Raw genomic sequence first — 72,089 nt, forward strand, 5'->3', positions numbered from 1 at the left:
GTGATGTGAAAATTCAAAAAAATTGCAAACCTTCCAAAAATCAAAGCCTATGTAAAAGAGTATAATAGTAACTTTTATAATAATATATAAAAAAAATCCATCTAGCTTATTGTCATATTGTTTATGTTGCAATCTTACATGTTTTTCAAGCTAGTTCTGCCAGTCACAGACAATGGCCTATCAACCTACCTGTTAGCTGCCTCTTTACTGACAGCTGCTTTAGTACCTATAATTCAATGCTTTTCTGAACATGAGCATTTAGGTCTGCTTCCCTGTTATCTCATGTACTACTTGAATCACTGTGACTTTTAATTTTGACAAATGGGAAAGCATGAAAGGAGCTGTCAAAAAGCCTTAGATAGTCATGATTAAGACAAACACATAAGGCTGAGAGAAAAAAGAAGATGAGTGACAACAGACAAGATTTTGTACTGATGAGTTATCTGTTGCTGCAAATGATGAAGATAGGGCTGAAAAGTCCAGTGCCGTAAACATGCCAGTTCATTTTGTGTGGGATTACACAAAATGGAAAAGCAGAAAAAAAAATGGACAGATGGATCACTATTCACCTTGCATAACACCTTTACCTTAACCTAAATCGAACTTTGTGTCATTCTTTACCAGTAAACGCAACACAGAAAGTGTGTCACCATCAAATTGCATGCTATTTATCATGCAAGATCATAATACAGGGAGTGCAGAATTATTAGGCAAATGAGTATTTTGTCCACATCATCCTCTTCATGCATGTTGTCTTACTCTAAGCTGTATAGGCTCGAAAGCCTACTACCAATTAAGCATATTAGGTGATGTGCAACTCTGTAATGAGAAGGGGTGTGGTCTAATGACATCAACACCCTATATCAGGTGTGCATAATTATTAGGCAACGTCCTTTCCTTTGGCAAAATGGGTCAAAAGAAGGACTTGACAGGCTCAGAAAAGTCAAAAATAGTGAGATATCTTGCAGAGGGATGCAGCAGTCTCAAAACTGCAAAGCTTCTGAAGCGTGATCATCGAACAATCAAGCGTTTCATTCAAAATAGTCAACAGGGTCGCAAGAAGCGTGTGGAAAAACCAAGGCGCAAAATAACTGCCCATGAACTGAGAAAAGTCAAGCGTGCAGCTGCCAAGATGCCACTTGCCACCAGTTTGGCCATATTTCAGAGCTGCAACATCACTGGAGTGCCCAAAAGCACAAGGTGTGCAATACTCAGAGACATGGCCAAGGTAAGAAAGGCTGAAAGACGACCACCACTGAACAAGACACACAAGCTGAAACGTCAAGACTGGGCCAAGAAATATCTCAAGACTGGTTTTTCTAAGGTTTTATGGACTGATGAAATGAGAGTGAGTCTTGATGGGCCAGATGGATGGGCCCGTGGCTGGATTGGTAAAGGGCAGAGAGCTCCAGTCCGACTCAGACGCCAGCAAGGTGGAGGTGGAGTACTGGTTTGGGCTGGTATCATCAAAGATGAGCTTGTGGGGCCTTTTGAGGATGAGTCAAGCTCAACTCCCAGTCCTACTGCCAGTTTCTGGAAGACACCTTCTTCAAGCAGTGGTACAGGAAGAAGTCTGCATCCTTCAAGAAAAACATGATTTTCATGCAGAACAATGCTCCATCACACGCGTCCAAGTACTCCACAGCGTGGCTGGCAAGAAAGGGTATAAAAGAAGAAAAACTAATGACATGGCCACCTTGTTCACCTGATCTGAACCCCATTGAGAACCTGTGGTCCATCATCAAATGTGAGATTTACAAGGAGGGAAAACAGTACACCTCTCTGAACAGTGTCTGGGAGGCTGTGGTTGCTGCTGCACGCAATGTTGATGGTGAACAGATCAAAACACTGACAGAATCCATGGATGGCAGGCTTTTGAGTGTCCTTGCAAAGAAAGGTGGCTATATTGGTCGCTGATTTGTTTTTGTTTTGTTTTTGAATGTCAGAAATGTATATTTGTGAATGTGGAGATGTTATATTGGTTTCACTGGTAAAAATAAATAATTGAAATGGGTATATATTTGTTTTTTGTTAAGTTGCCTAATAATTATGCACAGTAATAGTCACCTGCACACACAGATATCCCCCTAAAATAGCTAAAACTAAAAACAAACTAAAAACTACTTCCAAAAACATTCAGCTTTGATATTAATGAGTTTTTTGGGTTCATTGAAAACATGGTTGTTGTTCAATAATAAAATTATTCCTCAAAAATACAACTTGCCTAATAATTCTGCACTCCCTGTACTTGACTGTGAGCCAAGACAGCTTTGCAGTTATGGCCTAAATAAAAATGACTGAAATATCTGTAGTAATGAAAATATTTTCTGCACTGATGTTAGTGCTACTGTCCGCACGTACTTCTTTTTGTTATAGATTTCTCACCTTGACAGCTGGCATTAACACATAGTTTGCAGTGAAGAAACTCCTTTAACCTTTCACTAAAAGAGGAAGTCTGAACTTCACTGACACCACGATATGTGAGAGATCAAGTTTAAAAAACTGCTTTTTAAATGTGACATTGGCTTAAATCTGTTTGGTTTTGTTGTTAAAAAATGTAATAGGACTAAGACCCCAAATGCAATCATTTTTTAATTTTATGCCATATACACAGGGTAATAGGTGTAGCATCATCATCATTATTATTATTATTATTATTATGATGATGATGATTATCATTATTATTTATACTATTAGTAGTAGCAGTAGTCATGGTAGTGGTGGTAGTATATGGCAGGTCAGTTGTAGATCTTTTCATAGCTCTGCTGGACTATGATTTGCATTTCACATGTGATGAAGCAGCAGAAAATCAAACTGCTCTATGAGCTTTGTACACGTATTTACTGAATGAATAAAAACTATGAATGGAAGCATATCTCCCTCCAATCTGCACATATGTACACCCAGCCAGAACTTCCCCATTCATGACTGTGCAACATGAGGAAGAGGAAGAGGCCTCCATCAGCCAAACTGCCCTGTTTTCTCTTCCTCTTTCTGCTTAAAATAGAAAGTATAGGATGTACCGGACACTTTGTGTTGCAAGCGTGGAGAACGTGTTGCATGCAGACCGCAGGGCGCACATCTCTGTCTCTGAGTACACTCTGTAAAAATGTTGAATTCAGCAGATGTGTGAAGAACTTACAGGAATCATGTGCAATGCTTTCCTTTAAACCACCATCTCTCCCCCTTACTTTCTCTTTTTTGACAAATGTATGAACTTTGTTATCTAACTGTTAGCAGTTACTTTGTTAAACTGCACATATGACCAAGAGATAGATGTAACATATCTCTGTCCGCAGTTGTAGGAATCCACAACATGCACATGACCGAAGTCTCGATTTATCATTCGAGAAGAGCAAGAAACTGAAACATTATTTGATGACCATGGTGCTGCTAACTTTTCTTTTAAAAAAAAAAAAGAAGTTTATTTTATTTTAAAAATGTTTGTTTTGCAGTATTTTTGTGTTCTGGGAATATCTCCTGCCTTTCAGGTCATACATGTAAAGCACAAGGCATTAAGTCAGATACACCACAAAAGGAGGAGCTGGGATGGTGGGTTGCAAAGTGGCTTGCAATGCAGCAATTGTAGGTAGTCTAAAGCAGTTTCCCCTATTTGCATTCATAGCATATAGGGCAACACCCAGCTACCATATAGGATGCCCTATATGGTAGCTGGATTTTTAGATAACTATCATTGAGGCTGACTATGTAGCCTACCAGAACTGAAACTATGCTCACTTTGGTTTTGATAAAGGAGGCTTGCGATGTTATTATTTTGCTTTTCATTTGTCTTGTCTGGCTAAAGCCAGCACAGTGGTTGGGAGTTTGGAAAGTAGCTGCAAAATTATATGTGTTTATACCACCAGATCAGCCAGTAGTTACCCCAGATATTTTATTCTGAACACCACACAGACTCATGTTATTTGACCAAACAACCAAGCAACTGTTCATCCATCTACCTGTTTTCCTTTGCCGTCCAATTCAAGGTTGCGGGGGCCTTTATCCTATCCCAGCTGTCATAGGGCCAGAGACATAGTACACCCTAGACAAGTTACCAGTCTGTTGCAGGGCTAACACAGAGAGACAGACAACCATTTACTCTCACATTCACACCTATGACAAAGTGAGCAATTAGTCTAACCCTGTGTATGTCTTTGGACTGCCAAAGGAAGCTAGATTACCTGAAGTGAGACCATGCAGAAACTTCATACAAAAAGCCCCGGTATCAGCAGCTCGGTAGATTTCTGGTAGCAGTGGATCTCCCTCAAACACAGTACACAACTGACCTTGGACCTTAAAGGATGTTTTTTGAACAACAGCTTTTAAGAACCTTACCAGATGTCTCAATGCTGTTTAGACATCTGGCAGAGTTGACTTTGTTTTTGCATCTAGTCAAAACACCATCAGAAGAATTAACTGCCCCGCAGTTACTTATTTTTTGACAATTAAGAAAAACTAGAAGAACCATTTATTAAATTAAAAGAACTGATTAGATGATTATGAGTTCCACAGAGTGAAGCATGACTTTAGTGCTACGTGGTGGGGTCAAATTACAAACATTCATGAGATTCCAAAAGACTGAAGCAGTTTGTCTGCATTTATCTTTTACTCATCTTTGACCTGTGATATTGCACATCTGGTCAATAAAAATTGGAAGATCACAGTGCTTCTTATGTTCACAGAAGGAGTAATTGATTTCTAGACATGTTGTCAACCAGTCCTTTCATATGTAATCATTGAAGGAGAGTTTGAGTAAAGAATCCATGAATTTAAAGGTCTCCTAGACAAAACAATGCAAGTTACATAAACAATCATTTTATCCTGTGCTAAAGTATAAAGGGATTATTTACATTACCAGGAATTTGCACTAATGGCTTTGCATTGCAACGTGGTAAAGTTGAGCAAAGTTCAAAAACCATTTGCCACACTGGCCTCATTAAAACGAACAAAGCTCTGGTAATGTTGATATTTACAAGGCCTTGGAGTTGCTCACAGCGTGAGGTTCCTGGGCTCCTCCTTTCTGTGTTTTCCGTGTGTCTGGCTTTGTGCCTGGTGTCTCCAAGCACTCCAGTTTCTTCCACACTTTAAATTGTTCATAAGTACATAGGAGAGGATGAACTGCTAACCTTTGAATGTATCAGTGCTGTGATAAGAACAGAGTCCTTTCCAGTCTGTAACTCTGATCAGTGCAGAAAGAAAAATAAAGGCAAAAGCTAATTTATGTAGATGTCTGGTGAAGTACCAGCGCACAATTTCCCCTAAAAAAATGCAATGACATTTAAATGTGCTCCTGGTACAATTTTTAATCATTTGTGGTACAATGCAACCCCTTTTTTGCTTTTAAAGGAATAATTTCACAACATTTTACGCTAGTTTTTATAGAAAGAAATACAACAGCTGACGCAGCACTCATCTCTTCCTGCTGACCCTCTGGCTTGCCCCGCTTATAGTATACTCAGTAGTTACACTGATTCTATTGTCACTCAGCCAATATTGTACACAGACATAAACAAAGCACACTGTCCTATTGAGCTGAAGTTAATCTCCTGCAGGCCTCTGAACTCACAGTCACAGTTTCTCCTTTGTATGACTGAGTACCCATTTAGCCCCATGGAGACAATTTTACTGTCCTGTGAGTCCCTCATCACATGTTTGTTTTTTCACTATTAATCATTAAATGATCTAGAACAAGGGTGTACACAATGTTATAGTAATAATGAGTCCGTTTAGGGACAGTTGTAACAGCAATTACTTACAGGAATAGAATAAGCACACGTTTCTGTACTTCTGTATTTTCTCTTTTCTGAAGGATATTGCATAATCAAGTCTTCCAATAAAACTTTCGTTACTAAATTCTGAAGCAACCCATGTAGAAAGAACTTTTTGGGATTTTTTCTGATACAAAAGGACCAAAAGAAGCTGCCGTCAGGAGGTAGGTTAAGTGGTGATACATACATGCATGGCCATTTTTGATTTTATTTTAACTTGCCATGGTTTTGGTAAAGACCATTGTTTAAGTTACATTCTGCCACATCTAAAGGCGATGACACAAGCAAACATTATTCATACAGACATTGTTTAACTTTAAGGGGTAACTATAGTTCATAATAACAGTTTGCACAAATGACCTTTGTGGTCGTTTCATGAGGAAGACAGTCCTGTCAGATGATGACCCTACAGTTCCAATATGTGACCCCACAGTTTGCTGGTGCGACTGACATCTGTACACATAGTGTCTACCGGACTTTGCACGATCATTAGTCACAGCCAACACAGCATTAAACAATTTTAAGTTTCAGGAACACCTGAAAACTATTAACAAAAGAACACGATTAAAGCAAGGTGAATTCAAACTTATTATGTGATACTTTAAATGCTAAAATAAAACAATTCATCGCCTACAACATGGCCTAAACTAAGCATTTAAAATAGGTGGGGTACTTGCTGTGGGGAGTACAAAAGCATTATAGCCACCATGTGATCACATGTCGATTTGTACCACAACTTACTGCAACCCAAAAGGGGCAAAAATCTTTCAAGAGTTTCAAGTGACCACCATCTTTGAGGCCCATGTGTTGTATGTAAGGAGCAGTGAAGAAACCACAATTACTTACCACAGCATTTCCACTGGTTAGAAAAACAGAGAGAGAAAAACACACTAAAACAGACAGTTGCTTCATAACCTTAATAAAGTTCTCATTGTAATTAATTAAAAAAAGCAAAAAGTGAACAAAGAAACCTTATCTCACAGCAAACCCCCAACTAAATCCATTTCAAATGTATGTCAAGCAGCATGTATGAAGTAAAACGCAGTTCTTCTTCTTTTTCTTGGTTTATTGGTGGTTGGCAACTTGGGTAGAGGTGCATTACCACTACCTACACTAGTGACAGCGTCTCTCCAAAAAGGTCTTCTGAGGTAAAATTAATCTTCAGTTCCTTTAGAGTTCCTAAAAAAAATTTTCATTTCCTCATTGCCAGTGTGACTCTTCTCAAATTAAAGCCAAATTCTCATTTGATGATGGTGCTTTTTTGAGACTGAAATATTGCAAATGCAATTCCTCTTTTGCCCTCTATCAAGATGCTCTACTACAAAGGGAGTTCAGTATACCCAAGGTATCTTTCCATTATCTAGATTCACTTACCCTAACATTGGCAGTCGGGATAACATTCACACAAAGCTGGTAAAAAAATGTGCTGGTGTCAGCTTTTGGTCAGTCTGAAAGGAGTCATATGACTCTTCCACAGAAAATGATCCCTACGAGCGCCACCTTCTCCAATCAGAGACACTATCAGAGGATGATAAAAGATGACTAGAAATCTATAAAGAACATAGTTTCTTAGTTTAGTTTAGTTTAGTTTAGTTTAGTTTAGTTTAGTTTAGTTTAGTTTAGTTTAGTTTAGTTTAGTACATCTCCTAAATGACTAAAATAATACCTGGACACTCCGATGACAATGAGGCACACAGTTCGTGCTTTATTCAGTAGTTTCAATAAGGTATGGTGTAACAGCCTGCACCTATAAAAAGTATACTCCCAGAAGAGAATCTATATCATACCTAACTCAGAACATAACCTGCTCAGGGTAGTTTTAGTTTTCAGTCTATCAGCTGCAGTTTTGCTGCTATTTAAGGATTTAACAGTAGAGAATGAATTTAAAAGGACAGTTTAAGATGGATTATCACATTTTACAACATATTCACAAACAAAACAAGAAAATGTAAAAGATAACATAAAAAATAAAACTGTATAAAAAATAGTTTTCATTAGATATAATGATGCTTTGTGCTGCTGGGTACACATGCTGCAGGAACACAAAGTTCTCTTGCCACCCAATAAGGTAGCTGTACAAACTTGAAGTGGACCAATCAGATAGGGAGAAGTACAAACATACAGAATGTTTGGCAGCTAACAATCTCACATGTGAACTACATGTGAAGGAGGCAGACCAGAACCGTGTCTAAGGCCAGCCACAGTTTTTGGAGCTGGCAGCTTGTTGACGTTCCCAGCATTCCCTGAAACTGGAACTGTGGAAGATTCTCTGAACTTCTGGGACGTACCAGAAGGAGGAGGGGTGGAAAAAGGGCGGGAGATCAGGGTTAGTGCGGTGGAGTGTTCTTACCACTGGACTTTATTTTTAGGACTACAAGAAGAAAGACTGGGAGAGCGAGAAATGCAAAGACAAGCTGCTTCAGTCACATTTTAGAAGAAAATTGACTTATCATCATGACCCCAAGAGTGTTTTTTATCATAATCTGTTATATATTTATTTGTGCTGCATCACTTCTGCATTCAGCAGCCACACTTGTCTGAGTTTGCCCGGCAAATTAAAGAAGTAGCTTCTCCTTTAGTGTTCTTCAAATGAAAACCAAAAGCAAGCAAGCAAGAAAAAGCAAGAACACGTGGGAGAGAGGAAGACGATTACATGTCTGCACTGGGTTGGCAAAATGTGTGTGTTTTTTTGTTGTTCTGGCACTGAGTCAAAACTGTGTTTGACTGCAGACTCTGCAGAGCGGTTAATAACCAGCAAACATTATGAAATAACCAGTGAGGATGTTGTGTTTATCCATTTCTGCCACTGTGACTGCAATCAAAATGTGAAAAGGGGCCGCCCTCAAAGGTTAACTATTGTACCTAAAGTGTGGGTTTGCAGCCACGTTGACATTTAATGCAAAAAGCTGGAGTAATCTTTAAACTTGAGTTCAATTTTGACCACTTCTTACTGAATACGTTTGAACCGCCTGCAGGGCAGGTAGTAAAGACGTGCCTTTTACCAAGATGTTCCATTTACCGCAAATTCCCTGGTAACAAAATATTGTTACATTACTGATTATCAACAATAATGAGTTCATGAGGTTTCCAGTCTGTCACAGACCACTATTCACACTTAACTGGTGATGGTTAATCGGTCATTTAGAATCACCAATGAACCTAACCCCTGTGGACTCTGGAAGAACATGCAAACTCCACACTGAAAGGCCTCAGCCAGGTGGAGGATTTGAACCCAGGAACCCAGTGCTAACCGCCATTTCACCATTCTGCCCAATAATGGACATTTAATAGGCTAATTGCGTTTATAACAAGTGATACTATAGTTAAACTGCAGCTCAATAAATGAAATTTCTGAGACCTTCTACTGTCTTTTATCATGTTCTATCCTTTATGTTCATAAATACATGTGGTTTGAACATGTCTCTTTTTCTTTTTTATTTAATCTTTGGATAAAAGCACGATACATTGCCTGCATCAGCTGACACTAGTATAGATCAAGATAACTTTTTTCCCCACGTGCACACACATGCACACACACCACAATCCATTTGAAGGGGACGTGTTTGGATGCTTATCCATCCTCTCCATATTTGGCGGCTTTTTGCAGCCACACACATTCCCCTGCTGCTCCTTCTCACCACGACTGGGACAGAACCCAAGAACCTGACGACCTCCCTACCCGCCCCTCCTTATCCTGCTTCAGCAGGTTCACTGGGTGATCTTCTGGGAATCAAAAGCACCAGCACTGTTTTTGGACAGCTGGGCAGCGGGAGTATTTCTTTCTCCCTCCAGGCAAAGTGACGAAGTGTTCACAGAGTGACACTGAGCCTGAACTGTGTTTGGCCGCACAGCCATTCTATATTTGTAAGGTTAAATGCCAGCCTGCTCTATATCATATACAACTTATGGAAAAAAATACAAAAAGAATGACCTTTCTCTAGAGTTTACTTTGGAGAAAGTTCCTGTCACAAAGCCAAAAACGTGCACCTTTGTAAAATATAAAAAACGTATTTCAGTGATCCACGCGGCACTCTTTCACTCATGATCATGTGTTTAAGCAGAGGTGGCACCAACACTGCTGATTGGCCGGCTATACTGTAGCAACTGGCCCCGCCTTCACTCATGCAGCTGTAGCATGCCTCATTCAGAGTCCTCTCCAAGAATAAATGTGCTACTATGTCATCAGAGAGAATATGATGTGTGCAATGCAGCTGAGCGGGTCAGGTCAGTGAAATCCTCCACTCGCTCTATTTCAGGCAGGAATCTGCTGGCAGGAGTTTGCTGCCTCGACACCCCGGAGACCAAAAAAAAAAAAAGGCTTCGTCACAGATTCTACACCTGACTCTGCTCTCTAGATAGCCATCCATGCCTACTCCTCTACACTTACATACATAGCTTTGAAGGGCTGGGCTGTTCGAGGCATTTGGAACAGTTCCAGATGTTTTTGACTGCTTTTTGAATTGTATTTATATATGAATGAAATATTACATATTGGTGCTGTCTTCCTTAAGCTCCTGTTGCCTAGCAGAGGCCAAGGAGTTGCGCAGTATCTTAGCTGTCACCAGGGACTACACTCTTCTAGACAGAAACTTCAGATGTTGTGTCTGGAATCTGCTGGAGCCAGTCGCCTAGTTTGAGGGTTACAGCTCCTAATGCTGTACCACTGGGACCACTTTGGACTTCCACATCTGCTCCAGTTGTTCCTTCAACCACTTACTTCTCAGTTTTCTCATTCACTTTCTTTCTGATATTGCTGTCAACTGGGATCTCCACATCTATCAGTACTGCTCTCGTCTGCTTCTTGTCAAACACCGACATTTGCAGTTGGTTCGCCAGCAGCTGCTTATGTGTCTGGAACTGAAACTCTCAGAGGATACTAGCTCTTGTTGTTCTCGGCCACTTTAGGAGGTGTATGCCATCGGGACTTACAAACTTCTCATCCATAAGCAGCAGAGATGTGCCAGACTCTCGGGGGAATCTTTGCACAGACAGCACCTTGAGTCCTGCCATTTTCACGTTCTTAGTCCTAGTCTATGTGTGTCTTGTTCCAGTAGCCCACCTCTTATTATGTATTTCCTGGTCCTCGACATCTGACCCAGTCCTTGGTTATGGCAAAAGGGATGGTTTCAAAATCAAAATCCTTTGGAATCCAGGGATTTATTTTAATATACTTTTTTTTGAATGAGTCGCCCAGTTTTGGAGAAATGCAAGCCTACTGTAAAATATAATGGAACAACGTGGCACTTTCTGCGTGGTGCTCAATAAGCCAAGAAATGCATCTGAAAAAAAAAGATATTAGAAAATATCTTGCAGAAATGATCATGGGCTTTTTTTTTTCTAAATTACACTCAGTAACTGTGGCACCGTGTCACACTGTGGAAACAAACATCCAGCTACTTACAACGCAACTGTATTCAAACACTCAGCTGACCTGTAATGTTAGCTGCAGGCTTCTACGTCAAACTGCTACCAAAAAAGATTTTTTGTAGTAACTGAGTCATGATTTCTGGAAAGAGACGCTGCCGATGAGTTTTTAAAATGCAATGTCTCTAAAACGGGGTGCGCCACAGTAATCTAGATGGATAAGGAGCACTAAAGGCCAGAGGAAAAATGCTCAAATTAACTCCTTTTAACTTTTCATAGAAATTTATTCAGTGGCAGCACTTGTTTGGGGCTTAACCAACATGTAACCAAAAGCACACCATGTTCCCTAGCCTTAATCAAACTCATTGAACTTAGGATTGGTCTGTGTCTCCTGTTATGTGTTCTGACCTTTCCTTCTTAAGGTCTCAGTATGTTTAAGTTCAGTTTTCACAGAGTACTTTGTTAAGTTGTTGAACGCAATTTTTATTTGATTCCGTGGTATTTATTGCAGGAAGCCTCACAGGTTGTAAACTCAAGCAGTCGGTCCTTCAGAGCTCTTTAAACACACACACAGACACACACAGTCAGTGCAGAGTCAGGCTGACACAGCTGACGTGGCGTCCACACAGCACGTGGAGTAATGTGTGGAGGGAGGTTAAGAAAAAAAAAAGGGCTGAGAGTTTTCAGTTGAAAGGATCTAAAGGGGGAGGGCCACATTTAAAGCGCTCTTTCTCACTGGCACACATTTTGAGCCCTTACACAGGCAAAAGCACTACAACCTAAAGCTCGTGTGACAACCCTGTGTTTGTATTTTTGAACGCTTATGTGAGTGACTGAATAGGTGGCTGCAGAAAGCTGATTGGCCAGCATGACAGCTGTGGTGTCAACAGCCAGCTTGTGGGCTTTTCTCTTTTTCAAACCTGCCCACATCATGTAAGCAACACCTTTTGTGCAGCATACTATGTGCTTACTATGTGCATCATAGTAAACATGGTAAGCAAAGTGCATGAATTCAACACAGTAAGTTGTGCTTTTATAAGTTTTCAACTTGGAGACAAAAATGTAACTTCTTATTTTTTCAGCATCTCCCTTTAGGGGTCACCACAGCAGATCATCTGTCTCCATCTTTTCCTAGAATCTTCTTCTATTAGGTGATGATCCGCGTGTTTGATTCAGCAAAGACTTTATACTAGATGCTCATCTGATTCAACCCTCATCATTTTTCTGAGTTTTGGTCTGGAACTAGGAGCACACTGGCTTGTGGCCCCATGTGGGTGGATTGTTTAACATCTATAGACACCAAACAAAAACTCTCCACCACACTAGTGACATATTATTAGTATCAAACCTGAAGATGCATTACCACCATCTTCCTACAAGCTCCAAATTGTTTGGAGGGGCGTGTTGCGGTCCAGTCTGACCACACTCCCACATTTTTAAACATGCGTATAACAAATCAGCCTGGTTCTTCTCTTTTGGTGTGTGGTAGGTGTATAGCTTTAAATAGTCAACTAATCATTATGAGTACCTCATCTGGGTACTTGTAGCGTAGTACATGTAGCTATACTTGTTAACATGAACTCATACCCTCATGGAAGTAGTCAGAGCTGCACATGGAATGTGTAGCATTTTGTTATCTCTTTTCTCCTGTTTTTGTATGTCAGGCTCTGTGGTTTTAAGCTTTGGTTTGACCTTGGAGGTATTTTAACATAGACTGATTAAGCCACATGCCCATAAATCTCACAAATTCTGCTGGAAAAAAGACAAGTAATAAATACTTACATTAGCTTTTAAAAGCTATGAAAAATGGAGTTTCACTTCCATATTGTGTAAAATGCACAAATGATTCACCTCTGGCTCCTTGAGAAAATATGCAATGAAGTTGCAAAGTTTTGTTGTTGCTCAGGAGGCTCATGTTCCTCACACCCACAACCAGGACTACATTTACATACCATATGCACTTATGAGCCTACAAACATCACGACATTCAGAGGTGTAAAATGGAAGAGAAAAACAATATTCATGGCCAGAGCCTGTACATTCCTATTGGGTTAAAGTAGCAAATAAAACATAATCTGCTTCACCATACAAATCAGTGAAAGCTGCTGAATAAGGTCTAATTTGCTCACGATACCTATGCGCTGGTTGGAGTGCTTTCACAGCATGAATCTGCCCCCTGAGAAGAAGCTGCTGGAGCCACCATGTCTGCAGATTGCACAGGACAACAGGAGCAACATGTCAGGATCAAACTGCATGACAGGAGTCTGATAATGGCTTTAGTCCAACAGACAGTGTGTCAGAAGCATGAGCGAGCATAGACCATGACATTTATCGTCTGGAGACAAAGCTTGATGAAGATTAAAGCACTCCTTTTTTCTTTTTCACTACTCTCCCTAGTCAGAGTGTAGCCTACTCGATCAAAATCATTTGTAGTTGCCAGAAGATCACAAAAAGCAGTTTGTAACAGCTAAAAAGTTATATTATGTCACAATATGTCTAAAATGCCAAGTTTTAATGAATACATAGAAATCAAACTTTTTTTGTGCATGCCTACACCCATCACACTCATCACTAGATTTGAAGGTGGTAAAGAGTGATGACATCTCCAGTCAGCTGTGACTTTAATTGGAGGGGAAAACTGCCTATAGGTCCCATAAGGTCTGTTTGACCACTGAAAAACAAGCATAAGAGGGTGATTTTAAGGTCAGCTTGGAGCTTTTTTTTTTAACCTCCTGTAACCTGATCTTATTGTCAAGCACTTTGTGATTTTTATCTGTAAAATGTGCTATATAAATAAATTTTACTGACTTACTTACTTACTTACCTGCAAAGTGTCACTGCTGAATGGCAGGTTTTATTGTCACTGCTTAAACCCTGACTAACTGCTTTGCCTCTCCCCATCTTTGTGCTAAACTGAGATAACTACTTGCTGAAGAAGTGTCAAATTTAGGGTCATGACAGTGGCACTGGTATTCATATTTCTTGTGAAATAGTAAAATGATATTGAATGGTAGGGTCACATGGTGTGTAAGAGGGAGAAAAAAACTACAGGCTGGTTTTCTGTGGTTGCCAGTTTGTTTGTAATTGGTAAATCATTTGTTTTTGCAGCTTGTACTATTATCATTCAGGTCCGCCCACTTTCATCTGTCCTGCAGCCCTTCGTGCGTTTCTTGATCACACGAGTCCAGACTCGCCGGTTCACCTGTCCTCTGTAAAAATGTCTGAAATGTTTCAGTAGTCTTGTCATGTTACTATGATCCCAGATCCTTAAGTGTGTTAAAAAACAGAAAGAAAAGGTAAATCAATGTCAGAATTTTAATATTACATGTAAGACTATCTTAACACGAACTTGGCTTTTGCAGTGTGTGGATGTTGCAGCACACACCTCTAGTTATGGCTGTGGCATATCTTTAAATTATAAGTTGTTAGTTTTTTTTTATAGCTGACATTAACTGTGGGGAATTTTTAAGGCTCAAGGGTTCTTTAAAGTCATGAAACTCCTGCACAACCTCAGTTGCATTATTTCAAAGACACGTGATCTATTATTGCATTTTTTCCATCCATTTACACATGGTTTTATTGCACTAAAATATTTTCCAGTTGCATATCGGGAAAAATGTTTCCCCTCCTATGACTCTGTCTGCAACAAACAAGTCCTCTTTGTTCTGTTTCAGCTTAGCAGCAACACCATTCAGCAGACCATGACGTTCTTAACTTTCTGAGAAACTACACCAGGAGTTTGTTATCTTAGCTGGCGTACATTTCTCCAGACATGTCTTTGATTAAATAGTTGTATTTTTCAGTCATTCTCCAAGCTAGCGCTAAAGGTCCTTCTTCATTACAGACACCAGCACACTTGCACTCTGACCCAGGTTGTTTTTTCATCGTGAAAAGAACAGCCCTTTCGTATGCTGTAGCTGGAAGATGGGCATCTGCAGCATGAATCTTTTACCAAATCAGGCTAGCACAGCGTGCATAAACAGTAGTAAAACTTTAGAACTTATAATTTGTACAACCACTCTTTGCATTTGTTACTCCCTAAGTAAGGTTTATGCAGACCACCGACCAGGATCTACTCATGCAGCAGTGTTTTAAAGTGCAAAAAATAATCTTATGCTGTACTCCAGGTATTGTTAGCAATACCAATGGCTAGGAAGCAACACACTGACAACCTAGCAAGACATTTTCAACCTACTGATTCTGGAATATGGTCATAAGTGGGACATCATTCCCAGCCTTAACACTCAAGATGTAGCATCAAGGTTCCCCTCTTTGGCTGTTTGCTTCACCTGGCATATTTAAATGGATTTGAGCAGAGGCAAAATAAGGTTTTCTGGACATAGACAAGACTTATGACCCTAAACTTAATAGGGTGTTGTATGTATGTAAAGTGCAGTGCTGGACGATGGGTGGCACGGTGGTCAGCACTGTTGATTCACAGTAGAAAACTATGAAACTCTGAGGCCTTCTCTGTGGGAGTCTCTATGCTCTCACTGTGGCTGTGTGGGTTTAGTTCCTCAATCCAAAGACATGCACCTTAGGTTGCATAGAAATTCCAAATTGGCCGTGGGTACAAGTTAGATGTAGTGCATAGAATAACTAAACGTATTGGTAAATTCCAGTCCATTTCCATAAAGTCAAGTTTATTTTTGATGGAATGTTTGAGACCAGGAACACGCTGTTTACTTTACATGGAACCTTGTGCATTTTTTGGTGCCCATATTATCAGGTTAGGGAAGCCACAAGGTCTGCATGACTGGGTCTCACCATAAATATAAAGTAAAACACCTGGTAAGTTATTTAACCATGCATGTTATTAGATCAGAATCAGGACTGTCTGTGGATACCACACGTTTGAGCCACAGCAGTTCAGTGAGGTGGCCTGCCACGCACAGTTTAAAGGGTACAAACCCTGCTTATAAGGTTTCACATTTTCTGATGAGTTTAAAAGACCGCACCTCCCAGTGCAGCATCTTTGAGTTCAGCAGATTCTGTAGTTCTGCTGGCTTCATCATACTGTGACCTTCAGCTTTTTCATTTGAATATCCCAGTCTGTAGTCTGAGCTGTGGTGGGAACATTTTGCTGATTTGAATCACTTAATTCAGTTTAAAGCTCTGTAGCTGTTGTGTCTCATTGTAATGGATTAGCCTATACAATGTGCACAAAGGTAATTGCTCTCATACTGACTTTTTTAATAGGCTTTTAATGAGTAAATAAAGCACAGTGACTCACGGATGAAAATGGTCCTATAAGTCACCATTGAGGGAAACTCACTGGTGATTCATTTCTGTCAGCTGAACAAAGACAAAAGACACAAATCCATGCACAAATGCAGTCCAGATGCAGTGGAGTGTTTTTAACAAACACGTGTTTGGAAATGTAAAAAACAAAAACAAATAAACCAGCGAGGATTGTGATGAGGTAATGGAGATCAGGTGTGGTGAATCACATTAATTGATTCACCTCCCGTTTGGAGGAGGTGGGCGGACTGAGGGAATCCAGAAAGGCAGGGAATGTCGGAAAAACAGGGAGGGACCCTGATGCATTAGCATTTTAACAATTTTGGGAAGACGGTGCATGATATAAAGTGGCGCACAATACGGTTTCAGGTGCAATTCATAACAGAATGTTGTAATGAAAAGATGATTGTTCTAGGAGTAAAATATGTCATTTACTGAGTACTTTAGAGCTGTGCTCATCACTTTCAAGTAGCACCAACAGGAAACCTACACCCCCACCTTCAAGACAAGTGGTAATTTCATATCCCACTTGTCTTGGTGCCTGTGCTGTGAGGGAAGCTCAGTATAGCCAGGATATCATTTCCTTATTTGGTTTTTCTTACATTACTTTATCAACTCAATAAATCAACTCGTGGTCTCCCAGTGCATGCTCTTTCCCAGTGCACGTTTGCGCAGAAAATCCAAAGAGGTTTCACAGTGCAAATGAATAATACTGGATTAAAGTTGGTGAGCTTTAGACACTGTGGTCAGTAGGACTGGAAAGATAGCAAAATGTCAGCTATAAAAGTGTAGAGCTAGGGATGTCCTGTTGAATTATATTACTATTTAAGGCCTAACATGGCTTTAGAGTTGCCATAAGACTGTATGCTGTATGCTATCAGCACACGCTTGATTTTGGACATGTTTACTGATGCCACATTAGTATAACAAACCCAAAGTATTAACAAAGAACAACTAATTAATTGTAAAGTGTTTTATCCTAATGTCATTTCATCCAAAATTGTGAAATTACAAGAAAGGGCCTCAAAATCTGACTTTTTGCTGGGTTGACTGAATGGAATATTAGCTTAATATTACATTACGGCATGTAGTTGTCTGGCCTGTTTAAGCAATGTTATCCACTCTGAGTGTTAGCTAGTATGATAAAATGACTAAATTAACAACAATCAGAGAAATAGCTATTTTTTTGTGATATATGGCTGTAAATATAGAGTCAGAGAGCATATCTGAAAAAGTCTATAAAAGAATGTTTTTGGGCTTTTCTGTTGAATGTTAGCCTCTGTATTATGTCACAGGTCAGCTGATGGCCAAAGCAGACGGGAGATGGACTCAAATGAGACTGAAACCATGTAAGTTTAAAATACGCAACCAACTCTGAATGTGTGCTATCATAATGATCATGTATTACTATAGTAGAATATAATGATTGCACAAATTCATAGTCACTAATGACACTCGTCACTAGTGCTGGGAGATGCTGCAAATTTTGGTATAGATCTGATACCAAGTAAATTAAGAACAGTATTGGCGATACCGATACCGATACTTTTAACCTAAGGGAGCTTGTGTAGAGGAGAGCAGTCTGTCTTGATGTATTCTGTCATTTAAATCTGCCATAGGCTATAAAGAATTAACGTGATGATATTTCTTCATTTTTTAAAAAAAAGATAAAAATGTATTTAACACAGTTCAGTGGGATACAGTGGGGTTAGGTTAATTGGGGATTCGAAATTGTCTGTAGATGTGAATGTGAGTGAAACTGACTGGCTGTCTCTCTGTGTTAGACCTGCCACAGACTGGCGACCTGTCATCGTGGAATTGCAAAAGAGAATGATGGACAGTGGGATACATACTGGACTTTGAGGATAGAAACAAAGTATCGATTCACTTGCGGTAGTATTGATCCGATACTGATACCAGTGTTGGTATCGATACAATCGATATTTGGATTGATCTGCCCACCTCTACTCATCAAGTTTTGTTTAACAACAACAACAACAACTAATAATTTCCATAATTTAAGTTGAACAATAAAAAAACCCTGTAAATGCATTATGAGATAATGCATTTACAGGTGCCTACACAGGTGTGTCCAACATTTTCTGCCTTTTCTCTCTCCTAACACTTCTCAACACCACAGGATCCACAGGAGGATTTAGTGGAGGCTTAAGACTCTCTACAGTAAGACAGTATGCTGACCTTGGGTTTTTCAAGTATTACCCGCTTATTATATGTGTTGTTTCACACAAATGTGAATGTGTGAATATTTCATGTTTAAAGTATTACTAGAGAAATGTATTTCCTTTTGAAACACACTTATCCTCATACTAGTCCTCTTAATTATTTTGCTGCCAGTTGACATCGCTGATTGTCACCTCTCAGTCTCCTTCTGACCTATCAGAAAGTCTTACATTTAAAAGTTAATTTAATTTCTCAATTACAAAATGAATCTCACACATCCTGTACATCACCTACTCTGGAGCAGGTTAGTTTTGCAGCAGAAGTTGCCCTTGTAGTGTACAGTCTACTCTGGTAAGCACCAAATCCATTTGTTAAGTGAGAAAACCCAGTGTTAAACCTGAAGTAACCCCTCTAAGCCCCTAATCCTGCTTCGAAGTACAAAACTCAGTTTTGGCTGCTTACACTAATATTTCTCAAAGAGCTGAAATGTGACCTGGAAACATCCCAGTGTGTAACAGAGGGTGTGTAACTGATTTAACAATAACAGTTTTGTCAGCAGTCTGACCACAGCCAGCCAGACATGTGCAGACTGAATCCATGCTATTTAAAGAACACTGAATGTAGAACTTCGTAATTATGATTATTATTGTTTGAAACATGTATGTTTTGGAAAAACCCGAAGTTCCTCCTCAGAATAGTTGATGGTAGACTGACTCATTAGACAGCTGTCTGTTGCCTTCAGTTCCTCCTTAACAAAAGAAAAATAAATAAATAAATAAAAAAGAGGGATATTAAGAGTCAGGACTGACTCCTAATTCCTCAAGTTTAAATATAAAACAGCTTGTTAGGATATCATGAAGTGAAACTCAGACAAAGCAGTCTGAGATATGTTTCACTTGGGGGGTTTTTTTCTCATCAGAGAATTAAGCAAACCAGCAAAAAATAATAATACTTTGGTTTTAATTAAATAACACCAGTTCTCAACAGCAGTCACCGCAAATGTGTTATATTGTAAGTTTATACCACACAATATTAGTATCAGAACCCTACTGACAACATGATCCTCTATGAGCAAAAACCTGGCAAAGGTGGGGAGAAAAAACTCCTTTTAAACAGGAAGAGATCACCAGCATACCCAGGCTCAGACAGGGGCAGCCATCTGCTGTGACTGGTTGGAGCTTGAAAGACTATGAACAACATCCAAGTCAAAATCCAAACTACGAGAGCAGAAATAAGAGGTGCATGCAAAAAGTCTTGGGTAAATGCATGGGGTGAGACAAAGAGGGAATTGAGAAGAAGTGTTAAGGGCTTCATGGGAAGACCTTCTGCAGTCAGAGCACATATCTGATTATGGATGTGACAGTTTTGACAACAGGAACTCAAACTCAGAATAGGAGCTGGTTTAACAGGAGACGGGCCTGAAAACTAAAGGCTCCATCTCCCATTGTGCTTATAGAAACCAGAACTGTATGTATGGAAAATGATTTTCAGCTCAATTCTGGATTTGACAGGGAGCCACTGAGGAGCAGTTAATAAAGGGGAAATATTCACGTCTTTCTGGTTCTTGTTAGTGCTGTTTTTTGGATCTACTGAAGGTTTAAGGAGAACAACTTGATCAAAATGATAGTACTGTAGACAGTATCATTTGTCCGTAACGACATACTAATCATTTTAACAATACATCGAAGACTAAGTCTAAGATAACTGTTTAATGTGTGAGTTAAAGGACGTATCCTGATCAACACACTGACTCCAAGGTTCCTCACAATAGTGCTGGAGGCCAGTTCAATGCCTATTAAAGTATATTTCTGAGATTTTGGGGGCAAATGCAATGACTTAATTTTGCTTTGTCTAAGTCTTTGTCTAAGCTTTGGTATGCCATCATCTTGAACCAAGTGTTGCAGATTAAGCACTATGTTATAATAACTTCACAAACTATAGAAACAGATATAATGTTTAACTTGTCTTAAACCAAATATCCACTTATACAACTCACAGGAGAAACACTGTTAATTCAGGACTATTACGGTGGTCAGGATATAGCACTAAAATGAAAGCACAGTACATAAATGATAGTCTATACAATGGTACAGAAGGGATTTGTAGATATGTTGTAGAAATGAACAGCACGTTTTATATTTACAGCACATTTTATAGATTGTTTGGCCCCACTGGATATTTGACTGGTGCTCTTTTAATATCACCATGTCGCATCTTTGTCTTAAGCAATGCTTAGAAAGCAGAAACCAGGAAATGATCAATTTTTAAAATTTTATTTAACAATATCATGACATTTTCATTACTGTATAGCGGGATTGGGGGTGAGTTATCCATATGAGTCAACATGTTAACTTACACACTTTCCTGCACTTAATTCTTTATCAATACCTAGTTGACCAATAACCAAATTCATATAGTAGTTTATAAAAATCAACAATGTGAAAAGTGACTTCCTATAAACAGTTTGAAAATCTATAACACTGAACATTTATTTGGTATTTACTCATGTTAAAGTAATGACTTTTTTAACTACCCACAGGAATGTTGGAAATCAGCATAAAGGCTTGTGCTAAATGCTAAAATGTGCTAAACAACTATTTGTCAAACCACCATTTTTGGTCCAGTAACATTCATCACTGTGTGTTTTTCTCTGGGTGTTTTTTTTCCATAAGCTGAAAAGCCCAGAACAACCTCAGCGTGAGTCATTACAGATCAGAGGCACAGTAATGCCTGAAAAATTAAGAATAAAATGATGGTCAGCTTTTTTTTGGTGCTATTTGGTGCATGTTTGATATTTTCCTTTTCGTTGTGGGGAGAAATGAACCAGCTTTGTACGACAACCATGAGTCAATGAAGCTGTCTGTTCATCAAGGGAAGTATGGTCATTTTTAAATCTGTCTGCATCTAGCTGGCAGAGGAAATCGGTAAAGGAAGTTCATCAGTCATCCTGTCCAAAATCCCTTTGGTCCACTTTGTAGCCTGTTACCCTGTGTGATTGCTGTTGAAACTGGACAAAAATGACAGGATACCCAAAGGACGAAAGGTCCTCCTGTCCATCTAACGTTCACACCAATTACCCGTTGCACCTTTTGTTTGGCTGCGTTAGATGCATATTGTGTTTTTTTTTTATCTAGAACATTGTCTTTTATGAACACTGGCAAGAGGACTTTCCTGAACTTTCAGGAAAGGGGAAGTCTGTGTACAATAATTTTGTTTCTTATTCACTAAAACAAACAAATAGCCAGTGGAAAGTGAAAGAAAGCTAAACAATAAAACACAGAAAACCCCAACAATCAGACGACCCTCTGTTAGCAAGTACTTGGTGACAATATAATGGAAAACTCCCTTTTAACAGAAAAAAAACCTCCAGCAGAACCAACATCAGGGAGGGGCAGCCAAGACACACTGTGGGAGAGAGCCAGAGATTAATAGTAACTAATAATAATTAAATGCAAAATGGTTTCTAAACACAAGTATGTAAATAAAAAATGCATCACTGGAAGCTTCCAGCAGTCTGGCCTATTGCAGCGTAAGGTTCAGCATCAGCTGATCCAGCCCAAACTATTTGCTTCATCTAAAAGGAAAGTTTTAAACCTAAAGGTTCCACAGAAGACTCAAAGATGAAGGCTCTGCCTCCTAATCTACAACTATTCATTCATATCTCATGTTATTGAGCTAATGAGCCAAATTACAGGAGACCACATTATGACAATCCAGAGGACCACAGAAGTAAGTTCACTATGCAACACCATTGCTTTGTACTTGGAAGTTACTTTTGACATTGCAATCTTGCATCTACATTAACTGTAAACAGAAGGAAAGATTCATGCCAGATTACAGTAAAATACAGACTCACATCCTTATTGAGGATCACATCTTTTAATAGCCAGCATAAATGAGAGTAATTAACAGGGCTGGAATAATCCAGAGAATGTTCCACCTTTAGTTAATAAATAATTAGGTCCAATAAGTATTTTAATGCAAAACAGCCTGCTGTCAAGAAAAATACATTTTCATGGGCTCCAGCCTGGCAGTCCTCATAGCTGATGCCACACAGGCAGTTAATGGTTCAGCCAAATAAAACAAATACCAAATATACCAAATATAACAACTAATATAAAAAAAAAAAAAAAAAAAAAAGGTACAGATGCTGTAAAACAGATAAAACTACAGTTTTTATTACATTTTTATTTAAAAACGTACATCTGTATGACGTGTTAGTACACGCTTATGGCAGTCTGGTTATGCATCTCACAAAAAATAGAAGATCTTTATATTGTCCAGGTTATACAGAAAAGTAAATGCAGGTAAAACTGGCCAGTTTTACTGTGGTGCACAGTTTACAGTGATGGGCGTTGCACTGTGGTGATGTTTTGGGGTAATTTTCTGATCACACCTCCAGTGCCTTTTTAGCTTCATTTAGCACATTTAGCACATCAGCAGGTAGTTTTATTTCAGTAAACAACAATAACAGTACCAGTGCTTTTTGTATTCTGGGAAGTTAATAGAAAGCCTAACTTAAAGCTTGTGTTCTACAATAGTTTTCAAACACCCAGTGTAAACCTGGCTGAATTGCCTGAAAGGAGGTTTTTTTTTAATTGTCTGTTAAATGCTCTGACTGTTGTTCAACAACATTAAATGACTGTATTTAAATTGTAAGGCGTATCCTAGACATGCTAAGAAATATTCAATTTGCAGCTCAGTTTTAGCCTTAATGTCTAGACACTTGTGAATCACCAAATCAGTGCTTTGCACTGAGGGAATTCACCACCTGCTGAAGCAAGTAGATGCGGTTTAGATTGAATGTGTAGTAACTTGGCAATTGTGTAATAAGAGATAATCCCACCTGTTATAGATTATTTGTAATTCATCAGATTTTTCTTTTCTGTGTAACAAACTGAGCTCTGCTCGGTCCATTTTCATTCCTGGTTTCCAGACAGAACATCTGGTCCCCAGAACAACTGACAACGCCTTTCATTTTTTTCATTCTACCAACAAACCACTGTGAGAGGTTTTTCCTGTGTGTGTGTGTGTGTGTGTGCGTCCCAAATCCCAAAGCTAACATCCGAAGCTAGTAGATCCCAGCTGATAGTTCAGCGGCTCGCTCTGATGGCATCATAATCCAGAGACAGGAAGTCGGTGGATGAGTATGTGGAAACACACAAACACACACACACAGCTGACAAAGAGAGAAAGTATGGACTTGATGTGCTTTTAAACCTCAAAGAATCACTGGTGTTCATCAGTGTTGATGGTTTTATGTCATTCAAAGCTTTATACTAAAACACACACACAAGAAGAAAAAAAAAAAGACCCTTACAGCCCTGCTGTTGTATTTAATCTAAGAGTACAAGCTGTACCGTAGTAACAAAAATATAACCATAAGGAATTGTACCAATTTAACAGCTCTACTCCGCTTTTGGCATGTTTGGCTTTTCATAACCTACAATTACCAGCTGAACTGGCACATGGGAGGACTTTGCTCTCAGGGCTTTCTGCCTGTCAGACTTTTTAAGAGATTTTTAATAGTGCTGAATGTGTCCATTCAAACTCAAACCAAGATAATTTTTCTGAATCAAATCAAGTATTTTGATGCCTAACCCTAACTGTGACTGAAAACTTTATTCTTCTAATAGCAATAAAGGTTGCTATTGATTTCACTGAAGCTTGTTGCCCAGAGATTGAATTCTGGAAACTATTGCAATTCCTTGAATATTCCTTTAATGCCATCGTTGGGTCAAAATTAAAATTTATTAGCTTTTATGACCAAATACCTATTAAAATGATTAAAATCAGATGTATTTTTAGTGTTTAGCTCAAACTAGAAGGATATTGCATATTATATAAGATAGTACAGCACTTGAACAGTTTGTTTAGCATTTTGTAATTTGTTTTATTTCCTTGATCCCAGTAAAATGAGCTATCCATACATTACCCAGCACAAAAAATTTATTTAAAACTACTGTCACATTCAGGAAATATGTGCGCTGCACTGTGCAAATGTTGGTGAATCAAAATGAATCTGAATTAAGAAGGTTGTGCAGTCTGCATCGTATCTACCTACCTGTCACACCCCCATTTCACAACATGAGGAAACAGCTTTACCTGGAGGTGAATCGGAGAAAGTGGTGAAGATGTTTTGAGAAAGAAACCTGCAGCACTACGCCAAATAAAGCAGGACAAAATCTCTTTTTTTGTCACAGTACAATATGAGCCACACTCCACTTTTCCAGATTTTACTGTTCTTGTAATAGCTTATAAAAAAAAAAAAAACAGAGTGCACTACATGTACATGGAAGTGTTGAAGTATAGTGACCACAGCACACAAACTATTCCAGGAATTTTGTCCACTTTATTACTGATGAAGTCAAACTTGATAATCACAGTCTAAAGATCACAGGCAAACCTCCCCGAAGAGGGAGGAAGAAGAAAATCTAAGAGTAAGCGAGAGCAGAAGTGGGAGATGTTCTACAGTAACATTTAATCTTATCTCATTTGTTTATAAAGTCGTTCCAGTGCATGCGTCAGTTTTCTGGAAGCTGCAAGGATGGGAAATGGGAAGGCAGAAAAAAGAGAAAACTATTCCTTTTCATTCCACACAGGGTGGGAGACATAATGGTTTAATGGAAGTGAAGTAATGAGATCATTTCTAGAATAACAGCGACTGAGAACAGTTTTACTTTTTTTCTCCTTTTTTTAACAAAACAATCATACTCTGTTTCAACCAATTTCTGTGTTTCTATTCTTCACTCCCTTGACTGTTACAAAACATTCTGTACAATTCCAGATCTGGGAAATGTTTACCGAATCGTATCTGAGGTGTTTTCAATAATCCGAGGGCTAAAGGAAATGAAAATGTTACCTGGTGGGCCGGTGTGTTTGCTGTGTGGACCCAAAAGTAGACACAGGAGAGAGGTAAAGAGGGAAATGGAAACACCTGGGGAAACATAGCTGATACAAATGAACATGATGCCAGAGGGGAAGCAAAACTAAACACACTGAACATGGAAACACAAGACTTTCAAAATAAAGCAGGAAACACAGAGAGAAGTAAAACGGGACACACATAGGAAGGGGGAAACGGGCAACACCAAAATAATAAACAAAACAAAGCTAAACTGATTAAATAATAACTGAATAAAGACAGTATGACCTCCTTAACTTACTCAAAAACAGGAGAAAAAGGGTGATTAAAAGAAACGGCAGCTCACCCCTACCCACTCCACTTCCTCAACTGTCACCAAGTGACTGCAGCCAGCGGCTGTCACAGGCGTACTGCTTGGACGTTGGGAGAAACGCAAGAACCTCTCTCGCCGCAGCGCTCCAGCCTCCATTTAATGGGCGGGTCCTCCAGCTGGAACCAGTCACTCCTGAGCTGTATATCCATGCACCAATTGCAGCAGGGCCCCGGCACAGCTGAATTAACATAACCAGATGCATTGATTGCACAAAACAAAGACATACAATGCAGGTTCGTAACATGGGCATACATGGCATGGCTCTGGTCTGGGAGCTCCTTGTCATTGTATGTTTATATGTGGGAAGCTGGAAGTGGTGAAGGCAGCAGGAAGAGCCCGGCACGGAGCAAATCAGGCATCACTGACAACAGATCATACTTTAATTAGGTATAATGAAAGGGTGAGCTGGGGTAGAAGTGGGTTGCAAAGCATCTTGCAGATGCACAGCAGCTGTAGGCAGGCTAAAGCTGCTTTCTTTGTTTCTTTGTTTCCAATACCACAATAAGGCCATGCTGCTTGAAATATTTAATCCTGCAATGTCAAGTGTGTCATATTTTATACATGAGGTTTCTAGACCTGTACATCATAATTTTCCATTAAAAAACCTGAATAAATTGCACAATATATTGTTATGCAATACACAAAACAGCCAGTTTTAGCAAAAATTATGTAAATAAAAACTCCATGCATCTATCCATCTATCCAGGGTCATGGGAGGGCTGGAGCTTTTTCCAGCAACTACAGTGTGAGAGACGGGGTACATTATGGTTCAGGCTTTACAGGGTTAAAGTTAGATTTTTTTCTTTTTCTCATCTTTGCTGCTTAATCCCACAGACAGAAAACTAGCAGAAAAGGTTTCAATTTTTAATCAGTTCCAGCCCCTACAGTTTGAGCGCAGCACACATCTGGCATTTCCAAAGCCACAAAATACCCTAAACACACGCAAACTCTGTCTGACCTTTTGTCTCTGTGTGTGAAGATGAGCAAAAGTTGATAATGATAATTTAAGGTTATCGTAAAATGTGTCTGTGTGCTTGTGGGAGTGTGTGTGTGTGCGAGGGGTTTACAGCATGTGAATTCACAGCCACAGAAGGGTGTGTGCTGAAGGGTGGGACACCGTATGAGGTACTGCGCGCGTAGGTGTTTAATTAAGAAGATTTGTTGTAATCTGTTCTCAGACTTCACAAATAATAAATCACACATGAGCAAGAAATACGAGTTGGGTAAGAGTTAGTTTGTTCCCTCAGTGGAAATGCTGTTATAGCACTTACTGCCAGCAAGTGGAGACCTCAAGTGACTTCATCCACACTGAAAAACTATGTGAAAAAGTGCACAGAGGAACACAAAAGTTTCTACAGTGTCATAACAGCTTATTTGGCCTGTTTAATTTCAGTATTGGGACATAAATGAGTTTGCAGGAAACTCATAACATTACCCAACACATTAGAGTGTATGAAAATTTCACTCTTTCCTCATGAGATCCAGACAGATGTAGGATATATGCCAGATCTGTCATTTCAACTCAAATTGCAGATGAGATGCACATGAGGAGTTGCAGTGTGAAAACGGCCGAGCTCAACCCTTCAACTGCACTGAAAAAAACGACAATACCATGCACACATGGTAACTTTTTTGCAATTTGGGGAAATTGCAAAAATAAACAGCTACATTAATACATATTTTAAGAGGTCATGTGATTGGCTTAGATTATCTCTGAGCTGGCAGGATTATTCTGAAAGTTACTGACAAAGTGATTCAGAGCCACATGTGGATGCAGGACTTTTTGACTTTACTGATGAAAGTGTATATTTTGTGTTGTATCTTCAAAATACATAAAAATGTTTTTACTCATTACATACTGGGGCGGGGGCAAATTAAACAACCTGCCAAAGGAGCATTCTCCAAAAGTCTGAATCTCTGCTGTAGGGACGGAGCCCACTTTTTCAAAGATATTCCCTCATTGAACAATTTAGTAATCCCTTGTGTCTGGTGGATCGGGCTTTTGAATTCATGGAAGAGACCACTCCTGCCAGGATAGAAATGTTTCATCATAGGATAGAGGGGATTATTTTATGAAGAGTTCAGATGACTTAAAGTAAATCACAGATGCATTGGGCCATCACAGTGTTAAAGCACAACAAAAAGTGACCAAAGGTTAGTCTTTTCAATAAAATAAATTATGACTGTGGGTCATCTGACAACATCTGACCAGTGGTAAATAACCTGGCACTTTAATATCACCTTTTCTACTAAAAATCTCATTCACAGAATTACACACAGATTCATACAGTGCTGTTACCTGTACTTAAAAACTTGGATCCAGCATTCACACACACACAGACCCTTAGGGAAACTCGAGATTCTAGTATCTAGTATCTTGCCCAAGGACACATGGACAGGAGGAGCTGGGGACCAATCCACCAACCTTCAGATTAGCAGACAACCTGCTCTACTATCTGACCCACAGCCAAAACCCGCAAATCACCCACTATAAAAACACCCTGAACCCCAGGCCAGCCATAAACTCAACCTAACATAATACATCAAAGCCTGAAAACAATCCCTAAACTTATCTTGATTTTACATCCACAGTGCCACCAGCTGTAAGTGCTCTTAAGCTGCTGATATTTCACAACTGCACCAGGAGCTGTAGTCAAACCTGACCTCTGAACCCTCTTCAGAAACCAGTCTGACCTGACAGCAGCACTTAATGCAGTGTTAAAAGGTTGTGCTCATTTCAAGCATTTTTTTACACCAGTGTAGGACTTTCCACGCCCAAAAGCATAATGTGATGTCAGTTTAACCATCAGGGCAAATGTTGGGCTCAAACGCGCCCTCTAATTCATTAATTTATTCTGACACATGCAGATACTACATTACAAGAGCACCAATAACACATGCGCCATCCAGGCAGACATCAGTGAAACAAACAGCTACTTTTCAGTATAATCCAGGGAGCAGAGATCAGGACAATTCAGCCTGAAAACACAAACAACAACGCCTTAAACCTAAGACCTTTCAGGTGTCACATCGTCCCTCAATTTAAACCCAAAGATGGCCTCAGGTTGATGTCTCGACCGACCAAGACAGAAAGCAGGTAAGCCAGAATAGTAAATATTGTAAGATAACATCCTCCATCCATTCTCTTCTGATTATCCGATTCACGGTCGCGGGGGACCCTATTGTTCTAAGTATACAGCTCTCAGCTGTCTGGATCAAGTTGGCCCTAAAAATACTATTAAACACATAATACTTCAAACTGTTAAGCACTAAGCAAGTCTTTTAAGGCTGCGGTGTTGTATTTGTCATAGAAAACTTGAAAAAAATAATTTTAAAAACTCTGCAATTTAAAATAAGATCATCAGTTCATTAAAAACAGTTGAGTTAATTAAGAAAGTGCTTTAAATGTTCACAGATCTTCACCAAAAACACAATCATGGGTAGAAATCTCTTACAACCACATCTGGATGGGAAATGACCCCACATAAAGTCACGACCCAACAGCTGAGGCAGGGCTTTATGAACCTGAATATGCATTTTTGTTTCCTCTGGGGCTCATTAGGTACATGTGACTGAGTTCACATCACTCACAGAGCACTATGACCCAGACACAGTTATATTTCCAGTATCCAACTACTGTCTGTGGACTGTAACACTGAACTGCTCAGCCTTGCGTGGCTCTGACACACTCTCTCACACACACAGGAAGTTACTCAAGCAAGCTGTAATTTCATTCAGATGCTCCATCGCTCTGTGTGTGTGTGTGTGTGTGTGTGTGTGTGTGTGTGTGTGTGTGTGTGTGTGTGTGTGTGTGTGTGTGTGTGTGTGTGTGGACAGTTGAAACAAGTGGACTGGTTGAAGTATATAGTCGCCATCTAGTGGCTGATGTAACTACTTCCGATTAAGAAATAAGAAGGAATGTATTTAATACTTTATTATGTAAAGATGGAAAAATAATAATTTAGCAGGACAATTAAAGTCACTAGCTTCTCTTTGAATCAGTAACCTCCCTTTATCCCAGCTCTGCTATGATAAAGGGAAGCCAAATATAAGATGCTCAAATCTCAGGAGTAGTAATTTAGTGTTTTAGCACTGTGTGACTTGAGCATCTTCCAGGCTTTTGCCTTACTTTGGGGTCAAAATGTTATAATTAAGAAAAAAATGTAAAAAAAACAACAACAAAAAAACAAATAAAACAAAACAAATCAATGTATAAAGGCCATATGTTAATCTCTTGAACATAAAAAAAATAAATAAGGAGGTCAGTCTATGTACAAGCAAAGCCTACCCACCAAAAGTTCAGGCTTCAGCTCTAAGGACTCCGTTTCAGATATTTAGTTCTGCTCATCTCCCTGTATGATGTCTTTGACAGCCAATCAGTTGAAAGCCAGATTAAAGGGAGAGGGAGGTAAAACAGCTTGTTTCAGAGGACAATCTGAGAAAATGCACCACAGATGGTATGAAAGATGGATGTAGCTCCATCACCTACTGGTTTCACAGGTTCTGGTTTGAATCCTTTGAAATTTTTTGCATGCCCAATCTCTGAGTCCTTGCAGCCTGTCATGGGGCTAATGCAGGGATTCAGAGATTTCCAATTGGACATGCAAACAGTTTGATGCGCCATTGAGTGTTTCATAGCACAGATAATCCTCCATTTTTTAAACATAGTATGACAGAAATTTATATAACAGGCTTAATTTCTCATTCGGGATGAGTTCAAATGAGCCCATAAACAAACAGAGGTCAAGATAAGATTCACTTTCCCATAGACTTCTATAAGACAGGAAGTCTTTTTGGAACCACAGCTATCACCATCAGGTGGCTTTCAGATAGGATGCAAGTTTTAGACACTTCAGCACTGGTTTAATTTTTCGGACATGGAAGCTGTGTCCATGTTTGTCTTTAGGATCTCCACACAAGAACACCAAGGCATAAGATAAATAAGGATTATTTTGAACTGTTGACCATGTAAAGCTAATCTAGAGTCCAAGAACCAAACCATGGAGCTGGAAATAAGCATAATAGCTCCCTTTGAAAGATCCAAATTCTGCTTCTGGTTTGATTTGATTAATTGTACAGACTGTACTAAGATTACATTACAATATTTAAACCAGCACAGTGATGCAGTGTTGGCACCGTCCCCTCTCTCTAGGCTTTCCCGCGTCCTCCCACAGTCCACGCATGTTAGATCTAAATTGGCTGTGGACGTGGGGGTGTGTAGTATAGGGAGTACCCTGCCTCTAGCATCAACTCTATCCCTTCACTCCCTTCAGTTGGATAAGAGGTTAGGAAAACGGATGGATGGATGGAATAAAAAAAAAACCCCAACAACAACAACAACCCACACACAGTGTAAGCTGGTGTATTCAACATTTATTGTCTGTCATTTTAAAAACTGTTTGAGGACAATCAAAATATAAATACATTTCTCTCTGTCACTCTCCCTCTCTCTCACATACACACACAAACACACACACACACACACACGACCCCTGCCCCTGATTATGATGTTAAAAGGTGCAACAAAACAACCATCAACAACTGAGAACAACCGGGATCTTTCAAAATCAACCGGATTTCAGAAGCTTTTACACAGAGAGATCCTTAGAGTATACAGTCATAACAAGCAGGACCCACCACACTGACATGAGCTTCAGTCACAGATTCACACCATGTTTTGCCGTCCTCCTAAGACCATCATGACTCAATACGTGGAACAGTTAAAACAGAAAGTGGGTATAACTTGAACCATATTTGAGAACAAGTTTAAACTTGGACAGTTTGATGAGATTTGATCAAGTAAGAACTGTGAATAAGTTATTTGCATAAACAAACATCAATACTGGGAGGAAATCTGGTAATGACTTTGCAATTGACTTTTTTTGGCCAACACTGCATTGACAGAAAACTGAACATTGAGTTTAGAGGTCCAGTGAGACTTTGAGGGTTTCCAGCTTTCCTTGAACACAGCAGGAGGGAGAGCTTCTGATTCCCAGTTCCAAGCTGCAGAATCTAAAGCTAAAGATACCCAACGCTGGACTGAAAGTTGGTCTTCCCCCAAAATTATGAAATGAACTAAAACCTCAGTTCAACTCAAGGCTGAAAAAAGCTCACAGCATGTTCTTGAAATTGTTCATCATTGATGTAAGCCGAGCCTGAAAAGATCGTTTCCAAACCAACAATTTCAAACCCAGATTTCGGTTCAGTCTGATGATCTTCAGAATAAACAACAGGGGCGAAGTTCAAACTGGCAGAAACATCTGGACACCACATGGTGACTCAACATGTGAGTCAGGAGCACAGTCAGACTCAACCCGACATTTACACGCTCTCTTCTTGTGGTTTGAAGCTGCCTGCTGACCCCTCTCATTTAATGACTGAAGCTTTTGGATGAGAATAACACTCGGGTCACGGGGATGAGGAGGAATATCGTCATGTGAAGCTACTGGCTGCACCAAATTTTTAACATCCGCAACAAAAAAACAAACAATAATTTAACCGCAGTCTAAGTGAGCAGATTTATTTTTAGTTACCCCGTTGTATGAGAGAAATAGACAAACCTCAACAAATCAACCGCTTCCCTCTGTATTCTAATTCAAGAATATCTTTTTTGTGTTCAAAGTGTTGAATTGTTGGATTCAGCCCCTCTCCTGAGGCAGTGAGCAGTGCATCTGCACATATCCCGAAAATAAAAAAATGATGGTAAAATCATGGGAAAGATTTCATTTCCAAGTCACATTATGGGAAGAGTCAGGGGTCATTTTGGCCTCTAGGGAGGCAACTTCCTCTATAACCGTAAACGAATTACAACAATTTTCTGTTGACAGTCACTATAAAATGTCATGTGACCAAATCTCACTGTTCAGGTTTAGGGGGGAAAGAAAGTTGAATGACTAAAACGGTCAAGGGAATGCTGAGGAGAGGAGGATACGTAGAGTGCAGTCTGGAAGATGTGTCATTAGAACCACACACCACCAGTCAGCTATTGTGATTCATCTTTGTATTTTCTTTCCAACCCGGTGAGATGTCACAGCGTCGAGTTCTTACACTAACCTCAGACCAGTAATCCTCAGACTCAGATGGTGTCCCTATGTGTGTAAACCTGATGAAAGTCAGACAGATGGAAACGGTGCAATTTAAATATTCCAGCAGTAAATCCGAGGGAGTTTTATTCAATCCCCATTAGTTTTCCCTCCTCGGGTATCAGGTGGGCAGAGAGTCAGTCCTAACATCTGTTTTTTAGCCGCCATATGTAGAATTTTTAAATTAATGACTCCTTCAACTTCCAGTAATAGTTTTGAGGCATTAAATGTTATAACTGTTAGCAAGAAAGTAAAAATTTTAATCACGTCTTTGAATTTATTCATTGTTCAGCAATTCAAATAGTTCTAATGCTGTGCTGAAAGAGGGGTGATTATCTGAGACAGCTGCCTCTGATGGTGGAATAATGACGGAGGACACCGACATGAGGCTATTTTAAGTCAACTCAAAAAAGCAGATTGAAAAATCAGACGTCTTTACATAGTGTCTTTAAATTATGTTGGAATATTTGTAGTGCTCTGATTTTATCATTTCGTTTTTTCCCAGCTACACACAGATTGAGGGCTGGGCTACACAGCTTTCATTTATACAACACTGAAACATTTCTGTCATCTATTTAGCACGCCTGTGTTTTACTCCACTCAGGTCTTGCTTGGTTTATAACATGGCCAGGGTATTTATAAGAGCTCTGATGAAGACCTGCAGGCCACATCGCCAGAATAAATTGGTGAAAATGACATTTTTCATCTTTTCACCGGACATTTTGTTTATGCGCTGTATTTGAACTTTTAGACATTCAACACAGGAACAACACTGCATCTAATATACTGGGAAACTGCATCTCAGGAATCAACTAGGTGTTAGCGTGAGTCTTTTTTTTGGAAGGACAGAGGGGTTAATTACATTTTAGCAATATTTAAACACTAAATTCATCTTCTCACTTGTACAGAAACAAACATAAAGGGAACATGTGATGAGAATTTGCAAGTCAGGCTAAATTTAATATTTTTCTTGTCAATAAATCCCTTTTGAAAAGACCAAAAGCAACAAATGTCTGACTATCTAAATACGAAATACTAAAAAAACAACAACTTCCCAGTTACTTCTTAAAATAGCTGGTTAGTTAGCTTCATTCATTTGATTTACAACTGTTATTCAAAACAGCTGGTTGGCAGCAATGGAGCATGGTTGGTTTAGCTCTTTTTGTGGAACTTGCTGAGAGTAAGAAAGATAAAATAAGACAAACATAACCAAAATAATGAGTTTGTAATCTCAAAAAGTTTGATAAATCAAGACCACGAACTGTATTTTCCATGATTGTGACTTTTAAGGCCTACTGGGGCTTCAATTTGTATAAAATGTCATCAGTGAGTCCAGGTTACATGAAGTGAATTAGTGATAGATGGCCTGTCTTTCTCATTCCTCTAGACACTGGGATCAACCACGATTCTCTAACAATCATTCGGTGTAGTGATCTGACAGTGGACCGGTGCGCAGGTCCTTTTTCCCCCTGGAGGCTGGGTGTGCATCTGCTGCTGTGCTTGTAATCAATCACAGAAAAATCAATCTCTGATTCTGTCTCTGTCCTGTGTGGAGAGGAAAATTCAAAAACGCGCAAGTTCCTCTCCAGACTTTTTCAAGAACAAAAAGAGAGGCAGAGAAATTGAAAACCTGGACGATTTAAAACTTCTGTCTCTCTCTGCATTTCTCTCCCTCGACCTAAGAGAAGACAGAGAGATGGAGAACTGTGCTCCCGCTTTCAAACTTCTCCCTCCACCTTTCTGCCCTTCTTCTCTCTGTCCTTCTGGCTCTGTCATTGTCTTGGTCTGTGTTGCACCGTGGAGGCCACTGGGGAGCGCTGTTAGGATGTCTTCCCCAGCTCTATCTTCTTCTGGATGGCACGAGCTGAATGGTAGATGAGCGAGTCGATCAGACCGGCCACTGCACAGGTCAGGAGGCAGGATAAACACAGAAACACAGTTTGATTACATTTTTAATAATATATACATATTTTATTGCACAGGTAATAACACAAAGCATATGTAAATAGCACCACTGACCTGTAAATACTCCTCCAATAATGGCACAAACTCCTGTTAGGAAGTGTGTAAAGGACCTGAACAGGGAGAGAGAAATTATTTGGTATTTAGATTTGGCAAAAAATACATAATGATACCCTTCATTTTATTACCAAATATCATTTTAAACACTTTCCTCCCACGAATAAAGATTATTTGTCATTTTTCTTAAATATCTGATGTCCAGACTACAAAACCAGTTTTTTGGACTACATTTCCTCATGAACTGCACTTAATGACCTCCACTAGACACAATGTACAGTTACACTGTGTATATTGTAAACTCTCCTGTCTTCCTCCTGTCATCCCCAACCAACTCAGCAGACGGCTGCCCCTTCCCAAGTCTAGTTCTGAAGGAGGTTTCTTCCAGTGAAAAGGGAGTTTTTTGTTCGATATTTACTCGCCAAGCGAGTAAATATTGGAGGTATGTCCCAATTCATAGGCCGCATCCTTCGGAGGCCGCATTTGAAGGCCGATTATGTCTCAGCCAGGCTACAAAGGCTGTCCCAATTCGAAGGATGCTCCAAATGTGGCCGACAAATGCATCCTTCATTTACCCGAATTTGAAGGATGGGTTGGGTGTATCCTTCATGGCCCAACCTATCCCAGAATTCATAGCGCGGCTCAGCCAATTCCAGTTTCCAACAATGGCGGCAGCTACTTAATTCTTTCTGGGTCACACAATAAACTTTTAACATATTTTCAGGTGAGACTGTAGCTGTGTAAACTTCAAATATCTGCTCGGTTTATCAAGACATCGCATACTTGCAAAAGTGCTCTGACACTTTCGTAGCCATCTTTTACCCACCAGCCTCATGGCTAACCGGGAGGTCGAGGCTTGCTAGAGCTGGTGAGAATACTGGACTCCTGGCACCCCGCGGTCTTTCACTACTCAGGTTAAACATGATACACAAGTATCTTAGATAACTTAAAAGTGTTACTGTTTGGCATTTTTCAGTGTTTTATTTGTTCCTCAGTAAATGTTTGCCTGAGATTAAAGTTTTCACACAGCTGAATAAATGTCAAACAGAAAACTGATTAAACAGAAGTGTGAGATGGTCGAGAATTTACTCCAGTGTCGTGTTCTATATTAGCGTGCAACGAGCAGGCGGCTGAGTTTATTAACCTCCACCAAGACAGCTCGTGACGCAAATCTGAAGGCTAGACTGTCCCCATTTCACAGCCTCGCACTTACGGCCTTCCCGGTCTTTGAAGGACCCGGCCCACGTAGACTGTGAAGGCCGGGTCTTTCAAAGAATGCGGCATATGAAGGTAGCTTGAGTCTTATAGATGACCTATCTACTAAATCAAACAGGTTTACTGCATTGGCAGAGTCACAATGTAAAAACTTATCGTGTTTGAAAAACGGTCAGCAATAATGAAAGCTACTTTTACAACTTGCCTGTGTTTCTCTGTGAATTTAACCATCATGGGTGACAGCTCATATAAAACAAAGACGCCTGGCAGCCCCTGGTCTCCTATTAGCCCGTTGGCCACTTTCTCGTGCCTGGTAACTGAGAACTGGTTTGTTTTTACCACCTGGTGAAAAAAGGGGAAAACCGAAACACAACAAAAACCTGAGTAATCCAGGCTGTAATTTATCTGTTTGTTTGTTTTTTAATTAAATAACTTCTTAAAATCACATATTATGCTTTTGGTGCATTTGAAGAGTAAACATGAAGAGACAGTTCGACTAACCTCGCCGTCAGTTTTCACGTAGATGGTAGGAACAATTTTCACAAAATACTGGTACATCATTGATGCTGTGAGGGGGGAAGTTTTTACCATTAAAATATGAAAGCAGTCACATTAAAAAACATAATAGACATATCTAATATCTAGACTTCAAACCCAACCACAGCTCTATTCTATTGTCTCAGATATTAAAACAAGTGTTCATGACATGTTTTATATTTAGGACTATTTTTAATTCAGTTTACAACACAGTACAATCTGACAAACCCTAAAAAAAGAGTCACACACACACACACACACACAGTGAAGCTTACAAAGCTGGATCACAGCATGTCAAATAACTTCAAATAAATGCATAGAACTAGTTGTTTGAAGAGTCCTTCTCCTGACAATATTTTTATATTTCAGCTTTGTGCCACTTCTCATCTATACCTCAGGAAATGAGACACTTTCTGCTGGCTGCTAAGATTGATTTCTGGATCACAGGCACTAAGGACAGGGAAGACCAGGAACCGCAAATCCATTATTATATCCCAAAGAACCAAAATGTTTTTTGATTAGTAAAGCTTTTTGTCAGAATCTTGAAAATTACAGGAGGGGGTTATGTACTCAAAACATATGATATAAATTTGCATTAAATCTACATCACAGGTTTTAAAAAACTGACCTTAAAACAAAGGAGTAACAGTGATGTGTTAAAGAACACAATAGTGTGAATGCATTCACACAATTAGCTGCTTAATGGAAATAAATGGGAAAATTGTATTAAATGTTGTAATAAAACACAACCACAGGATGGCGCTGTTTGCTACCCCCCCTCCACGTTACTGTAGCTCTTTATGACCTTCCTCTATCTTTTTCTTCTTCCTCTATCCGGTTATGGAGGTCTGCTTGAAAGGCATTTAAAAGTAGCTGCGCTCAAACTCACGAGAAACCTGAAGTTTCAAATCTAAAAAAAAAAAAACAACCCTCAGTTTTAAACACACAATTAAAGGTAAGCGTGACTTCGGACTCATTCTTTTTAGAAATCACACAGGCTGTCGGTGGGACCAGGCCTCGTCTATCTGTCAAGGCCACAGGTGACGTTAGCATGCTAGGCTAACACAACAAACCACACGGAGAGAAAAAGGTGAATTTGACAGGTTTCGTCAAAGGAGACCACACTTTCCTTTGTTATCTTGGCTTACATAAGCGCCCTTAAACGGCAAACGTTAACACGCATGGACAAGCTAACGTTAGCCTAGCATCCCAGCTAGGGAACAGTAAGTCTGCGACCTGATTTGTATTAATGCGAGTCAACGCAACAGATTAAAATGTCTTTAAGCTGTAATGGTTTTAACTTGAGTGACTTAAATTACAGATTAATCTCGGGTATGTTTTTATAATATTTACTGGCAACGATGCACAAGTGTATCCAAAAAGTCAGTAAACATACAGAAATGCGCACAGCTTGAAAGGATGACGACTAATTGCTGATGGTAACTGCAGAGTACTGGAACGCGTGTACAACTGGGATCACTGAGTTAACTCGGTGACCTTAAGGCAAAGAAATCCAAAACACTTTGTACATAATTGTTATACTTGAATACTTAAATTCCAAAAAACTCAACAAGGTTCTTGCCGCACTTTGTGAGCTGTAATGACGACCCTGCAGCGATCTGAGATTGTTTACAAGCTTCAACCTGAACATTTACCCGTGGCAGCTGCTCACCTACATCCTTGCAGCTATTCTTAGATTTATATTAATGCAGTTTGCACTACTCTTATACAATCTCAATCTTTACTCTTCTTTAACACCATTTTTAGTTATTTTTGTTATCATTCTTGTGCATAAATACAATTTTTGTATATATGTATATATTTGATAGCACTACTTTTACTTTGTTTTGTTATTATACACTGTACTATTTTTGTTTGTTATCTTGCTGTTCTAGCACTCGTTTTCTTTCTATTTTGACATAAATCAGAGGCATTGAAGCCTCTGACACCTGAATTCATAAGTAATTTCAAAGCCCTGGTTGTGCCAGTTAAAGAATAATAATCTTCAGAAGAGTACAACCCGACACATGTAATTTTCTCATATGGGGATAATATTGTTGGCTGATATTGCCAAGAAGATTAAGTTTACTGACAGCGCTGGCTGAGATTTATTTCATGATGTTTACATTTTTATGGCTAACATGAGGAAAAACATCTTGAACAGTTCATGTATTTGGGTACTGAAGTGCTTTTTCTCCTGGCAAAAAGGGGGAATGAATAGCTTTATCAGACAAAACATTTGAATACTAGAATCAGCCCTGAGTTTCAGAAATGGTGAATCACAAGTTGCAATCTAGAACTTGCATTGGTTAATCTAATCAAATGGTCAACAAAAATGATATGCTATCAGTTTCAGTAATTGTAGTGCATTTACTTATATGGCTTTGTAATCTGGAGTGTTTCTGTTGCCACTGTTTCTTCAGATAAAATAGCTAATATTGATGAAATTAGCAAATATTATAATCTCACAGGTCATCATTTGTAGACCTACCACAAGCCACTTTTCACAGAGTGAATTAAGGATTCCAGAGGGTCTGTTTTACAATTTTTGAATAAGAACAAATACATAAGATGATAATTTATCCAGCTGGTCTTTAACCTGTTTTTTTTGTTGCAATCCTCTGTAGATGCCGGTGGCTGTAGGTCCATATGGCCAGACCCAGCCAAGTTGCTTTGATCGGGTCAAAATGGGCTTCATGATGGGTTTTGCAGTAGGAATGGCTGCTGGTGCCATGTTTGGTACTTTCTCCTGTCTCAGGTAGGTTTGAATTTGGTGTGGGAACAAACTATTTATATAAGATGCAACAGTATTGTGCTGCTCTAAGTGGTAAATACAGACAGTGCATTTTGTGCATCAAGATGTTTTGCTACAATAATTGAAAACAATCTTATTAAAAAATGTGTTTTATGCTCACATATATGGAATTTTTAAATTTGGTGTAAATGTTGCTTGCTTCAACTTGATGAAGAAATGAAAGCTTTAACATGTATCAATTTTGAGGCTAAATATGGAGTGTCTCACTCTAGGTCACATGAATAAAAAGTAAGACTGTTATTTCTCTCTCCAGGATCGGCATGCGTGGCCGGGAACTCATGGGAGGAGTAGGAAAGACCATGATGCAGAGTGGAGGGACGTTTGGCACTTTTATGGCCATTGGTATGGGTATTCGCTGCTGAAGACAAGAGGAAAGACCTATATACAAATATTCAACCATGGGACTCTTCAACTATTCCCAGTCACAGCTTTCTGTCCATTCAGTGCTGCCATGTTCTCAGCCAACAGTCTAGTTTTGTCAATAAAAGTTCAAATTCATGAAATGGTTTTCAGGGGGTAGGTGATTTACTTTTTGATGCCTTTAAAACAAACAAACAAACAATTGGTAACACAGGTAATTATATTTAGTTCAGTGACACAACAGGGAAATACTTTTTCTTATCAATGCTGGTTTCTTTTGATTACCAGCCAACATTCTATTTTAAACATGACCGGAAACCTGGAAGTTCACAATTGGCACATCTCTAACCATAGTTAAGAGTTTGGAGTTGTTGATCAATTTGTCACTGAACAGTTGTTTGACAGGTTAGTCCAACTCGGAAACATTAATCCGAGAAGTAAACCCTGAATCGTTTGAGAGCAAGTGCCAGGCTGCTCCTGCTTTGATGTCAGCAGCACTATTGATATTAAAAACAAAAACTTGTATCACTCACCCTGTGGTGCTGTGACATCAGTCCCATCCAGGGGGTTAACAAGACCGGGGTAATCTTTACCAAACGACAGGTGTTTTATCAGATGGGTCATGTTTATCTGTAGAAAGAGAGAGTACAAGTTAGCAGATCTCAGAAATTTCTCTGAGTAACTAGCAATAAGCATAAAATTTCACTGCTGAAACAGCCAGATAGCTTGGACTGTAACATACTTGCAGTATGTATTATGAGAAATGATCAAGAAAATATGTTACTTACATTGTCCAAGCCAAAACTCTGCAGGTCGTGTACTGCAAAAGAAACAAAACCACTTTAAATCACTTACTAAAAAGTAAAAAAAAAATACAAATACAGGCCATGTGTAGTAAATGAAATAAAATGTGTTCAAATCAGCTTGTGTGATTGAGTAGTGCCCCTTTGTTCAGCTGTTTGACTCAATTTGTGGATGAATTTGTGGCTTCCTGGCACAAAAGTTCATTCCAGAGTTGGTAGATCTCTGTCAAATACTGGAGTATCTAAAATGGGATAAATTTAGGGCACTTTTATGGTAAGGAGGTTGGATTTAGAGGGACTGACAAGCAGCAAGTTCTACAATGGCTCCACAGACAAACTCGTCACCTTTTTGGAAGAACTACAATCACACAAACAAGTGACAGCTGCACAGTGCAGAAGCTGATCAGGGCAAACTCTAAAGCAAACGCCAAAGGTTTGAGTTCACCACATGCTTAGCAGTAATGTATTACCCCTTTATTGCAATTAGTACTTGTATGTGCAGTAATAAAGGTACTGGTTTAGTAAATTTTATGACAAAAAAAGTAATACCTCTACTTTTCTTATACAAGCTGTAAGCCTGGTCCAGTATAATAGGTGTCATTATGTATTTGATCAATTTGAAATTTTACTTCTCATATACAGTCAGGGGACCAAAACAGCCCAGAGACCAGAAATGTTAGGTCCACAGATGCTTGCCATTATTATACACAATGTAACTTGGAGCTTCGATCATCAAGCAAAGAAGAGGAGCAGTCTACAGAAGTCGAGTTATGTTGAACCTATACAATCTTTCCATTTTCAAACTTTAAAGATGATGCTGACTTAAAGGGAGCCGATTCTGCTTTATTCCTGCTCCATGTGTTTTTTTTCTTGGACTCTACTGCAGTAGTTTTGCATTATTTACAGTCAAAAATAATTCATCTTATACTGAGTGCAACTCCTCAGTTCGCCTTCTCTCTGAAGTGCTCCCTTCCCGCTCCCTGTAAGCCTACTTTGTTGTGCTCACAACTAAAGTAAAAGGACTATATTAGGGACATCCCCCGTTTCTAAACACAAAGCCAGTAGGGGGGAAAAAAAAGTGAAACTGAGTGTTTAGAAGGCGGATCTTTTGTCTCACACCATTACTTGTGTGCTGACCTCATTATTTTAAAGTTCAGCCATGTTTAATAAGAGCGTCCACCAGTGGAGCAGTATATACTGTCACACACTCACACGTATGTGTGTGTGTATGACAGCCAATCAGAAAAGGCATAATAGGTCCCCTTAGAAGTAACAAATGCAGCAGGACTCCCCAACACCCATCAGCAACACTCCCCTTGAAATCCAACACTTGTGTTTTTAGCTTATGCTTTTTTATCACTTTGCTTAATTATAGCATAGGTATATATATTCACAGTAAGTACACTGCTCAAAAAAGTAAAGGAACACTTCTTTAATCAGAGAACATCATCAAGTCAGTTAAACTCCAGTTTTAGCTGCTTTGGTTTTAATGAAATTAACAACAGACGCACTAGAGGGGCAACAATGAGACAACATCCAAGACAAGAATGGTCTTACAGGTGGAGGACACTAGCATTTCTCCCATCTTTTTCATTTCTGACAGTTTTTTGTTATATTACTGTTGCATTTAGCTAGAGTCAGCATCACTGCTGGCAGCATGAGGCGACACCTGGACCCTACAGAGGTTGCACAGGTACTCCCAACTCCTCCAGGATGGCTCATTAATACATGCCACTGCCAGAAGACCGTCTCCCAACACAGCCTCAAGAGCATGGAGGAGATTCCTGGAGACAAGCAGTTACTCTGGGAGACCTGGACAGGACTATAGAAGGTCCTTAACCCATCAGCAGAACCGGTGTCGGCTCCTTTGTGATGGAGCAGGATGATGACAGCCAGAGCTAAAAAAATGACCTCCAGCATGGCACTGGTCTGAATGTCTCTAGCCAGGCAATCAAAAACAGGCTACCTGGCACCGTGGAGGCTGACTGGCATTTGCCATAAAATACCATAATTGGCAGACCCATCACAGGTGGCCTGTGCTTTTCACAGATGAGAGCAAGTACACGCTAAGCACACGTGGCAAATATGGAAAGGGCCCAGAAAAGCCGCACAGAGCTCCACAGGCTAGGCAACAACACCCTGACTGCCCTTAGGTATGAGCATGAACTCCTTGGACCCATTGTCAGACCTCATGCTGATGTGTTGGGTCCTGGGTTTGATTTTGGAAAAATGGTCGAGCCTGCCATATCATTTTTTTCACTTTTGTTTTTTAGGGTGTCTTTAGCTAATGTGTTTTCCCCACATTTTTTTGAGCAGTGTTCTTCATTATGTGCAACTATTTATTGTAACAATGAGCAGGCTAATAAACTGCATTAAAGCTGTTCTTCAAAAGAATAAAAAAAATAAAATCTGCAAAAAAGGATGGACTTACTTTCCACAGCGTGCACTACAGAAAAAAGAGAAAAGAGTCACAATAGTAATGCAGGTAGACAGCAAACCATGTTACATTAATGTGGTTGGGCATGTCAGTAGGGGCTGCACAACTTTGACAAACTGAGTTTTTATGCTCAATATCTTTAGATTTATTGTATTAAGAAACTAATAACTTAACTCGGGCAATGAAAACAAGCTCTTTGTGTTTGTGATTTGGCTGTTTAGAAGTATTAAAAGCTTAACTCCATTATACATTTTGATTTATAAGCTTGAGATTTACAGCACAGAAAAATATCCAATTGAGGAGGATTATATTTGTCAGCTCTAAAAGGTTTGAGCCCCTTGTGATTTAGAAAACAGTTTGTATCCTGTCGGAGTAATTGTGCAGTCCCAGACACACACAGTACAGAGGGTTTAAGGTCAGTCCAGGCTGGAGATGATTTGGGACCAGAGTAAGGATGAAGCTGGTTTATTTCAGCCACAGCCTCGATTACAGTCCTCAAGTGATTCTTGTCTCTTGTTTCTTCTGATAAGCATTTAAATATTACACCGTTGAGATTCAGTCATGATCTCACATTAGCAACTTAAGAACAAAGGTCAGTGTTTTATGTTCCAGATAGGAAACTAAAATCAACAGTGGAAAGTGCAGTAAAACGTCAGCTTCTTTCACTGTTTTACCAGCCAGCCAGGTTTTTACTAAAACACATTATTCTTTATACTTTAAAATTTGGTATTCAGACAGTTTTAAAGTCAGATCAGAAGTAGTGTTGTGGCAGATTTGCCAAATAAAAATAAATGTTTTTAGCATGTGGTAGCTGGCTACTGTTAATTTCCTGCTCTGGTACTCCATGAGGTCTAAGTCATCAATGAGAATAAGAAATGCCCTAACCCACTGTTATTGTGTCTTAGCTGAAGATGTTTCATTTGAATTTGAAACAGAACATTTTTAAAAGTCCAACTTCCACATCCTGATAGTACACATAAGCAATTTTACAAAATGAAAGCATAAATAGTAACAAGTGTCTTAGACCTCATGGGGTGACTGTACATATGAGGGAAACATTTAGCAGGCAGACAAAAAAAAACAACTTCCAGTCACAATAATGAGCAAAATGCATACACAATGATGGCAAACACAACAGAAACACAAGAAAGAAATGAATAAAAGGAATAAAAACGTAGACAAACACTATGTGAGAGGTAAAATGATGAGAAAATTGCACTTTGGCTGAAAATAAATCTGCTACAAACACTTCAGAACAGATTTGTTAGCTCCAGAAAGAAACTTTGGTTTACCTACAAACTCAAAGTTCAGCTATCTTCTAAAGAGAAACCTCTGAGTACAGAATATGACACCCATCATGAAACACTGCAGTCAGCTTTGTAAAACCTGATGTGGATTCAGTCAAACTCCCAGGCAATGCATGAAAAACAACACGAATGACAAGCAGTGTCACTCGTACTAGGGCTGGGCGATATATCGAGTTTTTTAAAAATATCGATATATTTTTATACGAGATATAAGATGTGACAATATCCTTTATATCGATATATACGTTATAATTATAGTTGTGGAGCCATAAGTTTGCCTCTCTTTCGTCCACTTTTGTCTCTACGCAACGTTACTCCGCCTCGCCTCTCCTTCACTGAACACAACTCCCCCTCCTCCCCCATAGCTTCACCGTGCGTGGGGCTGGACGGCGTCAACGTGCTAACGAGCTAACCACGCTAACGCCATGCAGCCCACAGGGGCTGCACAGCCTAAAATCCTTTCATTTTCTCAAAAGTTGACAGCGCGCCTTATGTATGAATTCTGGTTGTGCTTGATGACCGCGAACCGATTTTATGTGGAACACAGCGCTCAGCAATCTGTCAAAAAATGTTTTAGTACAACTTTGGTAAGCTACGGAGCTGCACCGCTTGATGGATTGTCGGAGCATTACGGCTACTACCGAGGAGCCTCGCGGAGTGATACGCACTGTGCTTCAACGTAATATTACCGTATTGTGTGTGTATAAGGACCATAAATGGCACCTGAAGCGGATTTCAAACTCCAGGCTGTCAGTCACGCAGTAGAAGTTGGGAACAGAGCAGCTGTGAAATCTTTGTTATTATGCTCAGCGTCTGTTAGTTTACATTTTGACTGCACAATTGTGAGCTTTTTGTTATGGACAAAAACAACATTGTTTTCTTTTATTTATGGAGCATTATTATTTAATAAATGCTCATAATTTATTTTTGAGTAGTTTTTTTCATGTACATCTATGCTGTATGTTAATAAAAGTGCCTGTGTGACATCTGGGACACAGCTTTGACTAAGAACTCTCTTTTTGTTCTTACTTTATGGCTTTAAAAAAATATCGAGATGTATATCTTATATCGCCATCCAGCTAGAAAATATCGAGATATGAATTTTGGGTCATATCGCCCAGCCCTAACTCGTACCTCTTTCCATTAATTGCAAAGCATGAATAACAGAATGTATTGTTTTCTGCCTGTGAAATCATAAAACCTTTTCAAAATAAAAGACTGAAGATTTCAGAACTTAATGGATTTTAGATAATATAACACACTGACCATTGCCTTTTTCAAAAAAAAAAAAAAAAAAGCATAAATTTACATTTTGTATCCGCTGACCGGTGAGTCTGTGTCTCAGATCCTGTATTGGTAGACAAGATCAGCTGACTGCACTGTAGCAATCCCAGCTACTGTATGTCAAAATCTTCATCACTGAGCTAAAATGAGTATTCTCAACAAAGCAGTCTGAATAGTGACAAATTGCTGTCATATTTATTTCACAAGTAATAAATGCTAAAATGATTTATATTTATTCTTATTATTTTACATTTTTCAAAATGTAAAATAATAAGCAAGCTTATTGTGCATGATTTTCTGTTTTTAATGAACAGATTTAGATGTGTGGCTCAATGTGGACATTTGATTGATGGATGGCTGGATAAATGAATAAATACAGACAGAGACTGATGAACATACATACCCATCAAAGGTTTATAAACACCCTTACGATAGCATCGTAAACTTGTCTGCTAGTCATTTATTTGGAAAAATATAGTCACAGTGATTCTTTCTGTTTAATTTAGGTGTCGTTCAAACAGCGCGGTGATGAAATCCAGGTGAAACACTCCAGACTACAGTGTTCGGTCTCAGATCACTGCTGAATTGTCTGTGATAAAATATGTTGGGTGTCTTTGCCTATAGAAACATCAATTCATCAAAAAGCTTCTTATTTAGAAACTTGATGCATACCTTAGATGCCAACAGTTCTATAGATTCTGGCTTTTTAAAGGTATTTTGGGCTTCTGACTATAATTACTTACAAAGCTCTGCCAATTAGTAAAATAAAAATAAACTAAGGGTGTTAAAAACCTTTGGTTAGGTGTGTCTGTGAGTTGAATGGAGTGGCAGCTTACCGTGGACATGAGACTGCTGGAAACTTTTTCCTGGAGCGAAGTGGAAATTTCCTGCCACCTAAAGCATAAAAAACCCCACCACAAAACATAAGACATATGTATACATAGATATATCCATTTATTAAATTGACTTTGATAAAAATGTCAAGTGATAGCATTGCAAAGGAGTTTTTGTTTAAACCGCAGTTACATTTATAACATATTATTCCTGTTAAACTCTTTCTTGCAAAAACGCTACATTGTTTTTTTTTTTATATTATCTTGTTATATTTTAACTTTGCTCAAAGATCATCTCAGATCATCTTCCACACAGTGGTCCCAATAACAGGACCCAACATTGCTGCATTAGGCAAATAAGGCCAGCTTATGACTGAAACTGGTGCTCAAGGAAACGGTGAATTAAAAGCCACAGACAAATAAGAGTGACATTTACTTATGTAAGTCTATTAATAACTTTCAAAACAGTTTCTTCATAGGCTGGAAATTCTGGATCTTGCAATACAAGAACCAGCTACATCAACATAAAGTTACACAGTTGTGTATCATTCTGAGAGTTGTGTCATCCCAGGTATGACATACTACTGATGACTACTCATCTCAGTAGTATTCTCGTTCTGAACACTGGATGTCCTCCCGAGAGATAACAAGCCTGCTGATCTTTGACAGCCCTGCCATGTTATTAAGGATGACGTGTAAGACTTCATACCTTGTTGACTTCCAGGAAGCCGTAAACCTGACAGCCTTCATTCTTCTGCTCCTGCATCTTCTGAGTGAAACCCTCTCTTTTACATTGCTCGATGGTGTCTGCACTCTTGAACGCCCAGCCTCGCCGCCGATACGCTTCGCGCACATCATCACAGGTGTTGCAGCATCTGGACACACACACCAAGAAGAACCAAGGCGAGTTCACACAGGGTCATACAGTAAACAGAGTAAACAGAGACAGAAAGAGCAGCCTGTGTTTGTGTCTTACTTGAGATCTTCAGTTTCAGCTCCGTAGCAGCTCTCGCATCTGTCTGGGTCCAGCGTGCTGGGATCAAACACTTCGCCATCATCAGCCTTACCGAGCTCTGAACAATAAAACACAAAATAATCATGATGATTAGCAGCCAAACAACATCCCTACTTCAGCACGTAACTCTGAGGAAGATAAACCCTTTCTAAATTACATAGTTGTGTGGGTTTTTTTTTTTTTATATATGTCAGTAAAGAGACCCAATATCCTGTCAGTAATGCAAATATGACAATATTATAAAAAATATAAGAAATGCTCTTTTTCTACAGATTCTTGTCATCTTCATATATTTGTATTTTGAGGTTAATAATGAGACCACATAAGCAAAGTTACAGATGAAACTGACAAATATTTCCAATTTTCTATAGATACTGCAACAATATTGTTAGTCAATTTTTTGACCATGATCATCCTCAAGTTGAAATCTGATATCAGAACAGACCTGAGCAGCATCTAAGCAAAACAAAAGATTCAACTGCTCCCATATTATAAGAGCCACAAACAGCTTTTAAGTAGCGCTGCCTCCTGCATTCACAGTATTGTTGACTGAGGTCTTCTATAGAAGAAATACATATGAGCTTATACATCAAAGAACTGTAAGACACTCTCCTTGTAAATCATTCTCAGAATGCTTTCATTCTCCTGGCACAATAAAAAAAGAAACACTCCCAACAAGTTTCACCATGCATTCCTTTATCTGGGAATTAAAAACACTTCATGGTAACATTTTTCCCACTTGACTTCTGGATTTGTGAGCATACGTTTCTTAATTTTCTTAGGGAGTGATAAAACTATAAAATTCCTCAATATTTCTGACTCTGGAAACATTAATAAGTCACAGATCTTACGTGTGTATCAGTGATGCATGTTGATCACTGGAATGTTTTTATGTTTGATAAGCAAAAAAAAAAAGCAGGAAAAGAGTTTGCTGACTCATTGTCTGTTTTAAAACTATGCCCAGAGAATTTTGCAGTGCAGAGGCTCTGCAACAAGAAAACAAGCAAACAAACAAAGGAAAAAACTGAACAAAAACAATGTAACAAAAAAATCACCACATTATTTGTTAATCCACTGCGCTGCCAAACCAAATACGCACACCTCCACACACTGTCCAATCTGCTGAGCAGTATCAGCACCTTAATGGTGAGCGTAACATCAGCTTTTACCGTGCTTTTCTGCCTCCTGGGTGACAGGTTTGAGCTCTTTATCCAACCGCTGTTTGAACAGATTGTGTTCAACGTCCAGCTGCTGCTCACCAGCCACGTCCATTGCATCTATACTAAGATCTGCCAAGAGAAAAAGCAGATGTAGGTCTTTATCATTAACATATGTTATGATTAGCATGCTAATTTCATCAGTCTGGAGCTTCTTGAGAAAAGAGAACTTACAGGCACACGGCATGTGAGGGAAAATAATATCGATGTTGATTTTGAGTTTGTCTCCCCGTGACGTGTCGACGTACAGCTCAGGATGGACCTGCCAGGCACAGGTGATTGTTAACTTAGTCATCCACGTAAAACAGAAACACCAGTTAAAACAAACGTATTTAATCAGTCAGGGAACAATTTATCTCTGATGCTTTTTGTTTTTTAAACACCAAAGAAACAGAAAGTTAGTCTTCATTTCTGCACTAAACACAGTAGAGTTTCTGAGAAAACCCTGGAAAAAATTTGTTTTTGTTTGTCCTTCACACTTATGTGTGTGTAGACCTTTAGTCTATTTCACTGTTTACATGTGCAGACTCATCAGAGCAGTCTAACAGGTATTTCAGGCCACCTTTATCACCACAGTCTGTACCTTTAATCATCGGTAGAAAAAATTAACCCAATCAGGATCTTGGAAACCACGTCATCAGTGTCAGTTAACTGGTATCAGATGAAACCAGATCTATGATTATGGTTCTTTGCAGATAATAAATATAGATTCATTCATAATGTAAATTTAATTGGAAATTTACTTTATCAAGGAGAAATAAACTGAGACACTGCACTAAGCCCCAGTATGAGACTTAAGTTGCCTGCTGTAACCAAAAGTATTTGTTTGGTATCATATATGAGAACAAGAACAAAAATAATCATCATATTTAGAGACAAGGCAGTAAATATTTTCTTACATTTTACTGAAAAGATTTAGCTCTAGTTCTAGAATATTATCTAGAATTTGCACATTCAAAAGTAATTGTGAAATTTCTATTAATGAATTTTCTGACATGTTTGATTAGACCACTGGCCTGCACACGTAGAAGCTCAGAAACAAGTGTAAAAAAACAGATTTGGAACTAAAACCTGTTATTTTTTTTACTTTGTGTGCCAGATGTTGGGTTTAATTTCACAGGATGGAGGATGACACCATCTAAAGAGGACATCAAAATAAAGTGGATAAACTCACCTCTTTAGTCAGATAGTATTGCAACTCAGAGACAAACAGGATTAGCATGATGACACCACTGATTATAGTCACTGCAGAGACAGAGGAAGTATGCATTTTAACACCACACAATATCACATTTCTGTATAATGAGAAAACTCTGAACTATAACCAAGTGATTACATGAAAGGAATACGTGTACAACAATAACATGGAAAAGAAGCAGCATTATTGTTACTTGTAGCTTCTTTCCAAAAATAATCCAATATTCATATATCACCTAATTCTGGCATATACAGACTGCATATATGCATACATAATATGGCACTAATAAGTTCATAAACTAGCCTACACCACCGTCTGCTCAGCTGGAATACTGGATAGTGCTGAGTCAAAGATCTTGACTGAATAACTACATCTAGGTCTAGATATTTTTTGACACCATTACATTTAATATTTACAGAATACATTTAATATACATAATGTACTCAATTGTGCAGCATGGTGGTACAGTGATTAGCACTGCTGTGAAGCAGCAGTGTCAAGGCGATATTGAAATTTGGTCTTGTCCTTTGGCATCACTGAATGACACGCTGGGTCAACAGTGAGACAGAACTGATGCTCCCAAATGCTCTTTTTCAAGGATCATGTTCTAACTTTCCCTAAATCTAAGCAAGTAGTTTTCAGTCCCTAAATCTGAATAGCAAAAGCAAAAACTGTTTGAAAATCAAATGAATTAGCAATTGAGGAAAAACGATGAAAGTGGAAAACACAAAGGTCCAAATGTGAGCCGAACCTCTGTCTACTGTGATTCTTATGTTTGACACCCCTGGTTTAAATGATACAAATACATCCCTCTTCTTCTTCCATATTCACAAAACAATGTGTTTTGACAGTCATTTAACAGTCACTAGTTTAAAAAAATCCCAAGATTATAAATAACAATAGCCCTGTTGGAAGATCAAAAAGACTAAAAAGTCTACTATACCTCACATTATTTATAAATCATCCTCTACACAATTTTAGTTCCTACCAAACTGCACAATACTGTTGTAGTTCACACATCATGATAACAAGACTGTCTCTAAGCAAATGTCTGCATACGGCGCTGTAATAGATATGTTGTATATAACCTTTCTAATGATGCTTGTCCCATCTCTTATGTTATTGTCATCATAGTATAATTAATTTAGTTCAAGCCTTTTCACGTCTGTTTTTACCTCTTGAATTCCCTCTCTCGAATTAATAAAGTTTTACTCTATAAAAACCACAGGAGAATGATTACAAACTAGTCATCAGTCTTGTAAAATCATGAAAAATCCCCAACAAGTCCTTCACAAAAAGCCTGTGACACAAACTCCTCAAAATGTGTGATTTTAAACCGGTTTCTCTGCATTTGCACCCACACTTTATGCTCAACTGTTCCTGAGCTAGCTGCATCGCTACTCTGTTATCGGAAATGTAAATATTACAGACATCTATTCTGCTTGATTTCAGGCTTCCCTTAAGTTGCCACAGGCATGCTAAGACTGTAACTTTATTCATGTGTACTGTATTTGAGCACTGATAGGAGAAATGAAGCAAATAGCTTTGTTGTTAGCCGCTGCAGCTAACAGGTTGTATGTATGAATGGCTGCTGCTCTGTGACAAATTAAAGCCTCTCACCAGTCGCCCCTCCCCACGTCTTCACTCGGAAATCCTCCAGAGTTTTAGGATAAGCGTCAAACTGCTTCAGTTTATTTAACGTGTCCATTTTCTAAACCTCCAATCACCCGCTACAAAAAATGTTACCGACAGATTCCTTCAGACACACACACCAGCCCTCAACTTTCACTTCCGGGACACGCGAGGGGCAAGCTTGAGCCAATCAGCGTCGGCCGCGTATTTTTTTTTCTTTCGCCTTGCGTTCCTTGTTTTCTTTATTCAAAGGTCTACGTGTGGACACGCTGGTTTACATACAGTTGCATACATTTTACAACAGTAATCACCTTTGTGGTGATTATCAGTAGTTACATTTAAGGCTATTGACAATCAACAACTGCATTATAATTAACACCATTGATAAATAAATAAATAAGAAAGAAATACTAACGATTCATTAATACAGAAGATATCAAGAAATTCATTATTTATTTGACTGTGGCCAGTTATTTGTAATTTTTTATGCTTTGATACTTTTTGGATATTTCCCACATATGTTGATACTTATTCATACTTGTTTCAGCTGATGTATCAAATGTCAGGCACCAGAAGGAGCTTGTATGTTTTTGCAGTTCATGTCTGGGTTCAGGCACAGCACTGTGGTTTCAAGTTACTCAGTGGCTCTAATTTGGCTTAAGGCGTAAAAATGCTGTCTCACTTTGTTAGTCCAGTGTTGGACTGGTGGATGGTGACATGTCCAGGTTGTATGCTCTTAAATGCTTGTCCCTGAATGGGTTGAAAAAAACTGAGAAAGAGCCTAAATTATTGATCGTATCTCCAGACTCCCCAGAACCAAATCCAGTGGTGCATCTTTTGAGGTGGAACAAGCTCAATCCATACATCCTACAACCCAGAGAACCCAAAAGATCAGTGCCCACATCGCAACATCAGATACAACACTCCAGAGGTACTGGGTGAGAGCTATTTTGGCTGAATGAGAGAGGCCTAGCTTCACTGTTACGCAGTCTTTCACCACTAATAAGGTGGCAAACCTGCCCAAGTCGCATAGTTAACTGTTCCTGTGAGACACAGTAGGGATGGGAAAGAGACATATTAATAGTAGGTGTTGCAAAAGTCAAAATCTGAGATGGAAGCACTACAAAAATTTCATGCTTGAGTGTGGACATAATTACTCAACATTTGAGGATTTGTGGAAGAGGTGCAGTGGTGAGCACTGTTGCCTCATAGCAAGAAGGATCAAGGTTAGAACAGTTTGCATGTTCTCCCTGGGGGTCGCAGATGCATGGGTTTTCTCTGGATGCTATGACATGTTAGGCTAACTGGTGATTCTCATCTAGATAAAAATGTTCAAAGCGATGCATAGTCAAAGTAGCTTTTAGTAAGGAGTATTTTGAGCTCTCACTAAGACTTAAAGCACAAAATATAAATGCTGGCCCATTACTGCAAATATGCTAAAGTAAAGATACACGGTGCAAAAAACAAACAAACACAAGATTCAATAGCCTAATAGTTTTTAATCAAAATGTGCATTGCTAATAAAATAAAGACCTATTTACACAGTGAGACACAATAAGATTATACAGAGACAGCATTACACAGACCGATCTACAGCAGATCTCACTAAACATTTTTACTTCCAAATCTCCAGAATGTCAAACATTATATTTTATCAGTATGCTCAACTTGAGGAATTTATTTTCAGTGCCAAAAAACAATTACCTGTATTTGTACCACTAACTGAGATAAAACAGTGCGAAACAACTCTGACATTAAATTGTCTCCATTTTTTTTTCACTGTCATGTTTTTGAACAGAAGAAAGACAAAAGACAGAACCTGAAAGAAACTGATGATGTGTGGAGCAGTAGAACAATAAATCCTGCATAGGAGCAGGAAGAGAAAAAGTCCTTAGTCAGCCTTCTTTTTCTGCCTCAACCTGAGAGAGGAGCTCTCTGTCACCTCGCCTGCCCAACCTGACCTTCAGATGACCAATGACCTCATGTCCGACCCCGAGGTCAGCCACAGCTGTCTGAACCAGCTGCAGTCGGGTTTCTCTGAGGGAACGTCTCAGTTTGGCGCGTCGATTTTGAAACCAGATCTGAGAGAGAGAGAGAGAGAGAGAGAGAGACTGGGTTATTCTAAGTTTCTTATATATACACATTATTATATGCACTAAGTCTGCTAAATACTGATACCCTAAACACAAAGCCCCAGCCTTAAAAAAGCAACTACATGACACAGAAACTGCTTGTTCTGCTTGGTACTGTTTATTAAAACACTTTTCAACAGTGCAGACATGTTATTTCTCATTTTCATAGTTCTGATAGTCTGGGTAAAGATTCAGTTCAGTTGGTTTAGTTGCTGCTCCTCCCTGAGCCTGGTTCTGCTGGAGGTTTCTTCCTGTTTAAAGGGAATTTTTCCTTCCCACTGTTGCCAAAGCACTTTCTCATAGGGGCTCATATGATTGTTGGGGTTTTCTGTTTTCTTTGTAGTATTGTAGGGTCTTTACCTTACAATATAACGCTCGTTGAGGCAACTGTTGTTGTGATCTGGTGCTATATAAATAAAACTGAGCTCAGTTGAATCACATTATTTATCAACTCCAACTCTAACATGGCAGATGGCACAGGACTATGTGAAACTTAAGCACACACATCCAGATCTGTTTTCTAACATGTAGTGTTTAAACCTCACAGCTGACCTATAAGACCTGCAAACAGTTTGATGGATGAAATCTAAGGAGCTTCAGGGGAAAAGCACAATCACTGGGTCCTGAAATTAAATGTAGTAGGAGCAAGGGCAGGGAATGACAAACGTGAAGCGGTAATACATTTAGTTTTTCAGTATTCTGTATGAAGCTACCTGTATTCTGTCCTCATCCAAGTCGAGTCTCTCTGCCAGCTGTTCCCTCAGCTGAATACCAGGATAACAATTCACCTGAAACACTGTCTCCAGTATATTCACCTGGGAGGATGCACACAATGATATTAACCCAGGAAAAAACCTGTATTTCCTCCTATAATAGATGGATGTCGTGATCACTGTATCATAATTGAACAGAATTATTGAAGAACTGGCTGATAAACTGATTACCTGGCTGGTGGTAAAGGCAGTGCGTGGTCTGCGTCCAATATACCAGTTTGATGTCGGCTGGGAGTTTAGCTGCTGCTGTTGTTCTCTGTTCTCGCTCTCCACATTATTTTCTGGTTTAATGGAAAAAAATAAAAGAGCATTTCACATTTATGCGACAATTATAATCAAATGCAACATTTAAGCAGCATTAAGCCAAATTCTAAAAGTAACACTGGAAGTAAGAGTTAATTGTCACACTGATGAATCTTACAAATGCAAAATATGAAATATATAATTTAAGAAAAATTATGTAGATAAATGTAACATAATAAATTATGCTTTACTTTGGCTTGATTTTGAGTTTTGTGTAATGAGCCAGAGAAAGCTTAGTTTACTGGGTTACTTCCAGTTTGTTGCCACTGCTCAACTGTAAAATAAAAATGAAACCTGGTATGAGGGACAACAAGAAAGGAACAAGCAGGAGAACAAAGAAAGACATGAAAGAGAAGAAAAATGCATGTTCTTCAAAAGCAATGGATTTAAACATAGATAAACTCAGTTTGTTTCCTGTACAGCAATCGGACGTAAGGAATCGCCCCCAATCAGGTTTTAAAAAAATACTGAAAGTGTCAGACTGAAACACTCAAAGTTTTGTATCAACTGGAGGATGTTATGTTACAAAAATTACAGACTGAGCAGTTTTATAATGACACCAACATGAATCAATGTTGTGATTCAGTTTAATCTAATTGTAATTTTTTCTACAAAAAAACAGACAAAAATGAACCTTTAAACCTAAACTTTAATATTACATATGATAACTGGTTTAGTTTAGATTTTTTTGTTTTTAAATGCTTTGGAAATCATGTCATATTACAGACCAGAGGTTAGCACTTCATCAGTAACAAACAGACTACCCATTATTAACTCAGACCTTTTGTTCCTTACCTGCCCAGGGTCGGTGGAGTTTCAGGCAGTTTCCGGGTCTTTCCAAACCCAGAATCCGATCAATGGAAAATGCCAGCCTGCTTTCAACTGTCACAGACGCCATAATGATTACTCTGACTTATAAACAACCCTAAAAGCCGAGGGCCCCCGGCCTGCAAACAACAATCTTATGTCGTTGTAAAGAAAGAACAAATCCAAAAATCAAGCAGTAGTTGATCACACTGTGGTCCTTTAGCTCTGTAGTCTAAAATAAACTGAAGAGGCCAGTGCCTGTTTTAGTCTGAGGTGCATGAAGCAGCAGGACAACAAACTGATGACTGCTGGTTTAAATGGGAATGGGGGGTTTACAGTGGTCACCAATTAGAACTAAGAAGTCTTTTTTTCCATGTGAATAAGATTCCCTGAGGTTCCACATAGGAGCTAATCTCAGCTAATTGTGTCTGTGTGACCTAAAGACAGCATAAATATTTAACTCCACAGTCAAATACAAGATGACAAAAGTATTTGCAAAATTCACAGGAAACAAAAACAGCTCATCTGACAGCATTTGTGCAAATGTGTAAGTTTCTCTCCCAGATGATAAACTGTATGAGTGTATGTGTGAGATTAGGTTGGGAAGTCTTTTTTTGAAAACTGCCACCATGAAACAAATACAAAGCAACACTGACTCCTTTTCTTCTAAATTACCAAAGTAGAAAATCAGTTTAGTTTTCACAGTAAAAAAAAACCTACATCCTTCTGTTACAAGACTGAGGCAGAAGTTAAACTAATAATAATGATAATGATAATAATGATCCAGTGAGATCCACTAATGCTATTAGCCTAATCTGTTTGTGTTGTGATGCAGATGAAGCTCGTAGTGTATGAATGCAGTCTGAATCAGCAGGCAGGAAACCCTTTTCAGAAACAGATTAGCTCCTAATGAAGGCCTAGGGCAGCTTTAAATCAACAGCACACTTGTTTATTTATCCATGAATGAAAGGTGGGACGGATGTGACTACATGCAGAGAGAAAAGCCACTTAAACTAAACCTCAGTGTGACTGTGGCGGTAGAGTTGAAGCAATATTTCAACATTACTTGTCACAAGGCCGGGGACAAAAGAAGAACACCTTCCTTGGCTTTGTCCAAATTTAAAAATAATGAGAAACAGAAATGTAAAAACAGCAGTAACAGCTTCTTGTTTTCTCTGTAAATGGTTTTCAGAAACATTTCCAGCATTGTTTAAAATGGAAAGGTACAAACACTGCCAACTCCCAAATGGCATTTAAGACCCCGTCTCTACAAGATGTGGAGATTCAGCAACACACAACAGACACAGGGAGCTTTAAAAGAAGGGAATAATAATGATCTGTCTGATTTAAAGCATCAACACTTCCTCAAACACCAGCATGAGGTCGAAGACAGACACACAAGGGCCAAAATCAAACTCCACAACCATCAAACTCTGGAAACAAACACAGCCAACATATAAGCACCACAATTTTTAAACAACAATTTCAGCATGTTATCTTTAAAGCACTAAAAAAAAAGAACGAGTAAGGATATTTCTGTCTCAACATAATAAGGAAAATAAGGACACACATAGCTTGTGATTCAGGAGGATGACAGGCTATGTGTGTTGTAAATCTGCCACTTTCAAAGGTATGAATACAGTATACATGCTAAAATCCTAACATTGTGTGTGAGGACACATACCAACAATTTGAGGACATGACTGACACAGTGTGTACTCTAATTTTTTTTTGTGCATCTGTAAATGCTATTGTTGCTGTGCTGTGTTTAAAATTTAACATAATAAGTGTTTTCTTTGTCAGTCATTTTTGTTACAAAATTACATATTTTTCAACTAAATTTGACCAAAACAAACTGATTTTGGTGCCTTTAAAACACCATGATGTCAAACCCAAATGCTACACATAATTTTGTTTCGCATTAAAATATCTTTACACTCTACACAGGCCAGCCTTTCTCACTTTATCTCTGCTAGTTCCTTCTGCAGAGCAGCATACCAAAAATCCCTTGCACATTCCAACATGTTCACTAGAAAATTAGGGAGTGACAAATAGTTCATGCCGAGCAGGAAGAAGGGTGAGTTACAATAAGTGAAAAGATTCCTCTCTTAAATAAAGACTTTGGAATTCATTTAAATTGGCTTTGGAATTTTACTCCTGTTTGCTGAAACAAATGACTGAGACAACCTTAAAATACAATGAAAATAATCAAAATAAAAAAAAATACATAGCAGTAAACTGGTTACCTTATCTTATCTTATCTTATCTTATCTTATCTTATCTTATCTTATCTTATCTTATCTTATCTTATCTTATCTTATCTTATCTTATCGTTAATAACAGGGTGGAAGTCTATTTTTGTCATGTGTGGAAGAGAAAGCATACTTTGTTAATATTAATTCCTTATTTTAGCTCTGAATATATGACAGTTACTAACCCTGTGATGCTAAATGTGTTGTATTATTATTCATTCACTCTGCATCATCAATGTGAAAAACTACTGTTTACAATCACACACATGCAGTTTTTTTCCAGTGAGGAATACATTATACAGAAATGCCAGATATAGCAAAAATTATATTTAATATTGATATTTAGTTTATTTAAAAAATAACAGAAGGCTTAATAAAAAGTTTGGTTCTCAAATAATTTGAACTGAATTTTGTGGCAATTTTTTCATGGTTCAGCCTTTACAGAGTTAAAGCTCCGCCCCTTATGTAACACACTTGAGATATTCCAGTAACAGTTTGTCATTTTTCCGCATCTTGCTTTCCACCCCCATCCCCTCCCGCCCAGCACACACACTCAAGTGACTCGAAACTTTATTTAGCTCAGGCAGATCACATCAGCAGCATCTACTGTGAGAGAGCAGGAGGAGGTTCCATAATTCTGGCACTTCAACCTGCTACAACACCGTATGCTGAAGTTTGCTGTAAGTTTTACTGAAGGCATGATCCAAAGGTAAAGTAAATATCAGTGAGGATAAAGTTGTGACTGACTACATTCTTTCTCTGCTTTCAGATTCACCCAGAGAGAAATGTCTTTCAGATCAAATGATGATCTCTCCTGTCCTGTCTGCCGTGATATATTTAGAGATCCTGTTGTCCTCTCATGCAGCCACAGCTTCTGCAAAGCCTGCCTGAGGAATTGGTGGACAGAGAAACGGATACAGGAGTGTCCATTTTGTAAAAGAACATCATCGAGGAGTGACCCAACTTGCAACTTAGTATTGAAAAAACTGTGTGATTCAGTGTTACAGAGGGGACAGAGGAGAACTTCTGCAGTGTCTGAGACCCTCTGCAGTCTCCACGGTGAGAATCTCAATCTCTTCTGTGTGGACCATCAGCGGCCAGTATGTGTCGTCTGTCTGCATTCAGATGAGCACTCCAGACACAAATTCAAACCAATTAATGAAGTTGCATCAGTTAACAGAGCTCACCTCCAGAAATCCCTGAAACCCTTAAAAGAGAAACTGAAGCTTTTTCAACAAGTTAAAGAAAACTATAAGAAAACGGCAGAGCATATCAAGGTCCAGGCCCAAAACACAGAGAGGTAGATCAAGGAGCAGTTTCAGAGGCTGTGCCAGTTTCTACAAGAAGAGGAAAACAGAATTGCTCTTCTGAAGAAGGAAGAGCAGCAGAAGAGTCAGGAGATTACAGAGAAGATTAAGGCTCTGAGCAGAGAGATAGACAGTCTTTCAGACACAATCAGTGCCACAGAGAATGAGCTGAGAGCTGGAGACGTATCATTCCTGCAGAACTACAAGATTGCAACAATAAGAGCTCAACGGCGCCCCCTGCTGGATGACCCACGGCTGGTTCCAGGAGCTCTGATAGATGTGGCCAAACACCTGGGCAACCTGGCCTTCAACATCTGTAACAACATGAAGAAACTGTTTTTCTACTCACGTGTGATTCTGGATCCCAACGCAGCAAATCCCGAACTCGTTCTGTCTGAAGATCTGACCAGTGTGAGACGTGAAAGTGAACAGAAGCTCCCTGACAACCCCGAGAGGTTTGATTACTGTCACATTGTTCTGGCCTCTGAGGGCTTTAACTCAGGGACTCACAGCTGGGACGTTGAGGTTGGAGAAAGCGAGGACTGGTTTGTGGGTGTTGCTGCAGAGTCCGTTCAGAGAAGGGAAAGCGCCCGTCCTGTTTATGGAAAATAGGATGCTTTAATGGTAATTACATAGCACGGTGCTTATCGGATCCCTCGTTGGCTCTTACACTGAAAACAAATCCCAGAAAGGTCAGAGTTCACCTGGACTGGTACAGGGGAATACTGTCGTTCTTTGACCTAGATACGAACACACACATACACACCTTCACACAGAAGCTGTTTCCATATTTTAACACTGTAAATGTGTATCCACTGAAGATAATACACAGGAAAATTGCGCTAAAGCCCTGGTCAGACAGTATTAGTGTAGGAGTCTAAATCCATTTTTTTTTAAAAGTAATTAAAGTATTTCTGTTAGTTTCATATTCAATGTTTGATGTGATCAATATAAAGGGTTAGCATTTTTAAATTGGTCAGATTTCATAACTCATTAGTTTAAGAAATATTTAAGATTCATATGCAAATTATATATTTTTTGGCACTTAAAGGTGGGATAATTATTTAGTATAATTAATTTATGCATTCTATGTGTGCTTATTATTGGATGCCATTTCTATATAAGGTTTAATTTGGATATGCACTGAGAAAGGGGAAAAAAGGCACTTATTGCATTTTTAAGATTTTTGTAAGGGTTTAATATGAAACGTATCACCGTCATGACGTTTGGAAATATCTTGGTATGAAGTAAAGGGCCTCAGTGAAGTTTATCAGAGTCTGCTGGATCTGTTTGTCTGGAAGTGTGGATTCCATTGAGGGAGGAACTTGGGAGTATCGCGCTAAGGATTCATTCATTAGGATTTACAATTAGTGTTGACTGAAAACCTCTTGTAGCCATTCCAGCTGTCATTCAAATACATTAAATTACAGGTTCTACACCAGCATCACCGCGTAGCTGTGGGAAACACGTACCTGAATGTATGGATTTAATCATAGTATAATGTGCCAAATTGAATGTAAGTGCAAATGATGCCATTCAAAGTATTGGAAGACGTATTTAAATATCTAAAAATTTCACTTAAAAATAAATTAATCAAGTGCAATAGAATATATTTATTTAAAAAATATATTGTAATTTTTCCTTTTAAGTTCCTTTCTAATCATGTCTTATTTCTACATACTTTGCACATTATTTGAAAAATCTATTTTCCTTTAATATGGCTAATGTGTCTGAAAACAAAACTTCAGGAGATGTGTTGAAGTGCTTGGAAAAAAAAGTTTAAGTCTTAAATGTTACTTGACATCAATACAATATTGTTTGTTTCAAAATTTATTTCAAACAACAAAAAAATCTGAAGGTGCTGCTGAAGATTCGCGGCAGTGTCATCCATGTAGAAAGAAAAATGTAAACTGTTTATGTGACTGATTTTATTTTTCTGTAGTTTAATGAAATACAGAGTTGAATCAGACCAAAGAAGCAGTGACGTTTCTCTCTGGAGGTCAGAAGTCGGGAGATTGTTTAATGAATATGTGACAAAGTTTAGAAGCAGAACTTCACAGGCAGCATTTAAATGTGTGAATTTTGCTGCTGTCTGAAATAAAACACATGCCCACAGAAAGGTTCCTTTAAGATAATTTATTTTGTACAATAAAACTGAAGTCTAGAGCATGCTTTGTGGAGAAGACGGTGGAAGAATGACTTCTCACACACCCTGATGTTTCACTTCTCACCACTTGCATTGCTATTGAGTATCTTACAAAGATGGACAGTCAATCAACTTAGCAGTCAATTGTGACAAAGAGACTGATACGAGATGTCAAAACAGGAACTGCTACCAGTAGTTAACTCGTTGCCGATCAAACAAACTTTGCAGCAGGAGCGTTCAAGAACACCACAAATCTGAAATAAACACGAACCACAATATGCAGGATACTTAAAAAAAACAAACAAAAAAAATTTCAAATATTTGTTCTACCATGCCAGCTTAGTAAAAAAAAAAAAAAAAAAAAAAAAAAAAAATCTGTAAGAATAAACATAGTACATCCACTCCAAGTTCTGTTCCCCCTCTCAGAAAGGCATGTTTGTGTTTGTGTTTGTCAGTAATTATGTGGCTAAGATCATCACACGGTGAGGATTGTGGGGTCATTGAACGCAGCCCTCTCCGTTTTCGGCCCAGGTTGGGGTGTGTGAGAGGCGTTTTGCTCCATTTACTTAGGAGGCCTGTAGGCGATCTTCCTGCTCTTCAGCACAGACCACCTGTGTCTCTTCATGTAGTAGAGCAGAGGCACAATGATAGCTGAGCCCATCAGCAGCTGATAGGAGAAAGAGAACACAAACATTAACCAATGCCAAGATCCATGCTTAGACATGTTTTCTATGTTTTAAATATTCTTGAGACGACAGGAAGGTCACATAAGAAGTCGTACGGTTTAGTGCATCAAATAAAAACTTTTATTGCATTTTAAACCCACGACATGTTTCCTGTAAAATATCTTACAGAGTTGCATGTGTTGATTTAATTAAACATATCTAAATTTGTAGTATCACTCAATTAAGAATGGGTGTCATTTTAAGTGCTGGCAAAGACAAAAAATAAGCACTCCAGTTGGTGAGAGGTGTACCTTCAGTCCCATGCGTTTGCGTTGGTCATGCTCGGGCTCAGCAGCCCACCTTAAGAAAGTACACACATCCTTAGCAACCTGACTCATGGTGGCAGGGGTTCCTATAAGAAACCAAGAGAACAGAAACCATCAGCAACACTTTTTTTGTTCGCCCCCCCCCCCAAACTGTCATGCTTTATTTATCAATGTAATAACAAATTACATTGCAATAAAGTTATTGAAACCATTTATGTGCAGCAAAAGAGTTGATTTAACCAATTTAGCGCACTAGAAACACTTAAAATATGCTACTCAACACAGCAAATGGATTCACTCAGGCCTCACTCTGAATGCCACAAGTCACAAAGAGGCGTCTTTCTGTCACACCCTCTCAGAATGGTGAACAGATTTTGATCTATAAACGCCAGTGTTTTAAAAAGTAAACCTGCGGAACGAGTGGGCAATATTTTCTGCCAGAAAAGGATACATTGAGCAAAGAGCTGCACGTGTTTTTGAAATCCATGAATTTCAGAAGACTTCAGACAAAAAAAAGCTAATTAAATGCTTATTACTGTCTATTTGGCGAATTCCCACATTCATTTCCATGCACCATTATATTTTATGACGATTTTATTTTTTAAATTCGCCTGAGACAATATGATCACTACTGAGCAATCCACCCTGCACTCTTAGTTTCAAACTTGAGTCATAGCTAGCCAGACAGCATGGCCGTTGCAGTCTCCTATGCCCCTACCAGGAAGCTCATTAGGCGCCTGCAGTGAGACCCAAAAACACCAGTGTATGTATATTAAAAGGTAACAGGAAAGGCATGTTTTGCATGTCTTCGTTTTTTGGTTCACTCTAACAAACTGAAACTCTTTCTAAAGAGGGAAAAAAAACAAAACAGAAAATAGTGCTCCCATTTCTGTAGCTGGAGAGAAGATTATCCAAACATGCACCTGCACTTCTTACCATCATCATACTCCAGAATTTCATTGTAGATCGGTGGGGCCATGCCAATAGCCTGCCCAGGGAAGTAGGGGTTGTAGTAAAGTCCCTCTCTCACTGTCACTCCTGCAGGAGGGTCGCAGTAACCCGTCAGCAGGCTGAACACATAGTCTTCTCCTCCGTGTCTGCAGGGAGCAGAAGGGTGAAACGAGTTAATGCTAAGGATACTGCAGATTTTGCACCTTTCAGAGTAAACACAGGTTTTCAGGACTTACCTGGCGTTCACAATGTAGCTAAGGTCTGGAGGCAGGGCGCCATTGTTGGCGACCCTGGCTGCCTCGGGGTTGGGGTAGGGCTTTGGGAAATAGTCTGACAGCTTTCCTGGCCGGGTGAACATCTCGCCACTCTCATCAGGACCATCAACTACCTCAACCTAAACACAAATCATGAGAAGAGATAGGTCACCACCCACGGGCAGAACTTACTTCTAAAGATAAAAACAATGAGACAATTAAAAAAAAAAAGGATTCGGTCTGACTAAAATACCATTATGTGATTAAACTAGAATATTGGCAGAATCAAGACTATTCACAGGATCACATCTCCCCACATATAGACTCACCTCTTCAGCGATGGTCTTCACCTCGTCCTCTGTGTGCGACACTCCCACGAGGTTTCTGAAAGCCAGGTATTCCATACTGTGGCAAGCTGAGCACACCTGCTTATACACCTGGTAACCACGGCGAATACTGTGGGAGGCAGAGAGAAAGATATGAAACATAACGAGTTATTTTATAAGAGCTGTCTGAAACTGCCAAAACAGACTTTCAATGAAAAATTCAGTCTGTATAAAGAAAACAAATGTGAATAAAGTGAAATTCTCTGCAAACTCAAGTCTTCAAAGCCAGCTAATTTTTTTAGAGGCAGTTTTACATTCAGTACCTTTCATCACTCGAAGGATGTTTACAAACACTTGAACAGTCTGTATACATTCAACTCACCTAGCATGGTCCAGAGAGGACAGAGGTCCAGCGTGACTCCAGGGGTACTGAGGGGGATGAAGCTCCAACTCTGATGCTTTAACCGACTGGTGCAATATCAGTGCAAGCCCGGCTCCACCGGCTGTGACCACACCCAGCGTTGTCAGGGCAACCTTCTTCCCCCTTGGCAGGCTGGCGAAGGACATGCTGGCCTGTGAATGGAAATAAGCACAAAAAGTTACTTTAACAAACTCATCCAATAAGGGTAATCTACAGACGACTATCCATTAGATTCAGTTACTTTAAATTATATTAGAGCTGAAATGTACTTTGCTTGGGCATGGCGCCCAAGTCTACCGGGCTACTGGATATCCAAGTACATTTGACAATTTATTTTTTGGTCTGAGTACATAATTATTTTTCAAGTTTACAGTTTCCCAGTGAGGCTAAGGTCTTCCTGCTTTGTGTTGACCTTTTGGCTGGTATCCTTCAACATCACACAGCTCTCTCTGTGGACTACAAGAATAATTCTTGTTCTACTCTGAAGAATTGCTATGAGCTGAAGGCCAAGGCTGAGCAAAACCTGCTGCAGGTAGAGAAGTTTGTGTGCAAGGTTTAGTTAATTGAGTGGCCCTTTTTTATAATCCAGTCTGGTTGTCCTTATGAAACTGCCCTTCACAGCTGATTTTATAACCAGGTGTTAATGGCAGCATGCGATAACAGCATCCTCACATCAGCAAAACAAACATAACACACCAACCTCCACCTCTGATGTAAAATAATGCATGGCAACATTAATTTAGGGTACTTTATTTCAGTTAAGGAAGAAAATCAATATAGTAGTTAATAGCCTAATGATTGGCATGCATGTCATTTACTAACAGGAATGCTCCAATTTAGCCATTTCTCGCTATGCCCTTCTCCATCTCTACTGGGATACTCCCTCTGATTAAGCATTAGTAAATAAGCAAATAGAGTTTGGGAATCATATCTTCGCAGTCTGAAGATTATATCCCCAATAATCAAAACAAAATGATCTCAAAGAAACTAAAGCTGAAAAACGTCTCCTTGTCCCTGAACCAGGTCACAAGCTCAGTTGGGGCCAAATGACAATTATGTTTAGCTTCTTAGGTATTTTCGGTTATATCCATCGTCTGAAACGCGCATCAGTGAATTGTAGACAGGGCACAGATATTTAGTTTGGCGATTGAAATTGAGGACGGTTTTTATTCACCGGAAGTCCTTTCAGTCCTTGAGATGCTAACTCTTTAGCAAGCTGTTTAGCTCAGCGACTTCAGCGGGTGTCGTTACTGACAGAAGTCAACAATCGCGACCCACACCAGCTGAGTTTAAATATGCACAAATACAGTGGCCAAACAATTCACATTAATCTTCATGCATCGCTGGCCAACGTATATTTTAACCACGTTGCACGTTTGCCGGGTGCTGGACACGACATCATGGTTTAGCTCACCGGCTAGCTTCCTAAACACATTGAGGAGAACCTGCTTTAAACTGTATGTGGCATTTAATTTTGGAGATACTGATGCCGCATCACTATCAAGAGGTTATGAGTGATAAAACATTTAAGAAATTAAAGCTACAGTTGTTGGTCAAATCCTAAAAAGTGTGGGAACACGAGTGACCTTGTCTCACCCCGCTGTCCGCACCAAGCTAACCTTAGCCAAGACACCTCACAGCACCGGTTTTCTATTAAATCGTGTCCTAAACACGTTCACGTGTGATAAATACTACTACACTACCTTGGAGGCCCTGAGAGTTTTCGGGGTGCTGAGGAGAGCCCTCCCGTTCCCCGATAGCACCACCGCTCGTAGCGCCGCCATCTTCTTTGCGGTTCTCGCTCTGCTCTGGAAGAAGTTGAGGCAGATAAACAGCTTGTTCCGGTCTGAAACTTCAAAATAAAGACGGCCAGTGTGAAGCGCTTTTATAAGGCTCCTTCGGCCTCAGCTGTCAAAATAAAATCGCTGAGACCCTGCCCTCCATATCTACAATGTATGAAAAAACAAGGGAATTACTGAATACTGAGTACGTTCAAATTACTCTAGATTTATTTTGAGTTTTGCATTATTTGTATGCAGTTGGTTTATTTATTTATTTATTTTTGGTTTAAGTAACCAATTTCTGACACTTTGAACAGCTAGTTTGCCATAAACTGTGGCATACAATATTTCAGAGGTCAGTAAAAGCAAGACAGAATACATGTGTGTAAATGAGCGAGAGAGAGATGTAATAATGAAGCTGCAAGGAACAGAGGTAGAAGAGTTTAAATACCCAGACAACCACTCACACCTACAGACAGTTTAGAATCAACAGTTAGACACATAGAACATCCCATCTGGACAGCAAATTCAAACCTAGGACCTTTTTCCAGTGAAGTAATGGTGCTAACCACTACACCATCCTAGTACTATATAATACATTATATAATATAAATGTACATATTTTCACAATTTAAGATATAAGAAAGAAGTAATACAACTTTATGCTTATTTATTTATTTTAAAATAAATACCTCTGCAAGTGGAGAATATGGGTCTATTGCAGTGGCAATAAGTAGCGTATTGCGTATTTATTTTCTTCATACTGTCTCTTATTATGAAGGTAGATACAAAAGTACACCGGATGTATAAGATGCTAGCTAACTTGACATAAATCTTACACAACTAATTTACACAACATTTTTTTTTTTTGGGGGGGGGGGTTGTTAAGTAACGTTTATTTGTAACATTCCGTCATTAATAACATAAAACTAGTATTTACAGATTTTACCCTTACAGCTGCTTTCTGACCAGATTTCTAGCAATGAATGAAATGTAAAGTTGGTTTTTTTTTTTTGAAGAAAATGTGAAAATAGCCCCACCTAGTGGCTGCTCCAGGACTTTTCAGACAGTTTGACCTAAATAGCAAAGGCTGATGTCACACTTCTATCTGCTGCTATTTTAAACTTTTTTTTTTCCCTGTAGGCTGACCTATGGCACTGTGAACGACTGAAAGGATGGTGAAATTTAAGGCTTTTACTTTTTAAATCAAATAAATAAATAAGTCAATAAAGTAATAAGTTATTAATTAAACTAAGATCTTTCAAAGCTACAGTCCTTTTATAACAAGAGCTTTCTTTGTACCCCCTAAACTGTTCCTACATGAAGTCATATTCATGATGAAAAGATGTGTTTTCTTTCTTTCTTTCTTTCTTTCTTTCTTTCTTTCTTTCTTTCTTTCTTTCTTTCTTTCTTTCTTTTTTTTCATGTACTCACTTTATTTATCAAAGTGGCAACAGTGAAGCTTCATTTTAACCTTAGGGTCTCCATCCTTTGCCCTTTATGCATATTTTTAAGGGATTAAAAAAATGATCAACAATATGAACAGAAGGAATGATTACAGAGAGCAAATTTTCTCACATTGTAGGTGTTGCACCTGCAAATTCCAGAAGGTGGAAGCAGAGTTACAAAAAATAGAATTCACTTAATAAGTTCATAGTAAAAACAAATAAGAAAATATGAGCAAAAAATACAATTAAAGATTAAAAACAGTAGATTTAAATACAGATATAATAGATTTATGGGACTTGTTTTTAATTGTGAACACAGAAACAGGAAAATTCTCTGCAAGCATGAAGCTATAAAAACCCAAATATAAACAAAACCATTCAATAAAACCAGAAATATACTATGACCCCCAACATATTTTGAAACAAGTATAAACCGGGGAAAAATAAAAAAAAATTGTATTGTGTGTAATAGTAGTTGTTATTACAACATGAATGAATCTTGTGTCTCCAGTATAGACATGAGACATTTTTCAGAAACACAGATGAAGAAAGCAGATCTTATCTAAATAATAAAACAACAAACATCCAGCTTGAAATATTAAGATACATAAAACATCTAACTTGTTTAAATGAAGTGAAGTTCATTGTAAGCTTAACTGCAGATGGATGTTTGCTGTTTAACAGCAGGCAGGTAATAAAGTATTAATCAGCCCCAGAAGTCACTGTCTCTGCTGGTGATTGTTGCTTGAAAGAAAAACTATTCCAGTTCAATTCAGTATTTTTTTTAGTTTACTTCTGTTGCACAGGTACCATTTTGCATTTTTGGGGGAGACTGGCCTGCAAGGCTGTATTTCTCATACCGTGAAAGCTCACCAGAGATTCTTTTTCCTGTTTCAATTAATATTTGTTTTTGGTTATTTTTTTTCAGTAACATCTGTGCAGTTGTTATCTGGCAGAAACTTGAATGTAAATCTTGCTTCTTCTTCCGGTTGCGCCCTTTAGGGATCGTCACAGCAGTTCATCTGGGTCCACCTCACCCTATCCCTAGCACCCTCTTCTGTCCCACCAACCCTCTGCATGTCCTCCTTCACTACATCCACAAACCAAAATATATATTTTTTGCCTTTTAACTGGCTTTTTTTTTTTTGATAGATACAGCAAAGGTCGAAAGGAAAGTGGAGGGAAAGACAGAAGGGAAGACATGCAGCAAAGGGGCACGGGTCGGACTTGACCCCGGGCCACCCGCTTTCAGCCATGCGGCATATGGTCACCTGCTCATCCGATTGAGCTAAACCGGCGCCCGGCAACTCGATATTTAACATCCTTTGTCGAATACATGCACTATTCCTTCTCTGCACATGTGCGAACCATCTCAACCCTGTCTCTCTAATCTAGTCAACAAACCTTCTCCACCTGAGCTGTTCCTCTGATGTAATCATTTCTGAACTTGCTCATTCTGATCACAGTGAAAATCTCTGCATCTTCAGCTCTGCCACCTCCAGCTCCACCTCCTGTCATTATTGCAGGTCTCACTACCATCTTGTAATTCTTCCCTTTCACTCTTGCTGCTGTCCTTTAATCATGGCTCCTTTATTGTGCCTCAATTGTGGCTCAAGAGTTGGGAGTTTGCCTTGTAATCGGAAGGCTGCCGGTTTGAGCCCCGGCTTGGACAGTCTCGGTCGTTGTGTCCTTGGGCAAGACACTTCACCCATTGCCTACTGGTGGTGGTCAGAGGGCCCGGTGGCACCAGTGTCTGGCAGTCAGTGCACCCCAGGGTGGCTGTGGCTACAATGCAGCTTGCCGTCACCAGTGTGTGAATGGGTGGATGACTGGTTGTGTAAAGCGCTTTGGGGTCCTTAGGGACTAGTAAAAGCGCTATACAAATACAGGCCATTTACCATGGTAAATGGACTGATTTTTGTATAGCGCTTTTCTACTCTCGTGAAGCACTTAACCCTTTAAGACCTACCATAGAACCAAGTCCGCCAGAGCTTATATTATATTTTTACATGCTGTAGTGCCATTTTTGGGAGCATTTCAAGTTGCTATACATCAATACAACCATTACAGCCTAAATTTTAATAATATGTCTGCATTAAGTGCATAGTAACCACATAAATTGCAAAAAAGTGCAATAAACTACAAAAAAATTTAAAATCGTTTTTGTTTTTTTAACATATATTTCTAGTTAGAGAAATTTAAGAGGCTTATCCCTCAAAACTGTAAATGCAAAAAAGTTGCACAAAATAGTTTCCCACCACAGGAAATTTATTTTGAGTGTCTTCATAGTTTTATTTTTGAAATACACCAATTTCTATACACTGCAGGAAAAACGAAAATAAATATTATGATGCAAATTTGCAAAAAAACAGCATGTGCATCAAAATAAACTATTTCCAGCAGTGCAATATGAGTCCTAAGCATCCCAGAAACGACACAGAAAGTCATAAAGTCAAAGATAACTTTTAAAAACACCAGTATAAGCTCATGAGGCCTTGATGGTAAAAAACTTCATTTCCGCGAAAATGACGTCACTTCCGGTTTCGGGCAGGTCATGGCGGACATGCGATAGTTCGCGCTGATGGACTAGGAAGTGTTACGAACAGCTGATCAGATCGGCAAAGCCTGTTTCTGGAATATTATGTTTTTGTTGCTGCAAGTGCTTTTTATGCAGTTTTTGCAAAGCTATATGTGGAAGGAAACTGTGACTGAGGACAAGCTGATGGCATAAGATGTAAGTACAACTCCTCCGGTTTCATATGCAAAAAAAATTATTGCGCTAGCTTACGTGGTTGCAGAGCTACCGGGATTTAAAAATAGTTACGCAAAACAGAGCGTGCCCGCTCTGACCGGTTTTAAAGGGTTAAAGCACTTTGTACAACATGCCTCATTCACCCATTCATACGATCACTTTCTTATGCTTAAGTGTTTTTCTATCTGATATTCACACACATTCATACTCCGATGGAGGCATTGGAAAGCAACTTGGGGTTAGTATCTTGACCAAGGACATATGGCATGCAGACTGGGGCAGCCAGGGCTCAAACCACCAATGTTCCAATGAGTAGATGACCTGCTCTACCTCCTGAACACCAATCACCCCTCACAGTTGTCTCCACCTAATCCACACTGCTTGTACTGTGTTGTTTGCCTGTCTTGTGCATTTTCTGTTGCCCTGGATGATTGACTCCAGGGAGATACATTTGTCCACTGTCACTACCACAACTCCGTGCATGTTCATGTTCTCATTCACACACGTGTTCTGTCTTACTTCTTCTTACTTTCATTCCTTTTTCCTCCACATAATGCCTCCACCTCTTCAGATTCTCAGCTACCAGTTCCATACTCACTAAAGATCACAATGCCATCAGCAAACATTGTAGTCCTTGTCTGCCCACCTGTCTATTACCACAGCAAACAAGAAGGGGCAAAAGTCACATCTGTAGAGCTCTTTATGGCATGAAGCCATACAACTGCTCACCGATCACCAACTCTCTTCTTAACCTGCTTCAGCTACTGTTTCCTGTAGCTTCTCCCTCATCAGCATTCTCATCAGCATTCTCCCTCTGTAGTTGATACAGCGCTGCACATCAGCCTTGTACTTGAAAATTGGTACCAGTACACTTCTTTTCAATCCCTCAGACATCCTCTTGTTCTCCAGGATTGTGTTAAATAATCTGATGAAAAAGTCCACTGCCTGTATGCTAGACAGTATCATCTAGGTCAACTCCCTGTCTGCTCTTCATAATCGTGGAAACTGGAATGTAAATAAAGCTCCAGAAATTTTTTTTAGCATGTTTGTTAAAAAAAATAAAAAACATATGACACTTAATTTAACAGGTATCTCTTCCACAGCATGTCTTTTGCCCTGTCTTCTTCCCTCACCCCCCTCCCTGAGCCTGGTTCTGCTGGAGGTTTCTTCCTGTTAAAGGGAGTTTTTCCTTCCCACTGTTACCAAAGTGCTTGTTCATACGGGGACATATGATTGTTGGGGCTATCTCTGTTGTTTTATTGTAGGGTCTACCTTACAATATAAAGTGCCTTGAGGCGACTGTTATTGTGATTTGGTGCTGTATAAATAAAACTGAATTGAACTGAATTCAATTGTATGGCAGTAACAAGGCCTGGGTGCAGCTACAGAAATGTTTTGAAACAACAGAGGGTTATTACCTTTTCACAGAGGCCCAGGTATAGACAGCATTTTATTCCCTTTATAAAAGAAATCATTATTTAAAAATTGAATTTTTATTTACTCCGGTTATCTTTGTCTAATATTTAAAATTTGTTTGATGCATGTCTGAAACAAGTGTGATCTTCTGTAATGCTGCTTTTTGTCCCTATGTATGATTCCAACAGCTTTAAATAGACAGTCTTGGGAGTTTTCAGGATGCAGAAAATTACTAAACTAATCGCTTGCTTTCTCAAAAAATCAGCTGTGAACATCAAGTACATCATTTCTAAGAGGTCAGAAAGAAATGTCAGTGCACGTGAAAGAGGCCATCATTAGAAGGATATAAAAAATAAACTCATCAGACAGGTAGCAAAAACTACAGGAGTGGCTAAATCAACAATCTGCTATATTCTCAAAAAGAACAAATACACTAGTCAGCTCAGCAACATCAAAAGGCCTGAAAGACCACAGAAGTCATCT

At 39.0% G+C, this 72,089-nt stretch overlaps 4 protein-coding genes and 1 pseudogene across 5 annotated transcripts; 2 read left to right on the top strand and 3 right to left on the bottom strand.

Moving 5' to 3' along the window:
- Positions 1-31,145: 31,145 nt before the first annotated feature.
- ergic3 (ERGIC and golgi 3) lies at positions 31,146-51,713 on the bottom strand. 2 transcript variants are annotated; one of them, XM_084929013.1, is made up of 14 exons: positions 51,535-51,713; positions 49,891-49,961; positions 48,891-48,978; positions 48,669-48,788; positions 47,461-47,557; positions 47,194-47,359; positions 46,488-46,545; positions 43,055-43,069; positions 40,609-40,640; positions 40,354-40,450; positions 36,610-36,674; positions 36,314-36,450; positions 34,894-34,949; positions 31,146-34,774 (listed from the first exon to the last, which is right to left on the bottom strand). In XM_084929013.1, exons 1-14 carry the CDS (start codon positions 51,620-51,622, stop codon positions 34,695-34,697), a joined length of 1,170 nt encoding a protein of 389 aa, XP_084785139.1. In that variant the 5' UTR covers positions 51,623-51,713; the 3' UTR covers positions 31,146-34,694. The 2 variants fall into 2 exon arrangements, with proteins under 2 accessions (XP_084785139.1, XP_084785140.1); XM_084929014.1 differs by lacking the exon at positions 43,055-43,069.
- romo1 (reactive oxygen species modulator 1) lies at positions 37,456-40,742 on the top strand. Its single transcript, XM_084929025.1, has 3 exons — positions 37,456-37,600; positions 39,273-39,403; positions 39,714-40,742. The coding sequence occupies exons 2-3, from the start codon at positions 39,273-39,275 to the stop codon at positions 39,820-39,822; spliced, it is 240 nt and encodes a 79-aa protein (XP_084785151.1). The 5' UTR covers positions 37,456-37,600; the 3' UTR covers positions 39,823-40,742.
- A 1,728-nt stretch (positions 51,714-53,441) lies between the features above and the next one.
- On the bottom strand, positions 53,442-55,652 carry hesx1 (HESX homeobox 1). The gene is made up of 4 exons (XM_084927302.1): positions 55,550-55,652; positions 54,623-54,732; positions 54,392-54,493; positions 53,442-53,627 (listed from the first exon to the last, which is right to left on the bottom strand). The coding sequence occupies exons 1-4, from the start codon at positions 55,650-55,652 to the stop codon at positions 53,442-53,444; spliced, it is 501 nt and encodes a 166-aa protein (XP_084783428.1).
- Positions 55,653-58,588: 2,936 nt separating this feature from the next.
- LOC146387414 (nuclear factor 7, brain-like) lies at positions 58,589-60,001 on the top strand (annotated as a pseudogene).
- A 1,240-nt stretch (positions 60,002-61,241) lies between these two features.
- On the bottom strand, positions 61,242-66,042 carry cyc1 (cytochrome c-1). Its single transcript, XM_084929023.1, has 7 exons — positions 65,913-66,042; positions 64,171-64,361; positions 63,792-63,918; positions 63,445-63,602; positions 63,194-63,354; positions 62,243-62,343; positions 61,242-61,933 (listed from the first exon to the last, which is right to left on the bottom strand). Exons 1-7 carry the CDS (start codon positions 65,991-65,993, stop codon positions 61,829-61,831), a joined length of 924 nt encoding a protein of 307 aa, XP_084785149.1. The 5' UTR covers positions 65,994-66,042; the 3' UTR covers positions 61,242-61,828.
- Between the last annotated feature and the right edge of the window lie 6,047 nt (positions 66,043-72,089).

Source organism: Perissodus microlepis, chromosome 5 (genome assembly GCF_051167445.1).
Source record: "Perissodus microlepis isolate ML-2025 ecotype Zambia chromosome 5, ASM5116744v1, whole genome shotgun sequence".
In the NCBI taxonomy this organism is placed as follows: domain Eukaryota; kingdom Metazoa; phylum Chordata; class Actinopteri; order Cichliformes; family Cichlidae; genus Perissodus; species Perissodus microlepis.

Coding starts and splice junctions, on each gene's coding strand:
- hesx1 (XM_084927302.1), bottom strand. CDS start 55,652: ATGGCGTCTGTGACAGTTGAAAGCAGGCTGGCATTTTCCATTGATCGG. Junction 54,733..55,549: donor ACTCCACCGACCCTGGGCAG/GTAAGGAACAAA, acceptor CCATTAAACCAG/AAAATAATGTGGAGAGCGAG. Junction 53,628..54,391: donor TGGATGAGGACAGAATACAG/GTAGCTTCATAC, acceptor TCTCTCTCTCAG/ATCTGGTTTCAAAATCGACG.
- romo1 (XM_084929025.1), top strand. CDS start 39,273: ATGCCGGTGGCTGTAGGTCCATATGGCCAGACCCAGCCAAGTTGCTTT. Junction 39,404..39,713: donor GGTACTTTCTCCTGTCTCAG/GTAGGTTTGAAT, acceptor TTCTCTCTCCAG/GATCGGCATGCGTGGCCGGG.
- ergic3 (XM_084929013.1), bottom strand. CDS start 51,622: ATGGACACGTTAAATAAACTGAAGCAGTTTGACGCTTATCCTAAAACT. Junction 46,546..47,193: donor GCTTCCTGGAAGTCAACAAG/GTATGAAGTCTT, acceptor TTTATGCTTTAG/GTGGCAGGAAATTTCCACTT. Junction 36,451..36,609: donor ACGTGAAAACTGACGGCGAG/GTTAGTCGAACT, acceptor TTTTTTCACCAG/GTGGTAAAAACAAACCAGTT.
- cyc1 (XM_084929023.1), bottom strand. CDS start 65,993: ATGGCGGCGCTACGAGCGGTGGTGCTATCGGGGAACGGGAGGGCTCTC. Junction 63,603..63,791: donor TGAAGACCATCGCTGAAGAG/GTGAGTCTATAT, acceptor ATTTGTGTTTAG/GTTGAGGTAGTTGATGGTCC. Junction 62,344..63,193: donor AATTCTGGAGTATGATGATG/GTAAGAAGTGCA, acceptor GGTTTCTTATAG/GAACCCCTGCCACCATGAGT.